Genomic DNA, 71,862 nt, shown 5'->3' with positions numbered 1-71,862 from the left:
ACTGCATTAATTCAGATTATTTAGCATTGTTATATTTTGTACTGCAGACAAATACCTAAATACTATTATTCTCAAAATGGATTTTAAGTTTTAAGATATGAAGACTAAGGAAATCAATTTTTTAAATCAGCAACATCAATATTCCAATATAATGAAAAGTTATTTTTAGACTTGTTCTTTTTAATTACAGATAAAAAAAACACTGCTTTGAGTAAATCTGTGAATAGTGAACACAGCAAATAAACAGTATTTTTCTATTGTTTTTCAGAAAGCATATATATAATTACCTCAAAAAGATATTTAGGATATTCGTATAGAATTTCTGTGATTCTAAAATATATATAATAAAATAAAACAATTCGAGCTATATTCTCTGAAAACCTTAAATCTCTAGAAAATCTGCTTGAAGTAAATGTATGTATGCCAAACACTTTAATAATCTGAACAATTTCTTTAGGGTATATTATTATTATTATTATTATTAGCATTAGCATTAGTATTTTCCAGTACAACTATCTAAATATCCTAAAAACACAAATACTCAGTATATTTTAAGTAAATTTATCCTGTTTTAAAGACGTTTTCCACTAAAACTGATAAAGAAAATACTGACTAAAAGAGATGAATGGCTGTAATCAGTTTCATTGTTGGCTAAATCAATTCACTTGATTATTTTATTTTTTTATTATTATTATATTTTTTCTCTCATTACCAAACCTGAGCAGGTTGCAGTCACTGATAACTGTAAAAGCGAACTATATCAACAAGAACTGTAAAATATAAACTCATACATTAGCAGCGGTGGGCATTTTGATCTCCGTCAGAAGCCGTCATGAGTGATTTTCACTGTCTACATGCTCCTCTGAACTAGACTATCGAATCATAAACAGATCTAAAGGAAGACAGAGGGATCTAACCTCTGATACTCTGCGTGATTCAGCGTCCTGTCACTGCAAAGCACATCAACACAGTGTCAAAACAGCTGCATCTAAAATAAGTAAAAAAAAAACCTATAGAACATTACAGATGAAAAATATGCAAGAATACAAACACAAAAGCAGGTATTCGAGATGGAAGACGGGAGCAGGGAAGTGGAACGCTGACCTCTGACCCCTGAATCGCAGCAAGAAAGCGATAGATAAAGAAGTTGTGTTTGATGTGTTCGCGCAGTACAGTGCCAGCTTTGGCTTTCTGCAGAAGAAAGAATGTTAAAGACTTCAGCACACATGGGCTACGGATATATTACACCTCGGCTCACAGCGGGAGAACGGGAGGAAGAGCGAGACGGACAGAGCGAGAGGTGAGGGGGCAGAAATAAAGCAAAAGAAAAGAAGATATTGTCAAGAGGACGAGATGGAGAAGAGAAAAGAGTGGAACGTTATGAGGAGGATGGTTTAAATTGAGATGAAAGGCTCTGCGGAACAGAAGAACGCTGCTTCCCTCTGTGCCGCACTTATCACGGCCCTTCCACACGCAGGTCTCTCAGGTCACGGATCTGTTACAGTGTCTGGGAACACTTCTGCTTTCTTCACAGGAGGTGACAGTTTGGAATCCCAGATAGGGCGCCCTCTGCTGGGCACACATTTCCTTTCATCTACAGGTACAATAACATATCTTGTTGAAAAAAATATGAGAGCATTAATGAATAAAGGTACGATTTTATATATATTACAAAAAAACAAACAAACACTTAATTCACAAGTAAATAAACAAGAATGTTTAAATACAAAGGCATACTTGTTCTATATGCAATAAATTTTATATTTATGTCATAAATTCAAGGCAAGAAAGATTTAGCGAAATTTACACTTTGCTAATATTCTGCAAATATATCGATGACCTTTAATATTAAAAATCAAGATTTTAGGTTTTAATCTACAGGGTTTTGTGATAAATAAGAATGTCTTGGATGATAAAGTTAAGTACCAAAATGCTATCCTTGTGCCTAGGTGTTTTTTTCTTGTTGTTGTTGTTGTTTTGTTTTTTTAATCATGAATAAAGGCATTTTACTCCATCTAATTAAAGCCTTTTCATAAAAAGGTCAAAATATGTGATTTTTCCTTTTCGACTTAATTAGCCTACTTATTTATAAAAATTAAAATCACAAACTTGAAGATTTGTCTAATATATTTGACAACATTAAGAATATTACAAGAATTGGAAAATATTCCTGTTATTGAGATTTAATTTAAATGATTTAAATGAGAATTTAATATATTCATTGAAGAAGAAAAAAACGTTTGTCTGAATTATAGATGTGTACAAAAATACTTTTAGATGTCATTTAGATTTCAAATGTATTTTTGAAAAACATATGACTGAACGGGCATTAGTATTTTATTACATAAGCACAAGTGTATATTTTAGATTTTACAAAAATTTGAATCATCTTTTTGCTTTCACTAGTTAATTAAACAAATCATGCGGTGACAAGTGTTTAGAAATACTGTAGGCCTACACAATTCCCAAACATTTTAAGTTCATTAAAAACAGTATATTCAATAACTGCAAATAATTTAGAAAAATGTTATGTTAAATATCACATATATGTGTTAAAAAAAAAAAAAAAAAAAAAAAAAAAAAACTCCAAATTCCCAGCACTTCTTTATACTGCGTTCACTCCTCTTTAACAAAGCCATAAAACGCTACATTTGACTAAAAGGCCAGAGTTACTCTCAGGCGCCATCTGGCGGCGAGAGAGGTACTGCAGCTGCCACTCTCCGCCTCAGCGGTAAATAAAGCTGGCCGCGGTGGACAGGCAGGAGGGGTTTTCTATTTCACGCTATGAACGGCTGTATGGACACATCTGACAAGCAGATGCTCTAGGCGGGATTACATTCCTCTGCCTCGATGATGGTGTATCGATTTTTATTTCCCCAACAGACAGTGCAGATAACTCAACGTTAGCCGACTCTGCATCAGGGAATAATCCATTCCAAGAGTTTGTGGAAATCAGAAGCATGTACCGCTAAAATATTTCATTTTTTTCCCTGTCCACTATTTGAAATCATCTCATTACAATAAAGTGCCATATAATGTACAAAGACGCCACGTTTACAAGAAAGCATCTTATTTCGAGAGAAACCTGACGCTAAGTGTATAAATATCATCAAATTCATTGTTTAATGTTGTCCATGTAGCATAACTTGAACCTCACGTGCGTCGTCAAACCATGGTTTGTGTGTTTTTGCGTTACCTCGTGTTTCTTCGAAGCTGAGAGGGCACATGTACTTTCACGGTTGTGTTCAGTAAATGAGCTGTTTGGTTTTCTACCGGTAGATGGCAAAATAACACAACTTTTCACCAGTTTGACGACATTATTCCCGACACAAGGGGGCAAGAGAGAAAGAAAAGTAGCCAAACAGTGGTTCTCAGCATTTTTGACTCCCCGTTGTCCACAAAAACAGTTTACTGGACTGAAGCAACTTAGCTTTACTTGATTATCCAGACATAGGCCTAATATTTGAGTAGAATCACACAAAAAAATAATCAAATATGATACACTCGTCTTTTATAATTGTCATTATTGTAGCATCACATTACATATACATAAACTACACAACTAGTAACATTTAAATGTCATTTTGATCATACGGATTTACATTACAAGCTCAGAATTTTAGCTTACTTTTTTTGGTCATATAAATAACAACATCCACACCAAATTACATATTTTAGATTCCTGATGTATCAAATATGTTTATATATATATATATATATATATATATATATATATATGTTTTTATATATATATATATATATATATATATATATATAGTTTAATAAACTATTGCAGACTTTCTGACTTTCTTATTGTGCTCAGAGCTAAAATAAAACAAAAAGGAGAACGTTCCTTTGCCGTTGTGGGCACTAAACTCTGGAACAGTCTTCCAGCCCATATTACATTACAGATCTTTACTTTTAAAACACATTTTCCATTGCTTTTAATGTCCCCTGATGTTTAAATTGCACTTGATTTCTGTTGGTTTCTATTTTTTTTTTTTTTTTTTTTTGATATATATATATATATATATATATATATATATATATATATAAATATATATATATATATATATATATATATATAGTCTGTGATTTTATCTTTTTACCTCTTTATTCTTTTAGTTGATGCTGTAAAGCACACTGGTCAGCTGTCACTGTTTTAATTGTGCTATATAAATAAAATACATTTTAACTTGAACTTGATACTTACTGATTTTTATATCAGGCTGATTTCCTATCTCCACGTGAGCCAGGCTGTGGTTTTGTCATCACTGCAGATCCCTCTTGCGTCTTGAGTCCCTATATACAGATCAACAGTTGTGATGGATTCAGTAAAATTGTAGGTTGCATGGTTATGAGTGTCAACTGCTGCAATGATGCAGAAAGCTGGACAGTATCAACAAGAAATGCATGAACATTTCAGGAAACACTGACAGAATTGAAACTATTCTCTTTACCCTGCCTGACAAATAGGTTATGAATGTGTAACTTTGCCTGCCACAGTATTATTGCTAGAGTTTGATTTCTGTTGTTTATGTACAGTAAGTATGCCTTTTGAAAATGAGTAAGATGCTTTACAATGTTGTACAAATTCAATATTTGTATTACTTGTGACCTTAAAATATGAGGAAGTTACTGAAATCCACTGATTTTAATACTGACAAATTAGACAAGATATAATGATATAATAAAGCAAAACAATATGCACAATAATGTGAAATACATTCCATAAGTCATTTTCAGTCTAGTTAATTTGGAGTACTGGAGTGCTACTTCATTAATTCATGCTTTAATTTGATTTCAAATCATCTTTAACATTGACATATGTAAACTGTTCAATTTTTTATTTTTGAAAGAAATTAATACTTTTATTCATCGAGGATGCATTAAATTGATTAAACGTAACAAAGCGTAAAAACATAAATGTTAGAACCTAACAACAACAACAACAACAAAAATGCTGTTCTTTTGAAACTGTTATTTATTAAAGAATCCTGAGTCATTATAAATTGTGATAACGTTTAATATATTTTCATACACTTATACAAAATATAGGAGATATTTCATATATGACTGTTTTTACTGTATTTTATGATCAAATAAATGATCGATTTTTGTCATTTAAAAACAAAAATCTCACTGGCCCCAAACTTTTGAACAGTATATTGTATGCAGTGGGGCCCTAAAGTATTTGGGAACTTACTAAGTCTCATTTGACGTATAAATGTCAATGGTTGTCAAGCTTGGAGGGACAAGTGTGAATTTGAGCAGTTGGTAAAAAGTGATTGCAAAATGGCTCAGAAAAGTGAAGTTGGTTCTCAGAAAAAGGAGGTCTATCTACACAGACATTCTTAGCATGGTCTAAGCTAAGCATATAAATATTTTAAGGCCATTGCTGCAGTCCATACCTCACCAGCACATAGGCCCTATGCCACAAAAAAGGTACACCAAATGATGTCACTGAGATACTCTAAGTTGGCAAGAAATAAAAAGGGATCTTTAGCAGCAAAGTTTTTGATAAGATTATAAAAAGAATAAAATATTTATACATTCAGATAAGTCATTAGTTATTATCATACATTAAAAGTAAGTTACATTATTTACCATTAATGTATCTGATTTCTTATTAGCAGAATCTGGATTGTCAGCCAGTGCCACAAAACCCCAGTATGTACTGACAGACGTTTTTGAGTTTGTAAAAGTTTTTGGAGAGAAAGGACAGAAGCAGAATTATAATTTCATATCCCAACCCTTGCAGACGTTGCATGAGACAACAGAAATATCACCCTCTGTTTGTGGATGGTGGGGCTGGTTTGTTTGAGTAATGAGGTAATTAACTCAATCACGACACTCTGAGAGATGATTAATTTTGTTAATGCTTCTCCTTTGTTCTCCACTCATTTCTGAGCAAGTCTTTTTCCTCTACATTAACCCGACATGCGTGCATGTGCACACATGTACTCGTGTCTCGACAAATCCCTTCTGCATCAATTGCTCAGTTTCACCAGCTCTAGGAAGAGTCCTGATTTTTCCAAACTTCTTCCAGGGTAATAGAGACAACATCCTTCTGTGAACTTTCAATGCTGCAGATTTTTTTCTGAACTCTTCCTCAGATCGATGTCTTGACATAATCCTGTTTCTGAGCTCTACACGCAGTTCTTTTGACCTCAGGACTCTCAGACCTCAGTTCTTAGACCTTTTGTTGAGATGTGTGCCTTTCCAAATCATACTCATTCTCTGCCACAGGTTAAAGGGATACTCCATCCCAAAATGAAGATTTTGTCATTATTCACTTACCCCCATGTCGTTCCAAACCCCTAAAAGCTTTGTTCATCTTCGGAACACAATTTAAGATATTTTGAATGAAAACAAGGAGGCTTGAGACTGTCCCATAGACTGCCAAATAAATAACAGTGTCAAGGTCCAGGAAAGAATAGACAGATGGACTATTCTGATGATGCTTTTTATTCTTTCCTGGACCTTGACACTGTTATTTATTTGGCAGTCTATGGGACGGTCCCTTTTTCTTTTGTTTTTGTATAGCTTGTTCTCAACTACTTATTTAGCTCACTTGTACTCACTATTTGCTTTCAGATCTCTACTATTACTACGAACACTCGGAGTGCTTGCACTGTACGTCGGAGGCAGGCCTATCCCAAAAATCTACGGCCTGTCCCTCTGACCTCTACTACTTTACTCTCTATTCCGGTTGGTCTCTGGAACTGCCGGTCTGCTGTTAACAAAGCAGATTTAATTTCTTCTATTGCTACTCATTCCGGTCTCAACCTCATGGCCCTAACTGAGACTTGGATCAAACCTGAAGACACTGCCACTCCCGCAGCCCTCTCCACTAATTTCACTTGTTCCCACACCTCTCATACGACCGGGAGGGGTGGAGATACTGGTTTTCTTATCTCAAAAGAATGGAAATTTGATCTTCAGCCATCTCTTACAGGTAACGGTTCATTTGAATCACATGCAATTACTATAACCCACCCTGTTAACATCCACTTTGTAGTCATTTATCATCCCCCAGGTCAACTGGGAAACTTCTTGGAGGAGTTAAATGTGTTACTATCAAACTTTCCTGAGGATGGTACTCCCCTGGTACTGCTTGGTGACTTCAACATCCACCTAGATAAACCTCTGGCTGCTGACTTCAACACTCTGCTTGCCTCATTTGATCTCAAGTGAGTGTCTACTACAGCAACTCACAAATCAGGCAACCAACTGGACCTCATCTACACACACTGTTGCTCCATGGACAACACTTTAGTTGCTCCAATGCACACCTCAGACCACTTCCTCATAACTGCTAACCTCGCACTTACTCCTGAAGCGGCACATGCTGCTCCCTGGCTGTCCGATGTTCTCCGTGAACATCACTCTAAACTCAGGGCTGCAGAGAGGAAATGGCATAAATCAAGAAACTCTACCGACCTCAGTGTGTATCAGTCTCTCCTCTCCTCCTTCTCTGCAAATGTCTTCACTGCTAAAACATCATACTACCACAACAATATTAACAACTGTTCTGACTCCCGCACACTTTTTAAAACTTTCTCTTCTCTCCTTCTTAGTCCACCTCCACCTCCTCCTTCATCATCTCTTACAGCCGACGACTTTGCAGTTTTCTTCACAAATAAGACAAGAACCATCAGTGACCAATTCTCCACACCGCAGACGGATGATAACTTCATAACGACTTATACACACTCTCTCTCCTCCTTCTCTCCACTCTTTTAGAGATGGACGTTTCCAAACTTATCCTGTCAAGTCATCCTACTACTTGTCCACTTGATCCCACTCACCTCCTTCAAGCAATTTCTTCTTCGGTAATACCTTCACTTACTCACATTATCAACATCTCTCTTCACTCTGGTACAGTACCCTCAGCATTTAAGCAGGCTCGGGTAAGCCCACTGCTTAAGAAACCATCTCTAAATTCAGCACTTCTAGAAAACTATAGACCATTATCCCTTCTTCGTTTTATTGCAAAGACACTTGAGTGAGTTGTGTTCAACCAACTCTCTATGTTTCTTGTACAGAACAACTTCCTGGGCAGCAACCAGTCTGGCTTCAAAAGCGGCAACTCAGCTAAGACTGCCCCGCTCTCGGTTACTGAAGCCCTGCGACTGGCAAGAGCAGCTTCCAAATCCTCAGTACTCATCTTGCTGGATCTGTCTGCTGCCTTTGACACAGTTAATCACCAGATTCTACTGTCCACCCTCAGAAAGATGGGCATCTCTGGAACCGCACTCCTGTGGTTCAAGTCCTACCTCTCAGATAGATCCTTCAGGGTGTCTTGGAGGGGTGAAGTTTTTAAGTCACAACTTATTGCTACTGGGGTTCCTCAAGGCTCAGTACTTGGACCACTTCTCTTCTCCATCTACATGACGTCATTAGGATCTGTCATTCAGAAGCATGGCTTTTCCTATCACTGCTATGCTGATGACACTTAACTCTACTTCTCATTCCAACCAGATGATCCGACGGTAGCTGCTCGCATTGCAGCCTGTCTGAGTGACATTTCAACCTGGATGAATGACCATCACCTTCAGCTCAACCTTACTAAGACAGAGCTGCTGGTGGTTCCAGCTAACCCATCGTTAAATCACAACTACTCTATAGAGCTGGGTTCATCAACCATAACTCCTTCCAGGACAGCCAGGAACCACCATGGATCATCAGTTAAGCTTCACAGTCCATATTGCTACAACAACCCGGTCCTGCAGATTTGCCCTATACAACATTAGGAAGATTAGACCCTTCCTGCCAGAGCAAGCCACCCAACTTCTTTTCCAAGCTCTTGTTCTCTCCAGACTGGACTATTGTAATGCTCTACTAGCGGGCCTTCCTGCATGTACTGTCAAGCCTCTACAACTGATCCAGAATGCAGCAGCGAGGGTTGTCTTCAATGAGCCAAAAAAGCTCACATTACTCCTCTCCTCAACAGGTTACACTGGCTACCAGTAGCCGCTTGCATCAAATTCAAGGTACTGATGCTTGCCTACAAGACGACCACTGGCACGGCACCAATATACCTAAACTCACTAGTACAAAATTATGCACCCTCCAGAAGCTTGCGTTCTGCAAGTGAACAGTGCCTTGTGGTGCCATCCCAAAGAGGTTCAAAATCACTCTCACGAGACCTTTTCCTGGACTGTGCCTGGCTGGTGGAATGACCTCCCAATCTCAATTCAAACATCCGAGTTTTTACTCATTTTCAAAAAACATCTAAAGACTCATCTTTTTCGCCAGCACTTGACCAACTAATAAACCCTTTCATTTCTATCCTATTCTTGAAAAAAAATAAAAAAAATAAAACCTTGCTACGAGTTCTCTGCTAGACTAACTGAGACTTGTCATGGCACTTGTATACTGTTGTTGTTCTCTCGTTGGTCTGATTGCTTCCATTGTTCTCATTTGTAAGTCGCTTTGGATAAAAGCGTCTGCTAAATGATTAAATGTAAAATGTAAATGTAAAGTGCCCCATTATGCCTTTTCGAATAATACCTTTCATGCAGTGTGTCATGTAGCTGTATGTGAACATAAACTATCTGCAAAGTTGTGAAGCCAACAGTGAACAATAAATAAAATTTACTGTCCATCCAAAAAAAAAGAAAAAAAAAGTCGGCTCACAATCAACCAAACGAGTCATCAGGAATTTGAATCTTATTCTGTTACGGCTCTATGTCACAAAGTAATACATTTGCATAATGTCCGCCCATGTTTTACATCGTCAACTTGCCCACCCACAAACACAATCAAATATTTGTGTTTAACATCATGTCGAGAAGATGCTGTACCCTACGCTGTGAGAGTAAATTTGTATTATCACATCTTATAATATTACCACAAACTTGTCAACACTTGACACTTACCACTGAGAAACGTCCTGCTCCAGTCGTGCTTGTGAATCAGTCTCTTGTCAATCAGCCAGTTCAACCATTTCATCATCACTTGTTGGAAACTGAAAATTATTCAGTTAATATTCATAGTAAAAAAATCGTATACATTGCATAAACAAGCACATCAATCAAAATTAATACAATATAAGTAAACACGTTATCTGGATAGATTAACACAAATAATGAAAAGACAAGTATGAACTGTAAGAAACTGGGACTTGGCTAGTTGAATAGCATGAGAATACTCAACCTCAAAGGGCCCTTTTACACCTGGTCACTTCATGCGTTTTCTGATCGGAAAGCTATCCGATCGTGAAAAGACAAGGTGTAAATGCCCTCCAAAACACTTTAGAGACGGATTTAGATCTGATTGCTCAAACCACTTCAGGAGGCATTCCACACGAACCTGGACAAGCCAGTGTAAATACATCTGGCTGCTGAAACCACATATGTAAATTTTACTCCTCCCAAAATGTTAAAATAATAAACATGAGAGAGCGTGGTATAGGTTTGGCTATATAACGTTATAGTGAGATAAGATGACGGTGCGAATGCAACACGTACAGCTGCGGATATTTCATAAGCGAGCCGATGCGCAAATGAAACTGAAAGATACTATTGGACAATCATCTTCATTTAAAGTATTAAGACTAACTTATCTTTCAAGTGCTAATGCCACTGTCTCTCCTGTTGCGTTTTTGATCTTGAAATTAGCTGATGAAGTATAAAATGCATATCTGGTGCTGAATCTACATAAAGTGGGGATTGATTAGAAAATTGGTAAATTAGCATGATTTTATTGTGTATTTATAATGGTTTAAAAATGTTTTAAACTAATTACAGATCAGGGGAGTGAGGTTTTACCTGCACAGCACCTACTTGCTGGCCTCCGTTACACTCACCCTGCTAAACCTCACTCCCATCCGGCTCACGGCACCAATGTAACCCCTCTCTCCCGGGTCCTCACCGCCACACCTCGTCCTTGCTCCGAGTGGGCCTCGAACCCGGGTCTCCGGCATGGGAGGCGGACGCGCTAACAAGGAGGCTAAATGACTGCAGCCACTAACGTCAGTCGCTAGTGCGTCTCTTGAGATCAGGGGAGTGAGGTTTTACCTGCACAGCACCTACTTGCTGGCCTCCGTTACACTTATATAAAAGAGTCAGTACCCAGCTAACAATTTTTCCCAAGAACGTTCCCTGTTGGTTAGCCAGGAAAGTTTTCTTAACGCAAAGAGAACGTTCCGTTTAGGTTAGAAAGCATAACAGTCGTTATTTTTGTTTCCTTCACTGACGAATAATGGCCACTTCTCTGGCCCTGGCCCTGGCCCTGACCCTGACCGCTTCCCTGACCCTGACGGCTTCCCTGGCCGAAACCACTGCCCTGTCCCTTTCATTAAAATGCTACGCATTTTTCCCTATGTGACGTCTGTTTTTGTATTGTTTATCAACAGTATAAATTTTTATATTGTTTGGATTAACTAGCCGAGTAGACAGATATGAATGTTTATTAATAACCACACTGAAAATAAATAAATATTGTTAGCTGATGCTAACTTTCTAGCTAACAAGTTTGCTGGAGCTAAATTTATATCATTTTTGATATAAAGTCCAAAAAATCTGAGGGAAAAAGAAAGGCTGCGATGTTCAGAATATGGTAACTACAGTAATTATCAAAGTGGGAAGTGATGCCTTCTTGGGGAATTGGCCAGGGGTGTTTTTATACCACAGACAAGGTTTGAGACGAAAAAGATCATTATGAAAATATATTTTCCTTAAAATGTTCTTTCTAACTTCAGGCCTTATTTTTGTCATACAGTACAGGTCCTTCTCAAAAAATTAGCATATTGTGAAAAACTTCATTATTTTCCATAATGTAATGATAAAAATTAAACTTTCATATATTTTATGATTCATTGCACACCAACTGAAATATTTCAGGTCTTTTATTGTTTTAAAACTCATGATTTTGGCATGCAGCTCATGAAAACCCAAAAATTCCTTTCTCAAAAAAAATTAGCATATCATGAAAAGGTTCTCTAAACGAGCTATTAACCTAATCATCTGAATCAACTAATTAACTTTAAACACCAGCAAAAGATTCCTGAGGCTTCTAAAAACTCCCAGCCTGGTTCATTACTCAAAACCGCAATCATGGGTAAGACTGCCGACCTGACTGCTGTCCAGAAGGCCTTGACACCCTCAAGCGAGAGGGTAAGACACAGAAAGAAATTTCTGAACGAATAGGCTGTTCCCAGAGTGCTGTATCAAGGTACACTCAGTGGGAAGTCTGTGGGAAGGAAAAAGTGTGGCAAAAAACGCTGCACAACGAGAAGAGGTGACCGGACCCTGAGGAAAGATTGTGGAGAAGGACCGATTCCAGACCTTGGGGGACCTGCGGAAGCAGTGGACTGAGTCTGGAGTAGAAACATCCAGAGCCACCGTGCACAGGCGTGTGCTTTTGAACCAGAAACAGCGGCAGAAGCGCCTGACCTGGGCTACAGAGAAGCAGCACTGGACTGTTGCTCAGTGGTCCAAAGTACTTTTTTCGGATGAAAGCAAATTTTGCATGTCATTCGGAAATCAAGGTGCCAGAGTCTGGAGGAAGACTGGGGAGAAGGAAATGCCAAAATGCCTGAAGTCCTGTGTCAAGTACCCACAGTCAGTGATGGTCTGGGGGCCATGTCAGCTGCTGGTGTTGGTCCACTGTGTTTTATCAAGGGCAGGGTCAATGCAGCTAGCTATCAGGAGATTTTGGAGCACTTCATGCTTCCATCTGCTGAAAAGCTTTATGGAGATGAAGATTTCGTTTTTCAGCACGACCTGGCACCTGCTCACAGTGCCAAAACCACTGGTAAATGGTTTACTGACCATGGTATTATGTGCTCAATTGGCCTGCCAACTCTCCTGACCTAACCCCATAGAGAATCTGTGGGATATTGTGAAGAGAAAGTTGAGAGACGCAAGACCCAACACTCTGGATGAGCTTAAGGCCGCTATCGAAGCATCCTGGGCCTCCATAACACCTCAGCAGTGCCACAGGCTGATTGCCTCCATGCCACGCCGCATTGAAGCAGTCATTTCTGCAAAAGGATTCCCGACCAAGTATTGAGTGCATAACTGAACATAATTATTTGAAGGTTGACTTTTTTTGTATTAAAACACTTTTCTTTTATTGGTCGGATGAAATATGCTAATTTTTTTGAGATAGGAATTTTGGGTTTTCATGAGCTGTATGCCAAAATCATCAGTATTAAAACAATAAAAGACCTGAAATATTTCAGTTGGTGTGCAATGAATCTAAAATATATGAAAGTTTAATTTTTATCATTACATTATGGAAAATAATGAACTTTTTCACAATATGCTAATTTTTTTAGAAGGACCTGTATATTACTGTGACATTCTGCAAAACAAACTTTAAAACACTTTTTTCTTACTGGTGAAAATCAGATGGTCAAATCTGTATTCTCTCAGGTAAGCTTCACAGCGAACATTACTACATCAATCTCGTCAATGTAGTCCATATCAACAACAAAAATATATCTTGACTCCATATAGTGGTTATTTTGGGAAAATCCCAGGTATTTTGAGCTGTAGGATTATAAAAAAAATAATACATTTGCAAAATAAATCTATCAGTACTTTAAATTTAAAAAATCTTATACTTTTGTACTTTCATTTAGTACTTTTACTGGAGTAATATTTGTTTATACGCATCTATACTTTTATTCAAGTACTTGCTTTGTGTACTTTGTCCAGGCAGCGTACGCTCTGTGTCAGTCACGCCACAAGGATACGTTAAATACATGCATAATGTTATGAAGTGATTTTGGAGCCACACAACAAGGATACACTGTTTTCTTCCAAATCAAAGCATACAGGTGCTGGTCATATAATTAGAATATCATCAAAAAGTTGATTTATTTTATTAATTCCATTCAAAAAGTGAAACATGTATATTATAGTCATTCATTACACACAGACTGATATATTTCAAATGTTTTTTCTTTTCATTTTGATGATTAACTGACAACTAAGGAAAATCCCAAATTCAGTATCTCAGAAAATTAGACTATAACTTAAGACCAATACAAAGAAAGGATTTTTAGAAATCTTGGCCAACTAAAAATATAAAAATGAAAAGTATGAGCATGTACAGCACTCAATACTTAGTTGGGGCTCCTTTTGCCTGAATTACTGCAGCAATGTGGCGTGACATGGAGTCGATCAGTCTGTGGCACTGCTCAGGTGTTATGATAGCCCAGGTTGCTCTGATAGTGGCCTTCAGCTCTTCTGCATTGGTTGGGTCTGGCATATCGCATCTTCCTCTTCCCAATACCCATAGATTTTCTATGGGGTTAAGGTCAGGCGAGTTTGCTGGCCAATTAAGAACAGGGATACCATTAGTCCTTAAACCAGTTACTGGAAGCTTTGGCACTGTGTGCTGGGGCCAAGTCCTGTTGGAAAATGAAATCTGCATCTCCATAAAGTTGGTCAGCAGCAGGAAGCATGAAGTGCTCTAAAACGTCCTGGAATACGACTGCGTTGACCTTGGACCTCAGAAAACACAGTGGACCAACACCAGCAGATGACATGGCACCACAAACCATCACTGACTGTGGAAACTGTACACTGGACCTCAAGCAACGTGGATTGTGTGCCTCTCCTCTGCAGACTCTGGGACTCTGATATCCAAAGAAAATGCAAAATTTACTTTCATCAGAGCACATAACTTTGGACTACTCAGCAGCAGTCCAGTCCTTTTTGAAGCCAAGCGCTTCTGACGCTGTCTGTTGTTCAAGAGTGGCTTGACACAAGGAATCCGACAGCTGAAACCCATGTCTTGCATACGTCTTTGTGTAGTGGTTCTTGAAGCACTTACTCCAGCTGCAGTCCACTCTTTGTGAATCTCCCCCACATTTTTGAATGGGTTTTGTTTCAAAATCCTCTCCAGGGTGCGGTTATCCCTATTGCTTGTACACTTTTTTCTACCACATCTTTTCCTTCCCTTCGCCTCTCTATTAATGTGCTTGGACACAGAGCTCTGTGAACAGCCAGCCTCCCATGATTGTGTAGCCTACAGAACTAGACTGAGAGACCATATAAAGGCTTTGCAGGTGTTTTGAGTTAATTAACTGATTAAAGTGTGGCACCAGGTGTCTTCAATATTGAACCTTTTCACAATATTCTAATTTTCTAAGATACTGAATTTGGGTTTTTCCTTATTTGTCAGTAATTTGAAATATATCAGTCTGTCTGTAATGAATAAATATAATATACAAGTTTCACTTTTTGAATGGAATTAGTGAAATAAATCAACTTTTTGATGATATTCTAATTATATGACCAGCACCTGTATGCTTTGATTTGGAAGAAAACAGTGTATCCTTGTTGTGTGGCTCCAAAATCACTTCATAACATTACAGTTGAACCACTGACAGCAGATGGACTATTCTGACGATGCTTTTCTGGACCTTGACAGTGTAATTTACTTAGCCATCAAAGGGACAGTCACAAGCCTCCTGGTTTTCATCCAAAAATATCTTAAATTGTGTTCTGAAGACAAACAAAGCTTTTAAAGGTTTGGAACGACATGGGGGTAAGTAATACAAATTATAATTTTCATTTTAGGATGGAGTAACCCTTTAAGCTGCATGTTATTTTTTTCCATACCATAGATTTCCCTCACTGTCCACAAGCATTCCTCAAGTGTTGGTAGCACCCTCTGGAGCTATTTAATTGTAATGTTCTTTGCGGCAACTACACGTATTCACATGAGGTACCTTCTTTTAATTTAATTTTACTAAAAAAAAAAAAAAAAAAAAAGCCAAACACCAAAAAACCAACTCTTCAAATATATATATTTTTTTATTGGACAGAGGGAGGGAGGGAGGGTATACAGGAAATCTCTAAATGGTTTAAGCGAACAGGGAAAAAAAAAGCTATATGAATAAAGCACTGAATTGAAGATCTCCAGTAAGTATTATGCACAACACCCATGACCATTTCAATTAACACGTCCTCGACCGCTTCCCTGGCCCTGACCGCTTCCCTGGCCTTGGCCGCTTCCCTGACCCTGGCCACTTCCCTCTTTCCCTTCCCTGGCCCTGACCGCTTCCCTGACCCTGGCCCTGGACGCGTCCCTGACCCTGGCCGCTTCCCTGGCCCTGGCCCTGGCTGCTTCCCTGGCCCTGGCCGCTTCCCTGGCCCTGGCCCTGACCCTGACCACTTCCCTGGCCCTGACCGCTTCCCTGACCCTGGCCCCGGCCACTTCCCTGGCCCTGGCCCTGACCGCTTCCCTGGCCCTGGCCCTGACCACTTCCCTGGCCCTGACCGCTTCCCTGACCCTGGCCGCTTCCCTGACCGTAACCACTTCCCTGACCACTGCCCTGTCCGTAGCCACTTCCCTGACCACTGCCCTGTCCGTAGCCACTGCCCTGACCACTGTTCCCGATATCACCACCCCCATCTCCGTATCCACTGCCCTGACCACTAACCTGTCCATAACCACTGCCCTGTCCGTATCCACTGCCCTGACCTCTGCCCTGTCCGTAACCACTTCCCTGACCACTGCCCTGTCCGTAGCCACTGCCCTGACCACTGCCCTGTCCCTCTGCCATGCCCTCCCCGTATCCACTGCCCTGACCACTGCCCTGTCCATAACCACTGCCCTGTCCGTATCCACTGCCCTGACCTCTGCCCTGTCCGTAACCACTTCCCTGACCACTGCCCTGTCCGTATCCACTGCCCTGACCACTGCCCTGTCCATAACCACTGCCCTGTCCGTAGCCACTTCCCTGACCACTGCCCTGTCCGTAGCCACTGCCCTGACCACTGCCCTGTCCATAACCACTGCCCTGTCCGTATCCACTGCCCTGACCACTGCCCTGTCCGTATCCACTGCCCTGACCTCTGCCCTGTCCATACCCACTTCCCTGATCACTTTCCCGATCATGTGGTTCACTACAAACATGGCCACAGGTGGTTGGGCAACATTTCTGTGTGGCAGGACACTGGCCATCATGGAAACAGCTTTCAGCACATTCTGGAACTCTCTTCGGTTTGGGACATTGACCCGGCTTCACTGCATGGACACAGATAGTCAGCTTTAGTCTTTGCATATAGACTGCATGCCACGTCAATATACAATATACAAGTTTTACCTGAGTAAATTAGATTCTAATTATTCCTCTTTTGTAAAGCCATCCTGGGTTTAAAACCATCCTAAGGGATTAGAGGTGGTGTATGCATTTTCTCAAACGCTTTAGAAAACTGAGTTGGGCTGAGTACCAAAACAAACTTTTAGGCAATCAGCAGTAAGGGTCATGTCTACTCATGATGGGGAGGAGAGTGCTCAGATCATTGGACTGACATTAGCCGAGCATTGACAGAAAGAGAGATGGCGGATTAATATTTAAAAAAAAATCAAATAAAAATAAAAATAAAAAAGGGGAAAAAATGTCTGCAGAACAAGGGGAGGCTTACAATAAGGCAAGTAGGACCCCTGTAAACACCGGATCAGCTTTCCAATGCTGGAGAAAACTCAAGGAGCACGAAGGCCTGCGATCGGATGCCAAGGTTGCCTTGTTTCTTCTCGATAGGCAAGTAATATTGGTTTTGCGTTGTCTCACAGAACTAATATGCTGGCTTTTGCTTAAATATGCTCGTCTCACGTTCGCTTGTTTGTTAATCTGCAATCGTATTGGCGTTCCCTTCATCTATGCATGTGTGGTGCGGAGCTATCAAAATAGAGGCAAGATTCTTTTGGAGTAGAGGCGTGTTTGTCTTGGTGATTTGAAATAACATTGGATACCAGAAATAACTTCACCCACCTTTAATTCAAACCTACTTTTGACTGAACAAAAAAGGCAAAATTGTTGCCAACAACCAACCAAAACAACAAGTACCTGTAAAAGGAGCCGTACAGTAACGTCCACATCCATTGCTGCAGCACTTCTCATTGTTGGGACAGTTAGAGTCACTGTTACAGGACACGGTACATGAGCTTCCAGATGTCTGGGGAGGACACTCTCCTGGCTTTGCGGTTATACAGACATGACAGAAAGCGTCACTGAAGGCAGAGCACTTCCATTCACTCAAGTAAAAAAAAAAAAAAAAACATGACATTAGTCTCTGCTTAAAGCTTACATTGAATTCAATGAGTTACATGCATTTTGTTTATTTGTTTTTTGTGGACCCCTAGCATTCATTTTTAATGGAAGCTCGCTGGAAACAGGCACACGCACACAGGCCCAGTCAAAGCCAACAACATTTGTGTCCTCCAGAGCAGTCTTTATCAGAAGAACAACCTCGACGGGACGACCGTCAGCGGCTCCGGACAGTAACCGGGCACTAGAGGATTCAAGAGGATCTTTGGGGGAGGCCAGGTGGTGCGGTTTGTAAGTCGGGGGTTATGCAATGTGTCTCAAACCTTAATACAAAACTTACACTTAAATGCTTCAACTTAAGACTTTTAAAACCTACTACTCATACCTAAATGGTGTTACTTTTTAAAGACCTTATTCCTGCCTTTCTTTACCAAGTTAACAGATCTTCTCACCTGCGGTTTGTCCTTGAGTAGCATCTGTTATGCTTAAGTATCCAGAAAGACACAATAAAATGGCAATTAACAATCAGTACACTCAAGCTGTCACGCTCCCAACCTGCAATCACACATTGATCCCTGCTGGAAAATGTACTGAATTGGTGTGTTAGGAGAAGTGGCCAATGAGGCACACAAAACTAACAAGAATAAAAGTGTTGCTGCAATAGAAACTGCTGTAAAATGGGGTTTTAAAGAGCCAAGGAGATCAGGTCAACTCCAACCCTGAGCAAACTCACCTGTAATCTGGAAGACCTTGATTTGTTCAGGAGCGTTTGATTGGGGTTGGACGAGCTGAATGCTGCAGCGCGTTCACGCCATGTCATAATAATTAAGGTAGTCTAATTATGAGAGGATTGTGTGTTTCTGTGGAGACACTATCAACTGCAAAATGAATATGCAGTAGTCCACAGGTACAGCAATCATGTTGTGGTACTGATAGGCATGCGCCAATTTATGTTTCTGAAGCATATAGTCTACTGCCACATAAAATTCTGTGCTATTGTCTAATGAGCTATTGATAATGAAAACTGCTCAGAATTAAATACTGAGGGTGTTTCAGAAATGAGTGTGCTCTATAGCCTCAATGCACATTTTTGCATGACTAGCCGTTCAAAGCACTTCACGACAATAGGGGTAAGTGCAAATGAACGGTAGTCATTGAAGTAGGATGAAGACGGCTTCTTTGGGACTGGAATGATGGTGGTAGCTTTGAAGTATGTGGGAACAACAGCCTGACTAAGTGAGATGTTGAAAATGTCTGTGAAGACATCAGGGAGTTCTGCTGCACAGTCTTTCAGTACACACCCAGGAATGTTGTCAGGACCTGGAGCTTTGCGTGCATTGATCCTGCTGAAGATGTCCTCATGCTGTCCGGGGACAGCGTCATCACCTGGTCACCGGGAGGAGGTGGAGTCTTCTGTGCAGTAGTGCTGTTTTGTTCCTCTAAGCGGGCAAAGAATGTGTTCAGCTTGTTCAGCAGGGAGATGGTGCTGTCACAGGTCCGCGGTGGGGGCTTGTAGTCCGTAATGGTCTGTATCCCCTGCCACAGGCTCCAAGTGTCTCTGCTGTTGCTGAAACAATGGGGTATCCTCCTGGAGTACTGTCTCTTAGCCTCTCTGATGCCACTGGATAGGTTGGCCCTAGCTGTCCACAGGCCCACCTCATCTCCAGCTCTGAAGGCAGTGTCCTGCGTCTTCAGGAGTGTGTGGACCTCCCCTGTCATCCACGGCTTCTGGTTGGCCCGGACAGTGATGGTCTTTCTGACTGTTACATCATCAATACATTTGTTGATGTAGGCAGTGACAGTCTCGGAGTACTCTTGGAGGTCTGTGGTGTTATTGTATGTGGCAGCCTGCCTAAAAAAACCCCAGACAACAACAGCATCTCGGCACCACGCATCATGTAAACACAAAGCCCGCCGCCACGGGTTTTTCCTCCCGTGACGAGGACTCTGTCCGCTCGATAGCTAACTGGTGACGGGACTCTTAACGCTCGATAGCATGCCAGCTGACCATGTTGAATAGCGTGGTCTGGAGGGCTGTTGCGGGGGGAGGGGGAACACAAAAACACAACAGTGTTAAGTCCTCTGAGTTGAGCGTGGTAATCGGTGTAACAGTTTATGTGTCCAGAGCGTACGTTAGCTAGTATGATGGTAGGGATAGCTGGCTTGTGTGGGTTAGCCGTTAGACTAGCCCGGATACCTCCGCGCTTACCCCTCTTCTGCTTCCTTTCACACCACTTGTGGCGCCTCTGCTGTGGGCGAGATGCAGCAGTGGGGGTCGGTGATGGTGAAGGCCTCTGGAGCAGACCGAGATCCCACAGCTCTTCGGCGTGCACGGAGTTTAACACTAAAAAGGTGGTTCTGCCGACATCAAGCAGAAACTCATGACTGTATGCACGCTTAAAGACAGGTAGACGCGGTGAAGATGTACAAAAACACTGCAACTCACAGGACAAAAAAACGAAAACACCGTTCTGATGGGAGAGAGAGAAGCCGCTATCTTGTTTATTTAAACAAGTGCATTTAAGTGCATTTTAAGTGCATTTTATGTAAAACATGTAAAATTGTCCGCCACAGGGTAAGAAAAAATAATCTTAAAGGGGTCATATGATGCTTTTTTAAAGATCATTATTTTGTGTATTTGGTGTAACAGAATATGTTGACATGCTTTTATGTTCAAAAAACACATTATTTTTCAAATACTGTACATTATTGTAGGTCCTCTATGCCCTGCCTCTTTCAAACACATACAAAGTCCCTCCTTCTGACAAGCGCAGTCTGCTCTGATTGGCCAACTGTCCCAGTGCATTGTGATTGGCCGAGCACCGCAAGCACTCGTCTGAAATGTGACGCCTCATTCCATAATCGCGAGCCCTACTTGTGGAGCTTCATCTTTCAAAATAAATGTAAAGACAGTTAATAATGTCCTTAGTTTTACCATCAGTTCAAGCCCAAAAGGGGAACAGAGTCAGGTGACAGACACAGTGATGAAGCTCGTATGCGTTTGCAGTACACAAGCCACGGACGGTTAAGACAGCTGACTCCACTGTGTGACCCTGTCTCTCTCTCTCTTTCACACACACACACACACACACACACATATGACGCGCAAAACTCCACATTTGAACAGTCAATAGCAAATACTTTAATAACAAAACATACTTACAGTAGCTGATTCAGAAGCGCCAGATTGCCGTAGCAAAGTCAGAATTACCTCATCATCCATAAAATGCGTTGCTGTTCTGTTGTAAGTAATCTTGAATATTCCTAAATGCAACTACCATAAAGAAAAACAAATAAATTCCACCAACAAAAAAAAAACATCCCCCCCACAACGCTGCTTCAACAAAAACTGTGGTTACTGAAACCACGCCCTCTTTCTTTGCGCGAACATTTAACCGGCATTATGCAAATATTTCCACATAGTGACGTAGATATCCGGGGGCGTATTTGAATGAGCCGTTTTAGGTGGGCGTGGTTGACTCTTAACTTAAAGGAACACTCCAAAAACACTGCCGACTTTTTGGACTTTACATTGACAAATCTCCCACGAATAACATACCTTTTTCATTTCTGTGCGTTCTGTAGAGTTATTTGACGCACCCACCGCTAGCCTTGTTAGCACAAAGACTGGATGTGAACAATGCTAGCATAGTAATCCCAATAAGTGACAAAATAATGCAAACATTTTCCTATTTACATGTTGTGATCTGTATAGTCCACAGCGTGTACAAATTGTCAAGGCTATATATGAGACAAAAAGACCATTTTTAAGGGGTAAATACTGGGAACTATATTCTCACTAGGCTTAGGAGCACAGCTTACGTTTCTTGGGGCGGAGTGGCTACTTGGGCGGAGTGATTTTTGGCGCCGTGGTGAGGAGCAGAGAGGTTCGCTCAGAGTTTTTAATAGAGTCAGCAATTACTAGATGGTACATTTAGTGTACAGTCATGGGGTGTTCGCTGTATTGTAAAGAGCTGCTCTACAATAAACAGGGGAGACCAGGTAATACTATGATGTTTCAAGAATTCCAACCAAAAACGCTGACCTTCTGAATCGATGGCTACTTGTTCTGATAGGCAAACACACCTGTAAACACCATCACGAAGTGTTTGCTCTGAACATTTTTACTGTAGCGACGATTATTTTGAAAAAATGCAAGTTGCCACACGGACCAAAACGGACCATGCTAAAGGATACAGCCATCCCATCGATAATGTGACAGGACAAATTGGATAACCTCGCGCGGTAAGCCCTTATGTTTTGAGATGACTAACATTAGCCATACTGTAACAGTGCCATGCTAATGTAATGTAACCTTAGTTTTGACACATTACGTGAATTCAAGTATCCCCTTTATTGTTATTATTGGTTGTCATGAACACACTGTATCGCTCAATGACAAATGAGCGGCGCTAAAAGTAACTCTCAGGACTAATACATTCAACTTGCTAATGAATTGGAGGGGGGATGGGGCCAGTTTTCTTTTTTGAGAAAATGTTTGTGAAATAGTAGGCTAGCGTTACTGTCTGGTGGGTTCATTGTGCAAAAACTGTTTGCCTTTTGCTATTACTTTCACCATATTCTTGGCTATTGTAATGCACATCTAACATTACTGTATTATTGTGCAAATATATTTGGTCATTTGTAATAAATTGCATTTCAAATATATCAATTCCTGTAATAACTTTATACATTTTCTGTGATAATTATTAATCAGGATGAGATGATGTTCTACAGCACTTAGTAACTCCTCGTCTGTGTCCTGGCTCAAAACTATATGGTTCTGGAATTTGGTTTGATACACAGTAAAATTCCTCTCCTGACAATTCCGAAAGTCAGCCATGATCACGAGTCACGTCTAGCTAGTTAGTCACGTGTGTTTTTGTTTACGGAACCACCAACAGCGCATCTCGTGTGCTGCGCTAATCACTCCGCCCAAGTAGTAGCCACTCCGCCCAAAGTAACGTAAGCTGTGCTCCTACGCCTAGTGAGAATATAGTTCCCAGTATTTATACGATTTAAAAATGGTCTCTGTTCATATAGCCTTGTTATTTGTACACCTGTGATTATACAGATCACAACATCTAAATGGAAAATGTTTGCATTATTTTGTCACTTATGGGATTACTATGCTGCATTATCCATTCACATCCAGTCTTTCTGTGCTAAGCTAGGCTAGCGGTGGGTGCGCAAATAACACTTACAGAACGCACAGAAATGAAAAAAGGTATGTATGGACGTATTCTGGGGGGAACTGTGAATAAGTTAAAGTCCCAAAAAAGTCGGAGTGTTCCTTTAAATAAAGAATATCTCTTTGGATTTGAGACTTTAGTCTTTGCAACTTTACAGATCTTCTTCATGCACCAAGAGCTTGTAACACTCCAAATGACCCCTTTAATGCAAACAGAAACAAGCAAATATATATATATTTTTTTTTACCCCACGGGCAGATAATTAGCAAAATAAGATAAATGCACTTAAATTATTTCAATTTCAAACAATAGACCCTTATGACAGGTTTTGTAGTGCAGGGTCACATATGAGGCATTTCCAAGTGTTTTGAAGAACCACGTCCACGCCACCCCCCACCACACTTTCACAGTGCGCTCCTAAAACTACAACTCCCAGGATGCACCGCTTTTGTACGTACACAGGCACGCTCGGTCGGAATTGGCGGGTTGCTGGAGCGTTCGTGTAGTCGTAGACCTTTTGTCCGACCATCTGAAGAACCTCGATAAAACAACAGCAAACTCTTTCTCCAGTCGACAGATTTCAAACGTTTGACGACACTTAAAATCGGTCTAGCTGCACTGAACCACCTAATTCGGTGATATTTCGCCTTTAATTCAGAAATTCACAGGTAAGTGGCTCTGCGTGCAGACTGTGAAAACAACTGTAGGATTGACAGTGTATTAGGAAATGTGATTTCCCATATATGCATAAATATATACATACACTAAACAGGCGGATGTGTAGTGTGCTTTAAGCGACACCCTGCTCTTTAATAATTTTCAGTTATATTTGAGAAATTGTTGGTAGTTTTCTGATCGGTTCCAGGTCAACACGGTGAAGTGGCGACCATGCTTCTGCAACATTAGCCAGCAGGCTAGTCAGTGTCTCGTATCTAACGGCCATTTTAGGTTTGTAAAGTTAAAATATACGTGCGTGGGGACGTTTTAACGCTTGTATTTATCGGACAGCATAAATGTAGTTGTTGTCTTGGTATATTTTGGACCCACAATTGTGCGCGCAAAGGGTCAGTCCAGCCCGCCATCTCCGCGAGAGGCAGAAACGCCTTTTTCGTGCACGCGAGGCTTTCAGTGTGGGGCTCGGGGAAACCATCTTACAGAGATGTACATGCTGTTTACAGTTGCTTTGTCACCTTATAACGTAACGCTTGGCCTCAATGGCTTGTGTTTAGCGCTGCAGCGTCGAATATTCTGGCAAAGCATCTGCGCGTGCACGCCACCGGAAGAGGTTAAATCAAATACTTCAGTGCGCGCGAGGAGTGATGGTCTATACATACAGTTTATCAGTAGATATAAACTAATCCTGTACACAGTCTTCTTTCTTTAAGCAATGAAGTTAAGGTCAAGGGTTAAGAATAATTATGGTCAAATTAGCTAAAGTGTTTAGAATAATTATGTTAATGAGATTTAACAAAATTAAGAGTTTCAAGCCATGTATTTGTGTTGTTTTTTTAATTTGGATGTACACATCCTGCTGTTTTTTTTTTTTTTTCGTAATGATTTTTTCATGGCAGTTTAAGTTTTCAGTTCCAACTAAATGTGCAAAAGTGATTTTGTATACATAGAAAACATTTTAAATGCCAATAAAGTGTATCATTAATAGGGATGTAACAATTCATACAACTCGCGATTCGATTCTCGATTTTGATTTTACGATTCGATTTTCTCACATTTTTTTTTTTAACAGAATGAGATTGAAGACATTATACGATAAATTAAAATGTTGTTTTATTAGGCTTGTTGCTGCACGTTTCTTTGTGAAATTAAAATATAACAAAGCTAAATTGAAATTTTAAAACAAACCCCAAATCAAACAAGTTACACGAATAAAATAAATCTTTTAATATGGACAAACTAAGGCTTTGTCTGTGCTCTTTCCAGTTAAAATTAGAGGCAACCACTGCATCTTAATCGTGATCCAAATAAAAATGCAGCATACATGCGGCATGAGTAGTTTTTAATCTAAATAGGATTGTATAATTTCAAAATTTGAATGGTCTGACTTCAGTTTTGTGAAACTATACTACATAAAACTTATCTGAACGAAACAAAAACAGCAGACGAACTGAATGAGACGCAGATTGACTCTCTGACAGCAGGTGGCGCTTATGAACAGCAGAGATAGTGTTTCCTTGGTTACCGCTGTAAATGAAGTAGAGCTGTGCTTATGAAAACTACTTTAATATGCATTGTTCAGAGGCAAGATGAAGAAAATACCACGTAAACTTTTCTAAAGACAGTCAGTTCCCCTCAGAGAGACATTCACTAAACTCCTACTCCAACTGTATCGCGATTTGTTTGGCATCTCAACCGATTTGAATCGTCACACATTTGAATCGATTTTCGACTGGATCATGGTTAATCATTACATCCCTAATTTTTAAATGTTTCAAATTCAAAATTTAGTTGAATTGAGGTTTCGCTGTCATTCAACATAACACGTATAAATGTATAACTTACTCTGACATGTACTTATTAAAATATATAAAAGAAAACACAATCATACAACATTTTTATTATATATATTTTTTTAATTAAGAAAAACTTCTCACAGTGAATCATGCTAGAAATGTACGATAGACAAAAAATAAATCAATAAACAAGACATTCTATTGAGAGAAAAAACAATTACAGCTGTGTTAAACTTTTGTTGTTCTGATGCTTGAACGCTTTTTCCTCTTTGACCCAAAATGCTGTTTTTGATGGTATCAGTGACCATTGAGGATAATGGAAATGACAAAAAATATTGATATGTTTATAAGAATCAATGGGAAAATGTGTTTGAAGGGGTCATATGATGCTGCTAAAAATAACAATACAGGTGCATCTCAATAAATTAGAATGTCGTGGAAAAGTTCATTCAGTAATTCAACTCAAATTGTGAAACGCGTGTATTAAATAAATTCAGTGCACACAGACTGAAGTAGTTTAAGTCTTTGGTTCTTTTAATTGTGATGATTTTGGCTCACATTTAACAAAAACACACCAATTCACTATCTCAACAAAATTAGAATACGGTGACATGCCGATCAGCTGATCAACTCAAAACACCTGCAAAGGTTTCCTGAGCCTTCAAAATGGTCTCTCAGTTTGGTTCACTAGGCTACACAATCATGGGGAAGAAGACTGCTGATCTGACAGTTGTCCAGAAGACAATCATTGACACCCTTCACAAGGAGGGGAAGCCACAAACATTCATTGCCAAAGAAGCTGTCTGTTCACAGAGTGCTGTATCCAAGCATGTTAAAAGAAAGTTGAGTGGAAGAAAAAGTGTGGAAATAAAAGATGCACAACCAACCAAGAGAACCGCAGCCTTATGAGGATTGTCAAGCAAAATTGATTCAAAAATTTGAGTGAACTTCACAAGGAATGGACTGAGGCTGGGGTCAAGGCATCAAGAGCCACCACACACACACGTGTTGAAGAATTTGGCTACAGTTGTCGTATTCCTCTTGTTAAGCCACTCCTGAACCACAGACAACGTCAGAGGCGTCTTACCTGGGCTAAGGAGAAGAAGAACTGGACTGTTGCCCAATCGTCCAAAGTCCTCTCTTCAGATGAGAGCAAGTTTTGTATTTCATTTGGAAACCACGGTCCTAGAGCCGGAGGAAGGGTGGAGAAGCTCATAGCCCAAGTTGCTTGAAGTCCAGTGTTAAGTTTCCACAGTCTGTGATGATTTGGGGTGCAATCTCATCTGCTGAAAAAAATCTACTTTTCCATGACATTCAATTTATTGAGATGCACCTTTATGTTGTGTATTTGGTGTAATTAAATGTTTATATGGTTTAAGGTTCAAAAAACACATTATTTTCCACATACTGTACATTATTGCTTCCCTATTACCCGTCTATCTGAAACGCGTCGTTTTTTTCACAAAGCTCATCGTTCTGAAAAGAGAGGTGTGCTCTGATTGGCCATCTATTCAGTGCTGTGTGATTGGCTGAATGCCTCAATCGTGTGACTGAAATTTACTCCTCTTGTCATACTTTGATGCGTGTACCCGGTCAGAACACCGGCATGACAAGACAAGAACAAAACCCATTACAAACGAAGCATTTTTTGCATCCAGTGGGGACTGTGTTTTTATACTGTGTTTTATACATTATACTGTGTTTTTATGTGTTGCATTGCATCATGCCGCGTAAACATAAAACTATGTCTGCATTTTTGATCGGAGAAACGACAAACAAGCGTTACTCTACACTGCTCAAAACTTTTGAATCATCAGTGCCAAATTCTTTACATATTAAAACGTACTTACAGCCTGTGAGTCAGAGCAGCCGGCATTGTAGTCTACTATCCCAGGATCAGGAAACAGTCCTCCATAAAATGTGCTGCACACATCTGAATATTTACATTTAGTCATTTTGCAGATGCTTTTATCCAAAGCGACTTAAAATTGAGGGATACATAAAGCGATTCTTCTTATTTGGGTTGAACTGTTCTGGAACAGTGTTGTAAATACAACTTAACCACTGATTTCTAGTTGTGTCCTCTTTTGGAAGACCAAACAAACTAGTTTCGCTTTCACAACGAAACACCGCTTCTCCACAACATGGTGCCGGCTGCAACAATACTACAGCGAGAATCACAGTTCCGCCTTCTTTCTTTGCATGAACATTTGGGCGGTGTTATGCAAATCTTGCCACCTCGTGACGTAGACATGGGGGCGTTAGAACAGGCCGTTTTAGGGGGGTGTGGGTCTTTTTTAAAGAATATTTCTTCGGGTTTGAGACTTTAGTATTTGCAACTTTACTTTATGCACCAAAAGCTTGTAACACTCCAAAGAGAAATGAAGACTTGAAATCGCATCATAAGACCAATTTAAATATTCATGAAAATAAAATATCAATGCACAAAAAAAAACCTCTTGTCTAAAAAATAGTTTAAGCAACACTTTTTTTTTGCGTGACCTGGATGCGTTTTCATGAGATTCACCAAAAATACACCATGCCGTTAATCTTTTTGGCACTGTAAAGCATTAGAAAGGGAGCCGCGCACCATGAAATGTTGTATTTGTTAGAGGCCCCGAACTGTTATCCACAGAGCTGTGTAATTGTGTTTCCTGCCTTGTGTTGTTCTTTCCCTGATATCACCCCCCCCCCCCCAATCCCCTCTAATCCACACTTTTATTCTGTTCAGCACGGTTGACGTTGACAAGGAACCGGAAGGTTCCGCAGAGTCTCCGCCCCTTCGACGAGCATGAGCGAACCAACAGACACAGCTAGTGATGCTCCCAGCGTCACCGCAGGTGTCTCACAACTTTCTCCTTCACTGCTGTTTTTATTTCAAATGTTGTGTGGGGGAGGGTTCTCCTAGATGTTCCGATCACCTTAACGTTTCTGTCTTATAAACTGGCCTTGATATTACTTCTGTTAAATCATGGGATGTTGTCTGTTTTCATGACCGCTGTTTCATCTGCCATGTGATCCATTATCTGTCAGTGACTAATAGAGATGCTGCTTGTGGTGATTCATAAGGTCAACGGTTTGGTTCTGGTCTGGTGGTCTGAGTGTTTCAAAGTGATGAAATTTGGGCAACAGGTCTCGTTTGTTTGTAACATTTTAAAAATCAGGATAATTACCAGTTGTATTTAACGTGGCAAGCTGTGTTTTTTAACATAAGTTAATGCACTGTGCACTAACTGAACTAACATTAACAAGGGTCAGTAAACGCAGTGAAAGTATTGCTTTTTGTTAGTTCATAGTTAATGCATTCTAATGTTCACAAACGAGACATAATTGTATTTTCTGAACTGATGTGTATGCTATATTACAGTTTTTGTAGTCGATTAGTAATTAAGCATTTGTTCTCCATGCTAGCTGTGGTATTTTTAATCAAGAAATGGATGTTAATATTTAGGGTGTTGAATTGCCACATACCATTATAATGCCAAAATTATTCTGAAATAGTTTAATGACAGATGAGATTTGCTAATAATTACTGAACTTTTTTTTGTTCCCTACACACAGTATACACTACCATTCAAGAGTTTGGGGTTTGAAGAAATTCAAATTTTTATTTAGAAAGGATGCATTAAATTGATCAGACGTGACAGTAAAGACATTTGGAATGTTGAAGATTTCTGTTTTAGATTAAAAAAAATAAACTTCAACAAAAAAATCCCTGAAAAGAATTTATCACAGTAGTTTCCACAGCAATATGAAGCAGCACACCTGATTTTAACATTAATAATCAGAATTGTTTCTTGAGCATAGGGCTTGGCGATATATCGAATATTAGCAATAATATCGGAGTAAGTTTGACGATGATTTAAGCAGTCTGGCAACCATGCGCACATGCTCACTCTCATTGTGGAAGCACCGCCGATGATGATCTGAAAACACTAACAAGCTGGAGTTTAGCGATCTAATGAAAGCGTTGTTTAGCCGCTCTGTGTTCTGTCATGAGATCTCGACTGTATTGTTTGTGATTGTGATCGCTTTATAAATGCACTAACTCGACCGCCGATGTTTGAATAGAGAAACATGGGCTATGGCCATTTGGATTTACTATTAGGGAATTTCACTTTTATATTTACTTTTATATTGTTTTCATAATATAGACAGAGAGAGTGCAAAAGTCTTATATATATAAAATACGTATGTGCTTCAGCAACTAGCTCCCCATCTGGGTTTTTAGTGTCAGTGGGAACATATTTCATGCCACAGAGCTTCTCTTAAAACTGCAGACAGTTAACAGACTTGTGTTCTAAAAAACTTGTAAAATAAAAATAAAAGTTTATTTCCCCCAGTTGCATAGTTTAAATTGTGAAATGCATGCACTAAAAAAGTTGTCAGAATGCACTTTCTGTACTTGTTTTGCACTACTTCAGTTACATATAGGCCTACATGTGTTCATTTAATAAAAAGCAGTAAGTGATCACATATTCTATATAACTTTTTTAACTAGCTGTTCAATATAAATTTTTTTTTTTTTTTTTTTTTTTTTTTTTTTTTTTTTTTAATGGGGCAAAATAATATTTTTTTTTATTTAAATGCAAATGCAAACATATTGAGATATATATCGAATATCGTAAAAATGTACAATATCAAAATATTTTTTTTTATATATATATATATATATCGCCCAGCCATACTTGAGCATCAAATCAGTTTATCAGAAGAATGATTTCTGAAGGATCATGTGACCCTGAAGACTGGAGTAATGATGCTGAAAATTCAGCTATGCATCACAGGAATCAATTACATTTTAAAATATATAAAAACAGAAAAAAATATTTTAAATTGTAAGACTAATTCACAAACTTTCTGTCTTTACTGTATTTTGGTCAAATAAATGTAACCTTGATGAGAATAAGAGACTTGTTTTGGTAGTGTATACATAATTGACGAGCCTGTCTGAGCACATTAATCAATATTGATTGGTTGATGCCAGTATCTCCTGATTGATTGGTCTGTTGAAGTTGTATATAAAGCGTCAAGTGGTTATGGTCCTTGTTCAAACTGGTATTTGATCTGCTTGGAATATGATACTAACATTGTGATCATGCTGATTCTGAAGAAGCGATTGTTTGAACAGCTTAAGATTTGCTGTTACATGGTTATATAATTCGGATGCTTGCACTTGTAGATAGGTTGATAGTTCACCCTGAAATACAATTTCTACTTCATTGGCTTGCCTTCATGTCATTTCCTTCCAGTGTGTCTTGTTGCTTCTGTGGAGCACAAGGGAAGACATTGGGTTGCAGTGTTTTGGACCCCATTGACTTAAATTGTATGGGCAACAGTTGGCAAACAGTTAAAACATTCTTCAAGGTATCTTTTATCGTTTGTAATTAGAAAAAAAACAGAATTAAACAGGTTATTAACAACTGAACAAAACCATTAAGTAAATTAAAGAATAAAAACTTTAAACAGAACTTAATAACCCTTTAACTAAGACATTGAAGCTGAAACCCTTGAAACAAACCTTGAATAATCACTCTTCCTCTTTGCGCACGACCCCCTGCTAGTGAAGTGTCACTGTTTGTGTTTGTTCTGCTCAGCTCCATAGTGTCCGCTTCATTTTTTTACTGTTTAAATACTAAAAGGTGTGATATTTTTTTTCCCATACAAAAGACTAACTCTTTTTCTCTTTACTGCCCTCTTTCTCTGCAGACAGCAAGCTGGCGGCCACAGCTGGGAAGAAGCAGACCAAGAAGAAGGTGGAGGAGGTGGTAGAAGAGGAAGAGGAAGAATATGTGGTGGAGAAGGTTCTGGACAGACGGGTGGTGAAGGGCAGAGTGGAGTTCCTTCTCAAGTGGAAGGGCTTCTCAGAGTAAGTAACTAATATCGGCAAGATTTTCACTGAAATGCATTCGTCTGAGGCAAGGAGCTTGATTCCAAAAAAAAACGTGTTGGTCATTTTATCGTTATATAAAGATCTCTGGGAGAATAAATGGTTTGCTTATAAATATAAAGCCTTTGGTTTTGGTTGTGGTCCAGCCCTTCTCCAGTGGAAAAAAATGGTATTTAAATCTTTCAGATGATTGAGAATAAATTCCCTTTTCCTTAGTGAAGACAACACATGGGAGCCACAGGACAATCTGGACTGTCCTGATCTCATTGCAGAGTACCTGCAAAAACACAAGCCAAATGACAAGAAAGAGCCTAGTGGAAAGAGGAAAGGAGAATCTGACACAGATGGTGGGGAAGACAGCCGGCCCAAAAAGAGGAAAGATGAGGTTAGATTTAATCATTCCCTTAAATGAGTACGATTTTGTAGACTTTTGGTATGCAAATTGCACCAGTTTTTTTTCTTTTTAAACATTTCCTTTATCTTTCTTTACATAAGACAGCATGCATACATACATGTACTATATTTAAGCATTTGTCAGGCACTTTTAGGTGTTTAATCAATTTTGTGCACTTTTATATCCCAGGTTTTGCTTTTTATAAAAACTACCAGACCAACAAATTTTTAAATGCAACATTTTTATTTTTATTTTTATTTTGCTTTCATTTATTATATGTGGTCCTTTTTTAAATACCTTTTGTGAAACATGATGCATGAAGAAAAAAAGATTAATACAGGGGTCCTGTTCCTTAAAATAGTTTTAAAAGATCTTAATTTGCTCTTTCACATATTAAGGGTTTTACAGAGTTCTTAAGTTCATAAAGTCGTGGCATTAAATGTTGGTTGCATTTCAAAAAAAATGGATATCTTCTTTATTTTTGTTTTCCAATACAAATGTTTATCCTTTTTAAGACTGAGAAGAAACCTTTACTGCTTGTGAATAATAAAATACTGACATAGTTTCTTTGTTTTGCAGCAAGACAAGCCGAGGGGCTTTGCACGGGGGTTAGAACCAGAACGCATCATTGGAGCCACAGATTCCAGCGGCGAGCTCATGTTTCTAATGAAATGGTTTGTAAAGATTAAGATTTAAAAGTGAAATGTGTGATTTCTGCATTACTAGCGTCACAAAATAGAATTGTGTAAAATAATGAACACTCCCCACCTTTGGTCAAACAAACACATCAGATCCCGAACTCCAGTTACCAGTGTTGCAGTTTTAGACTAGGCTAGATGTTCACACAAAAAAGCAGGGTTTTGTTGGCATTTTTAGCATAATTAATGTATGATTACGAACAGAGACTTTTTTTTGTTTTTTTACAGATTTGAGTTCTTGTGCACAAGTTTACCCAAAATGAAATTTGCTGAAAGTTTATTTACCCTCAGGCCTTTCAAGCTGTAGAAGTATTCGCTTTTTCATTGGAACAGATTTGGGGAAATTTAGCATTACATTTCTTGCTCACAACTGGATCCTCTGCAGTGAATGGGTGCCGTCAGCCAATAAAAACGTCCCAATTAAGATCTTGTGAGGCAAAAGGCTGCTTGTTTTTAATAAATAAATTCATTATCCATTTTCATAAATGCATTTTTTTAATTTGCTTTCTCCAGTGTAAAAGTCATCTTGTCTGAATCAGGAGAGAAATATGCACTGTTTACAAGCAAAAAGGGTTCTAAACAAATATGTCAGTGGATTTTAATCTGAGAGGACAACATTGGATATGGACTTTGGACTTGCATAATAATAATGTTTCAAGCCAGTATTTTAGCCAGAAGCAACAGTTTGAAATCAAGATGCATTGATGGATTTGTTTCAAACACAAGCTTTTCACTTCACAAGACATTAATTAATAAACTGGAGACTGTTTTGTTTTGACATTTTGGGGTTCCTTTAATCATTCTCCCCCTGCTTCTCTGCAGGAAAAACTCTGACGAGGCAGATCTCGTTCCGGCAAAAGAGGCCAATGTGAAGTGCCCACAGGTGGTCATCTCATTCTATGAAGAGCGACTAACATGGCACTCCTACCCTTCTGAGGAAGAAGAGAAGAAGGATGACAAGAACTAGGCCTGTGAGGGAGAACGAGAGAGGTGGCAGGTCAGGGCCGTGTTAGACTAGTTTGGGCAGGGTGGGGGGGGTATTCGGGACATGGGCAGTTCAAAGATGGGGAAACAGACACCCAAAAGCTCTTTACTCTCAGTGCCATAAAACTTGGACTCAAGATATATTCAGAGCAAGATATGCAGACGTGGAGTCATCTTTAGTGGGCAGAAGTGAATGTTAGTCAGAATACTGACCACCGTAAGAAACACAGGATTACTGTATTTCCTCTTTGCTTCTCTTTCTGTTGGATTATGGGAAATGGGGTGTATATATGCTGCAGTAGTTGATCAGTAGTTATTCCCGGCTGATAAAAAGGTGGTTAACGTCTGATGGGGTATGATATGCTAAATGCGGTGAATCCTATTTGCACATCCTCATACCTTCCATGATTTTCTGGTAAGACATTCTGAAGGACATTTCAGTCTAAATCTGAACGTTTCACTGTGTAATACGCCACCCTAAGTTAAAACATAGTAAGTACACAGCAATTAAAACTGAGAAGAAAAACAAACAAATTCACAGTTTGATTAATTTGGTATGTGTGCACACCGATTTCTCTGAATCTGAGCATAGTTTGTTCAAAACTTGTTTTGTGTGTGTAGTAACTGTGTTTTATCTTTAAGGCGGCATGGCCTAATTTCTTAAGCCTACTTTTTTTTCCCCCTCATTTGTTTAGATTTCATCAAGTCATTTGTTATGTATATACATTTGTCAAAACTGTTGTCACCTTATTAGTAAGCAAATTGCTGTGTATTGCAGTCTTGCTGTTTTAGCAGTATTTCTCAATTTGTATTCGCTATGTATACAGTATTCTCATCTTTTCTGTTCACCATTTGAGGATATAAGTTGCGCATGGATATATATTTATTCACAAGGTGTTTTTTTTTTTTTTTTTTTTTTTTGGGATAACCATTTCATGTCAGCTTGGTAAACTGCATTTCCCATAATCTCATATAAACCTTTTTTATTTTTAACTATTAGATGTCAGTGTGTTTAATCAGTTGCATTACTGTGTGAAGAGGAAATGTGCCCTTTAGGTTCCAGCTTTTCCAGTTTTATAGGCTGATCAAGGTCTGCCAGACCTGGCTCGTAAATACTTCAGAAAACAATGATGAAAAGTGACACTTTGCTGTTTTACCCTCTTTTTCGGTGGTGCTCAAGGAGTAGAATGTACTACACGGCTTCAAGGCATCTTTTTATCATAGACTTATGTAAATGTGTAGTGAAGGTGAAAAAACTTGCTAACATTATCATGCTACAGATCAGGTCTTTTAGAATCACCTTTGCACCAGCAAAAACATATTAGTATTGACAATATGGTAGAGTTTTAAAATGTTATCAATATTATACAATGTTATCAGTTTTTTAAATGGTTAAAATAGTGCTTGGGTCACTGAATACTGTCTTTTGCAAAATATGGTATTGATAGTGGCATAAACTTCTGTGTACCAGAGGAGCCTGATGTACTTTTAGTTGTACACAATCAGTAATGTGACTGCATTATATTCCTTCCTGATTGTCTTTGTTTTCTCTTAAGTGTACTGTTAAAAGCATGTTACTTTCTTTCATTTTCACATTTTCAAGGGGAAATGTTTATTTGTTCATTAAAATAAACTTTTTTTTATTAATTCTGTTTTATGATTAAGGTTATTTTATGTTATAGTAAGCTCCTGTTTTACAAAAAAGAAACTGAAAATTACATACAATAAATATATTTTATTTGAAACAAGAACAATCCCAGCTTGTCACCAAGAACATGAATTTACTGCAAAACGTTTAACACAAAGTACAGTTGAATATAAAAGGTTTAGATTATTTACAAGGCTTTTTAAAACATCAAAAATCAAATTCAGACCTGGTATTTAAAAAAAAAAAGAAAAAAAGGATAATGTTAAACTAACACAAATTCTAACAAAACCACACATACTCAAAGACAAAACGCCAGTTTGTTCAAAACATTGTGGGTCAAAAATACTTTACAGTCTTAAGTGAATGTTAATCCAAAATTAATCTCACATGGCAGGTGCTCCCTGTAATGAGATGGCAAACCAACACTTTTATTATACCAGTAAAGCTCAAAGTATACTTCGTATCTGTGCAAGTATGCTAGCATATGCGTACAGTCGAATGTGCAGTCTTTCAAAATATACTCCATTTGATAGTATGCACGAATGCAGGCGGACACATGCGCTCTTGAAAGTTTAATATTTGTCCATTGTCTACTGTTTTTCTTGTGTATGTGCAGTATATTTTGGTGAAGAAACTTTGCATCATGCACACTAGCTATGTTTCCATCCAAAGATTCCAATTGAACTTAATGCACAAAACTGGAATATCGCATAAAATTGCATATTTGCAAATAAAGCATCGTTTCCATCCAACGAGTCGAAGAGAACAAAATCGTCACTTCCTGATAAAATGGCACTAAATAGCCTATCACTAAAAAAAAGTAGGCGCAGCCACTAAATATAATATTTTTCATATAATAAGTTGCGCCTCAGAGCGAGCAGATGAAACACAATAAATATATGTATTGCTTTCGGAGGTGGATGCTGCTGTTTGGGAATGCAGTCGTGTTATACAATTATACAGAAATACTTTGATGACAGACTTTGCTCTGGCATTTCAGAACGACCAAATCAACATTTCAAATGCTGTTCAATGAGTACGATCTGCTGGTTAGTCAAGTTATCCCGTCCCATTGTGCAAAGTCACATGACTTCTTTTGACACGCATGGTGAAATTTATTCGGTACATGTGTTTACATTGTAATTTATGAACATTGCGCATCTTGGCATTTCCATCTAGCACTTTTTATGCGATATTACAAAATGTGCATAAAAATAGGTGGATGGAAACATAGCTACTGTAAGCGGTATAGTTTGACCTTTAGCAGTAGTTAAAATGCATTAAAACTTTGTTTCAGTGCTTGGATTCCAAGCATAATTTACCACTGGACTTATTTTGGTTTTCTGACTTTGGGAACAATTTCAGACACTCCTTATGTTCTTGTAGCCCAGTTTGGTTTATAAACTGGATGTGAAACAGAAGTTGTAATCAACTGTTCTTTCCTATTGTGATGTATATCTGAGTGAAACGGCTCCTTGAATGAGAATTTTTCACCTCTGTGAAACCTTCTCTGTACATGTGAAATGGACAACTGTGTCGAGCATTGTCTTGCACACAAGCTGCAGTTTTATCCACTACAGTAGGTTTTTAGAGTTCATAAAGGCAATTAGCATAAAAGATCATGGAAACACTTGATGGGGCCCTTTAACATCCAAACTTTGTGTTACTGTGTGCCTACATAGTACAATATATTATCAAGGATGATCACTTGGGTAAATATACCCTACTTGGTGCAAATTCCCACTGAACTGTGGAAAACCAGCAGGTGGACTTCACAGCAGAGAGCTTTTTTCCTGAGCCTAGTCATAGCATGAGTCCTCCATCTCACTTCTTGTGTTTTTGTCTCTTGTTAAGTTTGCGTCTGGAGTGTGAATCTGATCTGCGCTGTGATGTTACAGGGCTGGTGCTGTCTTGCTGCAAAGTAAAGTTGTTGTCAGAGTACAGCAGTCCCTGTTCCTCGCTTAGTCTCTCGTAAACCTCTTGATACAAGCTATTAAGATGCTGCTTCATCTCCCTGATGGAGCGCAAGATCTCAGACTTTTCCCTGAGCAGTTTGGCCCGGAGGCGTCGCAGGCTATCCACATTGCACTCCAATTCCAGCAGGACATCTAGCTTCCTCCGACGACAGTTCTGAGCAGCCATTTTGTTTTTACCCCTGCGGCGAATGTCTCTGATAAGCGTAAGCTGAGCCTCATTAAGATGATATTTGGCTAGCAAGCGATTGAACTCATCGACGGGTAAGTTTACGATGCGTTCATTGGAGAACGGGATATCCATCAAACGTGTGCGTTTCTCGTCCCGGCTGGAAAGATGATCCAGCACTCTGTTTTTTGGCGTCTCCTCAGAAAGATCTTCTGGAGGTTTCCTCTGGCTTTGATGTTGGTTGTAGGTATGATCGTGTCCGATGTGCTCGAGCCAAGGAAGCTGATGGAACTGTCTGGCTTCCAAAAAGCTTGATTGACACATTTTGGTTTGTTCTGGCATGTACCCGCCCACAGCTCCATCCTCTTCCTTGATATGGGTGTAGTCCACAGAGCCGCCTAAATGCATCAAACTAGGGTTTGGGCTGGACAGGGATGAAGAACATGAAGAAGATGAGGAGGAACTGGAAGATTCAGATCTACTAGGAGAGGCAGGGCTTTGACCGTATTCCAGGGATAAACCAGAGTCAGAATCCATTGGGTTTTGCTCTTCAGACTGTACCTGGCTAAGTTCTTCCAGAGCCAAATCCATTAGTTCAGTCTCATCAAGCATGGCTTCCTCAAGAAGAGGATCTATAGGGATTGGCAGGCTAGCCCCAGTAGCCAGAAGGAGGTCTATGATATCAGAGTCTTCAAATGCTTCTGCATTAGAAGAAGTGTCCAAATTTATGTTTGGAATGGAGTTGTTTTTAATGCAACCGGTTTCTTCCATGGTGATGCTATTTTGTGCTTCCGTGGATCTTGGCAGCGTGGCTTGGTAAAGGCTAACATCCTGATGAATAAAGTTTTCCATTAATCCAGTATTTCTGTCTGAATCACTGTTACTGAAAGGAGAGTCGCCTATTGTTTCAGCTGTATCCATGTCCTGTAAAGATAAGAGAAGTCCAATAAAGTTTTAAGACTGCCTGGTCAATAAAACATGTCACCTGCTCCATATATTCTAGAAACTAGAGTATTATATTCTATATTCTAAAGTAGTCAATAATAATAATAAAAAAAGTGTATATCTTTAATGATAAGTTTATGTTTTGCTCCAAACCATTGTGAAGAACGGTGAGCATGATTTCATCAAGTACAACATGTTCCTGGATCAACATCATTCCAATCAACCAATCAGAATAAAGATAAAACTTTTCAGGAAATATCTGTTTTAGACTTATGATCGGGGTTAGGTGCTTCTACACTCTTGTTAATCAGCTATCATTTCACACTTATTTAAGGAATAAATTATTGGTAGGGTTTGGTTTAGGGGTAGAGATTGGGTTAATTCTATATTTTTGGACATTAATGTTGATCCAGGATCATCAAAAGATGTTGATCCTGGAACATGTCTTGCTTGGCAAAATCACGGCGATCGTGAAGAATTTAAATCATGGCTGGCTAATATATTCATATATTGCATAAACTTAACTGTATATTTATGACTTTCTATTCGCTAAAGTCATTTTCTAGCCAACTAACGAGCTGTGAACACCTGATGACTTTTCTGAGGTAAATATAATGTCACGTGACATGTTGTTCACCAGCGGTTTTGATGACGTCTTTTCCACGGTTCAAACAATAATTTGGTCATTAAACGAGAGACGGTACGTTTCAGTAAGTTGTAGTGTTTATTTCAACATATCCTCTGATGCTCGATTACAATAGAAAAGAGTAATAAGAGACAATAGTTTCGTGCACTCTGTGCTGCTCTTTGAACTTGAGCGGCTACAGCGTTCATGTCACATTAAACGGCACCAAAACGGCATTTAATTCTTGAATTTTGTTCTGAAACTCTTATAATCATGTTTCTCCACAAACGACTAATGATAGTGTGTGTCACATAGTTTCATTCATTTTTCAGAGCACTGATTAACTTTGGGACTTTGTCATTTCATACCTGGGATTCCATGATGGCCAGAACATCTTGCCATTGTTGCTCTAAAGTTGTTGATTCCTGTTCAGGCAACAAGGGTGGCATGAGTGGCCTCTGAAACTCGGAAAGTGCATGTTCTCCTACATTCTGTACATCAGGACCCGTCAACTGAGAAAATGAAGATTTTTTTTAAGAAGTTTGGAAAGCCTGCTTTTTCTTTTTTGTCTCTCTCCAGCTCTTAAACAATTCCTGCTGCAGAAATTGTTGTAAAAAGATTAAATGTAGCACTCTAGATTAAGTTTTTACCTCTGGATCTCCTTCTGAGGGGAAGTTGGAATCAATAAGATGTAAGCACTCTTCAATGGAAAGAGAAGCGTCGTCCCTTACACCCGACAACTGAAAGAGGAGCGAGTGAGCATGAGGAAATTGTTTAATAAAACTCATATCACTCTGTTATCTGTCAAGGTCAAACTATGACGGCAATGGTGCACTGCTTTGGAATGTGGAACGTCATCATAAAGGTCAGAAGTAACAAGGTCAATAAATCCACTGCCAAAATCTTAACTTTCACACAATATGTTCACTCAATTTTGAGTGTATTTTGTGTCTTATTCACAATATTTCAGTACTTTAGCTCAGTGTACTTCTCTGCAAAAATAATCTGATGGAAATGACAAATACTAAAATAAATGTACACAAAAAAGACAATATTTAGTCCCTTGTTGTTCACTGTCATACCTGTAGATCCTCTCCAAACATTTGGTTGTGAAATGGATTTGAATTTCTCCAGCTATCCACCATAAATTCATCTTCTTCCTCATTAAACAAGCTGAGGGGTTGGGTTCTTGCATTTTCTAGCTGCTCCTGGTGGACATTTTGCTGAGGTTCCTGCTCCCAGAAGAAAGACAAACCATCTCCGTCCTGCAAATGCAAAAGTAAGCATCATGTCTAGTATCTCAGGAAGTATGTTCTCTAATGGATAGGAAGTGGCGGTCTTGGGTAAGCCAGGATGGTCTATTGCTGCCTTCGTGTGATTTTGGAAACTTCCAACTTGAAGTTGTAATTAAGTTTGTTGCGTTCAAGTGCTTTGTATATAAAATATATAAAATATTAAGTCAATATCCAGCAGGTTTTGAATAAAATGTAGCGTCAAATAGCACAAAAAATAAACCTCACTAAATATTATTTTTTTTTTTTTGGTCAAATAGTATTTATAATAATCTGCACTACCTACAGAAGTAACATCAAGATAGGTGATGAACAACTTTTATATATGGAATCCATACATTTGCAGACAACAGAGTTCTTGGCTATAAATAGAGCTAACCTTTCCCTGTTCTGGAGGGGGATTAATGAAAGCGATTGGTCTCTTGGGTGTCTGTGCTGTTGTTACTGGAAGTCCCCTTAGCCTCCAGAGACCACTGTGGTTCTTGTGACAAGCATGGCAGTTGATTTATATGTTTTTTGGTATTAGGGGAATAACAAACCCAATCCCCCTGCCTTATAGTTAGGATTAGGGTGTCACTTAATCATGTAACCTATTCAGTACACATCAACATCCACGCCTACATATGCTCAGTCCTAGAAAGGTTTTGACAAGGTCACTGTGCCTGTTTATGTTTAAGCTTAAGGTATGTGGAGCAGTGGAAGATGTTGTTCATGTACTGTCCGTTGAGTTGGTTTTGAAGGGATGTGTCCAGACACTCAATCAGTAGCCGGTAAACAGGCATTGCGAAAGCAAATGTGCCTGTCTTCTCGGATTACAAAACAAGCCAGGCTGGTGCTGGACGCCAAGCCAGCACATGCTCAGGCATGTCTAACAGTGGTCAAATTTCAAGTTGGGGTCACAGCAAGCCTGCCCGGTCAAGTACAGACGCCCTCGTTTGAACTACAGTGATTTAGACAGGGGAATTTTCAAAACTATAAAAATCATGATTTTTTTGCTTAAGAAAAATTAGAAATTGCAGTTCTGAAGAAAAAAAAGTTTATTTCACTGATTAATAAAACCTGAACATTAGACCTCTAAATAAGTAAATAATGTTATTTACTTGAAGTTCTGACAAAATGTTCAGTTGCAGAATGTGAATTAAAATATGTAAGTAACAAAATTAACTAAACATTTACATAAACTTTTGAGCTTACACACTTTTAAGGGAGTATACCGAAATATATTACTGATGTGTCAAAGTAGTTTTTGAAAGTTTTTTGTATTTTTGAAAGTAAATACAAATATGTATTAATTAGAATGAGGAAGTTAAATGAATGATCCAATGACTCCTTCATAAAGCCTTTTTCCCATTCCTGGATGAATCAATGTGTTTGAAAAAAATTGGTGGAATGAATGATCCAATGACTCCTTCATAAAGCCTTTTTCCCATTCCTGGATGAATCAATGTGTTTGAAAAAAATCAAAGTAATGAATGATCCAATGACTCCTTCATAAAGCCTTTTTCCCATTCCTGGATGAATCAATGTGTTTGAAAAAAATTGGTGGAATGAATGATTCAATGACTCGCTCATAATAAATCAAAGTGCTAGAGCAAATTGACTTAAATTGTTCAATGACTGACTTAAGAAAGTCGATTAACATCATAAAGTACACAGTACAAAACAGTTCTGATTTATCCACCAGTTTGATCGTTAATGTCATATACATTAATAGACATCGCTGAATCATAATTTTGTGATTATTCGAATCGTAAAAAGTGATAATTCGTTCGCTATAGCTCTAATTTGCCGTCATCTCACAACTATTTAAATTAATGTTTTAAAACATGTATCATTTAAAAACACTGATTTGTAATCTTTAGAAAATCCCAAAATTTATATGTTTCATCAATGAAATAATCATAACAGAATCCTATCACAAAATTGTATGTCCCAACCCTCAGCTAAATTGAATTTAACTTATGTTAACTAATCATGTAGCTCAGAACTGAACAGATGAGATGTTCAAGTTTATGAGGAAGGATCCTTTTTCTCCAAACTGCATGCTTCTAATAATCCCTAGAGAAAAAAATAGTCAGCAGTCTGATCCAGGAACACCATGCTGCCCGTCAGTACTGGTCAAATGTGCCATAGGGCCGAATTTGCAGGCTTTTCTTCATATCACACTAGCAAACAGACTGGCTCTTGGTTCAGAAATAGCCCTGTGGATCATGTGCATGGAAACTTGTCAAATCTGATCTGGTCTGCACATGTGAGGACTTGACAAACGCATGGCAACTGTTTCGAAGTACAGGGTCCTTACTCAAGGGGAATTCAGGCTCACTAACTGCTATACTATGTGCATCCTCTTATTCTGTTACAAAGCCCACTGGAGGAACAGAAAGTAAAAAGCATCCAGTTGAAATTTCCCTAGCTATGCATGTGCACAGAAAGCAAAAGAAAGTGTTTTGATGCTTCTCACAGATGTCAATAATGTGGGCGCACAGCCAGGCAGACGCTCACAGTCACACTAAATAGTCTGCTGGACTGTGTGTGGAGTTTAACACAAAAAAGGAGTAGTTTACCCAAAAAAATTATTTTGCTCACCCACAAGCCATCCAAAATGTAGGTGAGTTTGCTTCTTTATCAGAACAGATTTGGAGAAATGAAGCATTATATCACTTGCTCACCCATGAATCCTCTGCAGTGAATGGTTGCCATCAGAATGAGAGTCAAAACATCTAATAGAAACACCTAAGTAATACACAAGTATTCCAAAAGACTCCAGTCCATCAATTAATGTCTTGTGAAGTGAAAATATGGTCAAAAAAGGCTAAAATTTGAGTCCTTACTCCATAATAATACTTTACCCAGTAACTAAGTCATATGTGACCCTGGACCAATAAAAATGTCACATAGGGGTATGTCACTGGGGTATATTTGTAGAAATAGCCAAAAAACATTGTATGGGTCAAAATGAACGTTTATTCTTTTATGCCAAAAAAATCATCAGGATATTAGGATCATGTTCCATGAAGATATTTAGTAAATTTCCTACTGTAAATATATCAAAACTTAATTTTTGATTAGTAATATGTATTAAGAACTTCATTTGGACATCTTTAAAGGTGATTTTGATTTTTTTGCACCCTCAGATTCCAGATTTTCAAATAGTTGTATCTCGGCCAAATATTGCCCTATCCTAACAAAGCTTGTTTATTCAGCTTTCAGATGATGTATAAATCTCAGTTTCGAGAAATTGACCCTTATGACTGGTTTTGTGTTCCAGGGTCACATATCACCTGAAAACAGAGAGAAATATGCATAAATCTAGCACGATTTACAAACAAGTCCAAAACCGTTCTAAACAAATACGGCAGTTGAGAGGACAACAGAGGATGTACTTTTTCCACTGGAGGAAACATTAATGTGTATTATTGACTGGTATTTTAGCTGGAAGCAATGGTTTAAAGTTAAAACTGTTGGAATCTCATTCTGACGGCACCCATTCACTGCAGAGGATCCATTGGTGGGCAAGTGATGCAATGCTCAATTTCCCCAAATCATTTCTGATGAAGAAACAAACCCATCCACAACTTGGATGGCCTGAGTACATTTTCACCATATTTTCAATTTTGGGTGAACTATACACTTTGTCACTCGAGTGTTTTATATGTTCCTGATTTTTATTTGGAGTGTTTCTACTTATTCTTGAGTCCGAAAATCATTAGTTCCAGTTGTGTTTAAAATATAGAAACTTGTTTAACATGCTAGTATACAGGCCAGCGATCACGTCTTACCCCCATTACCCAGAATACTCTGGGTCTCATGAACCTCTCATGGTCATTAGAACAGAAAACAACATGCAACACTTAAGTAATGCATGGAGAGGAACTCCAGCCAAGCTGAAGTATCAGATGCTTGAAGTTGCTTAACACATGTGTTTGTCCTTCTAAATAACAAACCATTTGCATATCTGGACCAGATATGTCTGGTATACAGCCAGTTCTGTCTGAGCGTGTGTTTACAGAATTACAATTAGTGAAATGAGTTTGTTTGAATTGGTTAAGCTACTCATGTATTAACAACATTTGAATGAATGCATATCATGATGTATAGTGTATACATACTATAGTCTTCTTTAAAGTAGTTTTTTATTTTATTCTTGTTTTAGCTTTTTAGAAGCTTTAAAAAGCAAAAACTACAATGACAGTCAAATATCCTCGCATTGAGGGTGTTGCTAGCACCAACTTTCCTTCCTCAAATATTTACTTGAACTATTATGTAACAAACCAGAAAGCAGGTAATTGACAGAAATAGGAAACCTTTTTGAAGTTTTGACTGGCTTCACCGCTTACCTCTTTAATGGGTTCATCGTCGTCTGGATGGTCAAGGCTTCTTGGCATGTGACCCAAAGCTCCAAGGGTTTGATCCTCAGCCATGTCATAACCCACTTCTCCTCCACTTCCTAACCTCATGCTCAGCTCTGAGGGCTCCTCCACATCTTCAAGTCCTCCACCTTCCTCAAGGAGACCCACTTGAGCTGGAATGGAGACTCCATTGTCAGGCTCCCTGTGGACCAACCAGGCTTCAAGCTCCGCCGCTGGCACCTGCAGGCGGTCTAGGGAGCGAACCCAATTCAGAAGCCTGCGAGCTGTGAAGAACCCATCCAGATCTGCACTTTTAGGGTGCAGGTTATATCCATCCAGGATGTTTCCAAGATTATGGAATTGAGTCCGAGTTAGAGCTGAATTTGGGCCCAGAATGATTTCGCTAAAAGGGGGCAGGTAGGGATCCACGTCCACACGCATCCCAGCCAGACTGAGAAGAATATCTACTTGGATCAGGCCCTCTGTGAGGTACTTCTTTAGGTCCGGCATGGCCCAAACCAGTGCCAAGAGCAAAGAATGAGCCAAGTCAGTCTCAAATAGAGTATGAGCGTGTTTGTGTCGGTGTTTCCAGCTTTAGAATTTCAAAACTTTCTCCATGAAGAAAACTTTAGTTTTTTATTTTTTAGTAAATATTTCACACAAAATCCTGAAACAGAAGAGAAGAATGATATAAGAATGTAAGTTTCACACATTCTCAGTTAATGTGGCCTAGCATATAATGCTTTTATTTAAAGAGAGAGAGAGAGAGAGAGAGAGAGAGAGAGAGAGAGTGATAAAACACTTAGAATGTTTGTAAATGGAAATCATATTTTAGTTATAAAGGCTAATGAGAAGTACAATTGTTTACTGTACACTATAATATTTTCCGAAGTAAATAAAACAAATATTACTGTATTATGTTTTGCAAGAAAATAATATTCAAGTCTACTTCAAAATTGCATGTTTAATTCGGTGATAGGCTACTTGCTGCTTTTTGTAATTAACAGTAGTTAACTAACAATTTTCTAAGTTAAAATTCGTTCTACACCAGGTTTCTTAAGTTTAAAAGCGCGAAACATCATTGCATAATAATTATACTAAGTATTAAACGCATTATCGAGTTGCTGGTTTCTGATTGGTCAATACAGCGTTCCAGCTGTCAAAATTTCAAACATAGCCTAAATGCACAATTGTACGGTGGACACGCGAATCTTCTAGAACGTTCTGTTATCTTGAACACAACACTCAAGATCATAAACCGCAATCATCAACGCGTGACACTCCCGCTGACCCACTTTCTTTCCAAGTCACCCCAAAGCGTAACCAAAAAGTTTCTCATGAAATAAACACTAGTGTGTCAGGACGGCTAGAGTTGGGGTTTCTTAAGAAAAAAATGTAATGTTACCCCAAACGCGCACACGCACACACACACCCCTCACTCACACACACACCCCTCACACACACATTTACAGTTAACGTTACACTGATAAACTACAACTTAGGTTGCCTTGAACATTTTTAAGGGATAAATCTTTTCAACTGAACAGGATATAGAGAGCTATTAGATTCATAACAGCTCGAATATGCTATCTGTGTTCACAGTATCTGATGTTTATATTTATAAATGCTGTGGATGATGAAACATTACCTGGTTTGCGGATGAGAGGTCTCGCAGTCACTGGACAGACGATCTGATGCTGAATCACAGCTTCACATGCTCTGTAACAGCGCGCGAGTGTATTTATACTGCAGAAGAGAGCGGTGGAAAGTGTTGGTCTCCTCCCCGCAGGACGTCACGTCATGAGACTTTCGGCTGGAGTCAGTGTTTGGAAGAGATTGCAGATTTTCCCAATAACACATCAGATGTGTTTTCTAGAGCTTTCGTGTTTATCTTCGGCCACGGAATAACTGACAAGAATAAAATGATACCTACTCCGAACTATTTTGTTATCTACAGAGTGCATATAGGCTACAGATAGCTACTGGACGATGGCAAATTATGCAATGTGCGGTGATATTTAAAGGGACAGTTGACCCAAAAATACTTGTTCCAATCCTGTATAAGTTTATTTCTTCTGTTGAAAGCAAGAGAATATATTTTGAAGAATGTTAGTAAGCAAAATGTTAAAGGGATAGTTCACCTAGAAATTAAAATTTTGTTATTGCATGCATGTTGTTCCAAACCCATAAGACCCGCAAAACTTGTGATCCGAAGATGAACGAAGAACTTACGGGTTTGGAAAGATATGAGCGTGAGTAATTACAGAATTGTCATTTTGGGTGAACTATCCCTTTAATGGTAGCCATTCACAGTTTTGTCATACTGTGGAAGTCATTGGCTACCGTTAACTGTTTAGTTATCATCATTCTTCAAAAGAAACTCGTGCAGGTTTGGAAGAACTTAAGGGTGAGTAAATTATTTTATTTATTTATTTATTTTTGTAATTTTGGGTTAACAATTTAATTAAGGAGACAGGAGGAAATTATTTTCAGATTATTATTATTATTATTATTATTATTATTATTATTATTATTATTATGTGACATTTTAATGAGTGTATTTACAGTAAGTTGTGTTAAGCAAGCTTCGCCCCTGATCCCTGAACCTTTTCAGCTTTGCTGCCCCCTGTCGCGCTGGTAAGAAGTGACGTTACATAATTCAGTTGCTTACAGCAGCCGTTCATTATCTATTCATTGCATATCATTGCGTAATGAAACTTACTTGTGAAACGAGTTACTCATTAGAGCAAACAATATGACGCCCAAAATTGAATTCTCAAGACGAGCAGCAGAGCGTAAGCGAGCATGCGATGGAAGCCGCCATTGTGGCTCCTGTACAGCAGCGCTGCTGACGCAGAACGCTATGGTGGGTTTGAGCCAACATGGCGGCTCGAGGGCTGTAGTTGCAGACACGCCCCCTGTGAGTCAGAGGGCTTTAGGAGCGCTACTGTAATGACAGCTCAAAGCTGTCCACGTCAACACTGTGCTACCACCATGGACTCCGCGGCTCTGGTAGGATATGTGTGCCATTTAATCGCTGTTTTTAATTCCTTTACTCATTGTAAACGTTGAAATAGTAGATCGACTGGCTGTGGTAGCTTGTACGCAGTTTTTGTGTTTGACTCAATAGAAAAATATGTTCGACAGCAGCTGTTTACTCTTTATTCTAAGCCTTCGCCTGCTAAGTTGGAACAATATTTTATGAAACTAAACAGTTATGAACTACTGGAAATATGTCGTGTCTGTTATTATCAACGAAATTGTTGTTGCCAGAAACCGATCCGGTTTCTCTTTGCGAGCGAATGAAAATGTATGGGAGCAAGCCATAACATTATTATTAATATTATTTTCGATTATAAACGGATCATATATTGTAGTGCCTTTGTGATGTGATCTCGCTTCTCGTGCACTACGGGTTTGTTTATAATCATTTTCCACTTGTGGTCAGTGTGTTCTGAAAGTTTTTTTCCGTCTGCTCGTGGGAGATATGGGTTTTCCGAGTGGGACGTGGATGCCACGTCCTCGACGCGTCTCTGCAGGAGCGGAGCGCGTGATGGATTCCACAGGTGGACACTTGGAGGAGATCAGGGATATTGCTTGCCATGGATGTTTTAATACTCTTATGAGTTGCCCTATATGGACAACATCAGTACATACTGCAAATAATTAATACTGTAGCTGTAGAAAAATAGCGGCACCTCTGTTTGGCGGCGTTAGACTGTGAAATAAGTGCTTTTTATAGCTTTTGTTTTATGATTTCTTTAAGATTTTAAACACTATTTAAGACGAGGAATGACTTTCTATATTCACATATATATACACATATATACATTATGCTTTTTAAAATTTAATACACTGTATTGTGTCATCTCAAGTACTGAAAAGACTATATTGGAATCTATTTTTTTAATTTGTATTTAAAAAGGTGATGCTAACAGTGTAGTAAGTTTTACAGAAAATCCATGCATTACTATCCTTGTGAAAAATACAAGGCTTTGCACTGTTTACACATAATCTTAAGGCACACAAAAGGAACCCTTTCATGGAAGTTACCTTGGATGAAGATATGCTGCATATTTTATTGTTACGTATAACAGTTTATATGAGTGAAAGGTTCATTGGTAACACTTTCAATAGATGGATTTGCAGTGCAAAGTGTTACCGTGAAATAGATAACAGAGTTTTGTTACTGGGCCCCGAAGGTCCACATCGAGACAGGATTCTCTCGTATTCCAAGCAGATGGTCTGAAAAGATGATCAGATGATAGTTTTCTCCTTCTGTTCGCCTGGCTCAAGTTCTGTGATACACTCAGACTTTGAATCAGTGGTAGTCAGTGCATGACAGAACTTTGGCCCGGACGGACACAGTCATTTGAGAGCCAACAACTTTCTCTTTTTATAGTATTTTCCTGTCTGTATCATGTAACTGTATCATTTCAAGGGTGTAGGCTATTTATGACATCTGAGATATGCAAAAAAAAAAAAAAAAATGTAATGTTGAATGTTTGAAAATAACGTTGATTTATTTTCAACCAGGAACCCTCGCTCTACACTGTGAAGGCTGTTTTCATCTTAGACAACGATGGAAATAAAACACTCCAAAAAAATCTTAAAAATGTACCCTTTTAAAATATTAATTCTTGTCACAGAAGATGAAAATATTCTTGCACTTTAGACATTTGGGTTATTTTCAAAAACAATGCAATTGTTAAACCATTGGCACATTAGCCATTCAGTGATATATGGAAGAGAACAGAGATCGAATCAAATTACATATCTAGAAAGAGAAATGAAGGAACTTCATCTCAAAGAAAAACATTTCAATTTTTATTCATTGAAATTCTATGACTTTCAACAAATGTTAAATGAACTTTAATGCTGCTTTATAATCAACGCTTTATATCGATTGAGGTGCAAAATCATGCTTCTATAGAAATCTGAATTCTGGCAGGGTTTAGCTTCATCACTAATTAAACTTTCACCAGACAATCTGGAATTAAAAAAAAGACATTTATTTCGAAAAATCTTAGAAAATTACAAGCATGTTGGTTAAAACACTGTTGGAAATGAACTTCGGAGGATCTCCTCTTTCACTTAGTCATTTAATGAAGAAACAACAAACATGTGCAGACATGAAAAAGTGGAAATATGAGTTAAGCATTATGCATAGACATTACATAGTCATGTACTATAACAAATGATGCCTGTGCTATTTTAGTACTATGATCCAGAACTCTATCCCTCGATGAAAGAGCAGAAGAATTTCGAACTGAATGTCTTCAACAAAACACATAAAGCTGACAGTAAGTTCATTATTTAATAGCTCTTATTGTATGTTGCTTTTTACTAATCAATATGCTGCCAAATGTATTGCTTGTAGTGAGTAGACCTGATCGGCTGCTGTATGTTCCAACTCAAGCTCTTCAGATCAATGTTTTATAGGAAGTCTAGAGATTTGATTGTGCCAATTAGGACCACAACCACTCTCAAAGTAAAACAATAAGCATCCCAGATCAGTCCCTGATTAAGTTACTAGTTTACAGTGGTTACTTGCATTTCTACGCTTCCTCTTGGGTTTGCAGGTCATATTACTGGAAAACTGGGTGGAGAACCTGTTCTAGAGTTCATAAATGTTTCTGTCACTTGCCCTGTGGGGTGAAGGAGTATGACACCGGGACAACAAAACCACCCTGATCCTTTCACCTGTTTAGGTGTTAACTGTTTTAACAGGGTCAAAATACACACCTGTATTAGTCTCTTAAAGGTGCACCTGGAGAAATGTGAAACTGTCTGCTCCGTTTAAATTTCTTGGAGTTTGCTGTTATTCTTTGATCAGATATTCAGACAAACATACTGAGATGTATATAGGTGAAAAAATAGTTTAGCTTCACATGAAACTTTCGTTAATCAGACACACCCGGTCCTTTAAACACAGCATCTCAAAGTAAAACACTAATCTGGGATCAGTTTTCCTAGTACATATTAGAAAAAATGAAACTGATCTTCAGTTAGCATTGAAATCGTATGTGATATTTTTAGTGTGCTGTATATTGCTTTCAATCATTGTAGTTTCTGTGGTCTCACTCTGTCTGTTATGTTGATCACTGAGTAACAGAATAAACTAGAAAAGTTGAATTTGATGAAAATAACTTTGATGTTGGTTTGACAAAGACTTGCCTAAAAGTAGGGGTGTGCAATGTTTATTGTCTACATAACATAATGACATGACAATATCATAATTGTTCTAACAGTTTGCTATGTGTGGATTGTCACTCACAAAAAAACAAACAAACAAACAAACAAACAAAAACATGTCTTTTTCATTAGATATAACATAGTTAAGTAATCACACAAGCAAGAATGCATTTTCCTGAATATCAGCATGTGTGCTTGATTGCAAATGTGGAATTTTTTTTTTTTTTAAGTTATTGAGATTATTATCAGTATATCAAAATATTGTCTTTTTTTATATTTTGACAATGAAGTAATAAAAAAAGGGAATCTGGAGCAGAACACGTGTGTGTCTCAGAGAAACACTGTGTTGTTTCTTTCCTAAATGAATCTGTTTTTGAACTAATCAGCTGAGTCAATGAATCACTCATTAAGGCGGGGACTTACCGCCACCTAGTAGCGCTTTTAGTATCATATTTATTTATCCGTGACAGCCCTAAACCAGCACAAAAAAACTGTCAGAAAAATATTAATTATCCTTATCAAAATATACCTTAAAATGTTGGGATATAGGCTATATTTTAATTTTTTTGTCAAAAATATTTAATTGTTTTTGTACCCAAAAGTGTAAAAAAGTTTATTTGGATTGGTAAATGTTTGTTTTATATCTCTAATGTTTAACTGAACATACAGTACATATTTTTATAAATAAATGGTAAAACTTGTGGATTCTTTTCTGTTTGCACAGATGAAATAGCCTTCTTAGAGGGAATGACGATAGTCTACAAGAGCAGCATAGACTTGTTCTTCTATGTAGTTGGCAGCGCTCAGGAGAATGAGGTAAGTCCTGTATGCAGATGAGCTGGCCTGTGATTGGCTGAAGTGTTGTCCATACTCCAATCTTGTCACTTAATTTGCATGTGACAGCAATTGTTTCTGACCAGTATGGAGAGCTGGTCAGTTTTGGACACTATTTGATGTCTGTGCAGTTTTGTTTGTCAAAGAGGATGCACATATAACAAAAAGTCAGCTGTGATTCATGGCGTTTCCTTTCTTATCTGTCTCTCTCTTTTCCTGTATTTGTCTGATCTCAGCTCATGCTGATGGCAGTGTTGAACTGCTTGTTTGAGTCTGTCAGTCAGATGTTGAGGTGAGTTCATGCTCTGATATACCATTATTACCATTCAAAAGTTTGGGTTTTAAAGAAATGAATACATTCATTCTGCAAGGATGCATTAAATTGATCAAAAGTGACAGAAAAGACAATTATAGATTTCTGTTTTTAAATAAATACAGTTCTTTTGTAAATGCAGTTCTTTCTTCATCAAAGAATTCTGAATAAAATATATCAGTAATTCCACAAAAATATTAAGCAGCACAACATTTATAATGAGAAGAAAGGTTTCTTGAGTCGATAATCATTAGTTTAGAATGATTTCTGAAGGATCATGTTGCACTGAAGACTGGAGTAATGATGCTGAGAATTCAACTTTGCATCACAGGAAGAAATTATTTGTTAAAATAATAATATTAGGTTATAATATTAGATCAAATAAATGCAGCCTTGGTAAGCAAAATAGACTTCTATCAAAAACATTAAAAAATCTTACCAGCCCTAAACTTTTGAAAGGTTGTATATGAAATCTGAGGCCTAGTGATATTCGGACAACATTGTATGTTTTGATTTTTAGTAACAGTTCTGTTTTGACACTGTATGCATTTCTAGCTGCCTATAGGCTAATTCATGTCAGAATTCCCAGAATTCTTGGTAACCACAGAAACTGGTGAAGTGCAACATGGGATGTTACAGAAGAACACTTGTGTGCTCAGATGTCTGGTTCTTCTCCAACAGGAAGAATGTGGAGAAAAGGACTCTGCTGGATAATATGGATGGAGTGTTCCTAGTGGTGGATGAAATCATCGATGGAGGGTAAGTAACAGTGTTCTCTTTTAGAACCTGCACAGTCAGTTAGTCAAGTTGAATTTAAATTTACTCCGGTCTTCAGTGTCACATGATCATTCAGAAATCATTCTGATATGCTGATTTGGTGCTCAGGAAACATTTCTTATTACTATTAATGTGGAAAACAGTTGTGCTACTGTGCTTCACCCAAAAATGAAAATTCTGTCATTAATTACTCACCCTCATGTCTTTCCAAACCCTTAAGACCTTTGTTCATCTTCAAAACACAAATTAAGATATTTCTTACCCTGCATAGACAGCAACACAACTGACACGTTCAAGGCCCGAAAAGGTAGTAAAGACATTGTTAAAATGGTCCATGTGACATCAGTGCTTCAGCCCTAAGTTTATGAAGCTATGAGAATACTTTTTGTGAGCAATGAAAACAAAAATAACACATTTCTTCAACAATTTCTTCTCTGGGACAGACACAACAGTGCCACGACACATGCATATGCATTCCTCCGCTTGTAAACAAGGTGCATCTGGGTTCTACGTCAGCATGCGTGGTACTGTCGCGAGTCACATGGAAGAGAAGAAATTGTTCAATAAAGTCGTAATTTTTGTTTTCTTTGCACACAAAAAGTATTCTCGCCTTTTGGGTGAACTATCCCTTTAATATTTCTGTTGAAATTGTATATACTCAATAACTAGACTGAGTTTATCATTATCATGATGGTTGTTTTTAATTAAAAAATGTCAACACTGACAATTTTATGTCATAAAATTCATGACTTTCTATATTCATATGTTGCCGTTGACATGCTTGCAGGGTGATCCTGGAGAGTGACCCCCAGCAGGTCATTGAAAAGGTCAACTACAGGGTAAGAGACTGTGTAGAAGAGCAGATATCATTGTGTAATGAACTGACAGTGTTTGTTTCCTGTGTTTAGGGGTTCTGCTCTGACAGCTTGTTATTAAACCCCAGACAGTTGTCAGATGTGACAAAAGTACTGCAAGTCAGCAGTTTCTAGTTTCTAGCTTGCTTTTTTACCCAGAATCACTGCTTCCTGTCTTTTATAATTACCTCGGCAAATCATTTCAGCTTGACAGGAAGTTGCCCTTTTTTTTGTCTAGTTTGTGGTTTTTATTTTGAATGTGTATGTGGAAAAGAGGGATAAACAGAAGATTTCATTCTGTTATTCTATAACTAACGTGTCCCTTTCACTTACATACACACACACAGACTAAATGTCCCCTCTCTTGCCCTGTCAGTGTTTGTCGGAGCAAGCGTATGGCTTCGTCCTTTTTGATTACATCACTGGTAACATGGAGGGCCAAGGAGAGAGACGGCAGCTACTGTAGCTCTCCTTCCCTCCCTTCCCTCTCTCCCTCTGATTTAGAGCTGGATAGAGATGGGAGAGAGAGAGGGACGAGGGTGAGAGAGTGGGCAGGTAACTGCATGGCATGCACAAGCGTGTGTGAGGCTCACAAGAGGAACAGCTGTAACCCAGGCGGGCGATCAATATAAAAAAAGTCTCGCTGACATCTGACCGTAAACCTTTCGCTGCTGAGTGGGAGACACTGAGTCACATCTTTGAGTTACGCTCGCATAAACTCACTCAATCAATGACCGGCATGATTTCAGCACAGCTGACCTCAGTCCATGCTTCTGATTTATGCTCTTATGAGTTTTATTTTTTACTCCTGTGCAAAGCGAAGGGGGAGGGGGACATTCTCCTACTAAAATCCACCCATAAAATAAATATTTCAATTCAAATAAGATTTAAATGCATTACAAAATAGAATACAAATAAATAGTACTATTAAATTCATCTTTAAATTCTATCTAAAATTCTAATCACAGGAAAATTTATATTGTAAGTATATACTTTACTATTATTTTACAATTGTTTTTTTTAATGTATTCTTTTTTTATTAGAGAAAAGAATATACAGCAACTGATGGCTAAAATAAATCCAATATATACATAATAAACATAATCAAAAGAATATATACATAATATTTACTAAACATTTGCTTAATTGACAACAGAAAATGCTGCCATTATTATCATCCAATGCCACTAATCTCAAATCAGGCAGAAATGTGCAGATCCTTTGGTCTGTCATTACTTCAGATGTCCTCTGTGTATTCTTGCTACAGCTTTGGAACATTGTTTTTGGCTATTAGTGATGTTTAACAATAGTAGCAGTTGAGTTATGGTGTGTTGTTGACCTTTAACCTTCACTTTGGCATACAGTTACAGTTAACAAATTGCATGATATATCTGGCTTGGTTGGTTGTAGTTTATGTTGGTTAGTTATCATTTTAATTGTAATTCTTCTTGATTTTGGTTATGTTACAGGCAGATGACAGCCCATTATCAGAACAGAGTGTGGCACAGGTACTGAACACATCATGAACGTACACAGATAATTACAAACACACAGACACTGTAATGAGGCATTTTCCCTTCTTTTAACATCTTTGGCATAAAATATTTTTAAAGTTCAAAGCTTGTTAAAAGGTCGGAAATGGTTTGCTTTCTGTCTTCTGCCATTAACGCCTGGACTGATTTTAGATTCTAGTTTTTACTCTAACCACTAACTCTAACCTTGACAGCACATCACTGAAAAACTGGCTCTCACCTCTAATGTAAGTGCATGAACACTCACACATATACATGCATGCTGAAGTGAGCAGGCATGTGCATTGAAGCTCTTCAGCCTTTTGTTTAAATCTTTGAATCATTATATCAGAGTGACAACAGAGGTGTAATATCATAGATAATGGACTGAAACTAATCTAAAATTAAGTTTAATTATAAAAGCGGCATCACTGTAGATAGAAGCAATTGTTAAGAAACTCCAATAGTAATGTTGTGGTCTTCAGATGCCCCCTTGTGGCCATAATATGAAATTGTTAGTGTGTGGTTGGGGACTTTTTATTATAATAATATTCCAGCTATCAGAAAACATTCACACGTTCTGGCAAGATTCTCTCAAAGTTATGAACAAATGTTTTTTCCAGTAACCTTAAAAGAACGTTTGTTCAATGGTATGTGGTCTGTAATAATGTTCTCAAAACGTTAGCACAAAACATTATTTAGACACCATTCATGGTCTTGTTTTAGAGAACATTCAAAAGTAACATTCCCAGGATGTTTGCAAAATGATAGAATTGAATGTTCCTTTAATGTACGCCTAAGCAGGATTTATTTATTTGTTATATTTTAATATATTAAATTTTAGATTTTAAATAAAATATATTTTATTTAAAAGAAAAAAAAAAACTGGGTGTTTTGAAAGAACATTCAAAATGAGTGATTTCAGAACTGAATGGAAACAGATGCGAAACGTTCTTAGAACATATTTTTGTTGCGTACACCTCCTTATGGCGTCTGGTATTATGAAAATAAATTATTTTAATTGCTTGAATATTTGATTCAATAATGTTATTTAGCTACAAAATAAAATAAAAAATATAAAAATCTGAGAAATATCTATCTATCTATCTATCTATATATATCTATATCTATAGATACATATATAAACAAACAAAAAAAAAAAAATATGAAAAATATAAACAATAAAATCATCAAAATATATATATATATATATATTTGTGTGTGTGTGTTTAAATAATGTTTTGCAACTATATTGCCTTGCTTCAGTGTGGAATAATATTAATACTCACAATATACATCCAAAAATCATATTATATTAACTGATTAACAGCTCACATTATTTCATGTTGAATTGCATATGTGGAGTCACTGTGTTACAGTTTTTTTTTTTATGTTTCAGGTGTTACAGTCAGCAAAGGAGCAGATCAAGTGGTCAATTCTAAAATAACATTTTCCATGACCTCTGAAGGAGTCTGTAAATTATCGCAAGGGAATTTCATTTTTTATTTTTAATGAGTTGTAATGTAATTAATTATTAAAGTAGTGCACATGGGTAGTTACATCTCATGTTTAGTGCTGATATATTTATATTTTTTGTCAAAGAGTAAATTAGGTCATTTGTGTTTTTTAAATGATATAAAAAGGGATATTTGCTCACTGGGCTCTGAACCAAATATCATCCAACACACAAATACCTGTCTGTTTCCAAAGCAGCTTTAAAGCAATTGCAATTCTTTTAAAATCTGCAAATATTGATATACTGTTTCTGTTTAGAGGAGGTACAGTTATGTTTTCATTTAAATGCTCACATGTCAAAACTTTATTGTCTAAACTTGTCTTTTATCAGTTTTGGTATTTTTGTTTTGCTTTACAACCTGTTGTCAAAAAATAGTTGAGTAAGTTCTGTTACACTAGGCCTATATATAACTAAATATTTTGCTATATATGTGTTTTGTTTTTAATGAGGAAAGTGCAATATTATGAAATTGATATGAGTCAGTTGGGGGCACTTTTATTATGACAGAGTCCACTATAATATTAATAATTGTCTGACAAGTACTGTAGTTTAGAAGTATGAAAAATAGCATTTAAAAGTTGATAAAAAATTCAAAGACATTTCAGTATATTTTATTTTCTAATAAAATAAACTGTGTGTTGTTTGATTTTTAAAACCATGGTTTCAGGAAATAATTGTGCACAAAAATGTCATTTATCTAATAAATATGTGTGTTTTTTTAAGGGTTGTTTAGTTGTTTCTATCTTATTAAGACCGAATGACAATACGACAACGGTGCTGATTCTCCATTGGTGAGAGAAGAGTGAATGTAGACCAATCAGATTTCTTCCATGATGAATATTCTGCATAAATACGAATATGTTCAATAGTAATAAAAAGAGGGTGTGGCTTGGACTGCCATTGGATGCCGTAGGCCAATGAAAATCGCGAAGGCCAGGCTCAGCCTCCTGAGGACTCGTCGAAGCGTGACTGGTCGCAGATATTAAAGCTGGGCGTTGACTTCTGACAGCGGGGGTGAACTTCAACACCCAATCACATCTCACTCTCCCTTCTCGGCTCATGCCAGCCAAATCTGACCTGTTCGTTACCCCAGCCCAAATAAAACATACAGGCTAATAATAACCAGTTACAAATGCTCTGATTAAGTTTAGAGATTAAATTTAGTTGTTTATTTTTTATGAAGATAATTTTAGAGCTGACAACAAATAACATAACGCATATAGTCCACAGTCTATAATAAATAAGGCTATCAGAAAGTAAGCACAATTTGCACAGTAGCATATGGCTACAATTAACACGTTTTATACAGTAGGCCTAAACATATGAAAATGTATGCAAAATCCACAGTAAATTCCGTTCTTACAGCCTATCAAATTATTATATTTAATTAAAATTATTCTTATCCTATTAAGGCGAGCTAACGCTTGGGCAAGCTGGCATTATTATCAACCAATGCCCTTAATCTCAAATCAGGCAGAAATGTGCAGATCCTTTGGTCTGTTATTACTTCAGATCTTCTCTGTGTATTCTTGCTACATCTACAAAACAATCTTTTCCAACAATTTTTATTAATTAATTTAATTTTATTAAACAAACATACTATCACCAACTACAACACTGAAGAAAAAAAAAAAAAACGAATAAAAGAAGTAATGTAGGAAATATGCTTCAAAGGCTGGGAAAAATAGAGATAAACTCAAAAAATCTGTCAATAATGACTTGCTGACGTAATCTACTATATATATCCTATGATTATATATAGTTAATGAATATTCTATTCTATTCTATTCTATTCTATTCTATTCTATTATATTATATTATATTATAATATATCCGAGTTGTCTGGAACGCAGCATTAGGTTTACATTTCAATAAACGAGCGTGTAGTAGGCTACTACAATTACGAGCCATTCTATAAGGTGACATTTCTGCACTTGACAAACGGATAGCGACTCCTAAGTAGCACTTTTTTTTTTTTTTATTGAAATCTTTCCAGTACAGACATAACAATTTAAACATAACCATTTGAACATGACAGTTTAAGATGGCTTGCGGACAGAGTCAAACACAAAAGACGCTTAAGAGAAGCGAGAAAATTACAAGAGATAGAGATAGATTAACATAGTGAGAAGAAAAAAAAATAAAAAAAAAACAAAGGACACCCAGGAGAGAGCTAGGGATTTTTTAGCATTTCGAGATCATCTATCGTTGTACAGAGTTTCACAGCATTCTTTCCTTTCATATGTTTCAGAGATGAAAAGTAACAGTACAATTCTTTGTGAAAAGCAAAAAATTTGGGAATGGATTTCATAAATCTGTTCTTACGTATGAAGAATTTTCCAAGTATTACTATGGAGTTGATCAACATATTGTGACAGTTATCTTTGACAATAAAACCATATAAAACATTTTCTTTCTTTAAAACAGGAACAGGCAGATATTTAGACAACCAATGGAATAAATCACTCCAGAGGGCATTGATGTAAATACAATCATAGAACATATGATCTGTTGTTTCTGCGTTATTGGTACAAAACACACAGTTCTTACAGTCAAAACCAAATCTCTTAGAAAGAAACTCAGAAGATGGATAGATTCCATTTAGGACCTTGTAGTGCACTTCCTTAACCTTTGGCACAATTGGAAATTTAAAGAAAAAGGATCTTAAACATTCAGCGTCTTTTTTGGAAAAAAACCTGGAGATTGAGTTGTAAGATCTAGAGAACGGGTACAGTTCTTTGTTAAATATTTGTCTAATATCAAGGTTACTTATTTTACCTTCAAACAAATTACTCCCTTGTACCAAAAGCGAAGGAAGCTTTGGAGTCGAACAGTCTCGATGCCGGTGAGATATCATTAAAAGAACTTGCTTAGGTATTGCATTAAAAACTTTTTTATATTGCTGTTTGTCTATAATATTAAATTTAGCACAAAAATCCTCGAATGAGAGTAAGTTGCCATTACAGTCAAGTAAATGAGAAACAGACCAAATGCCTTTATCTAACCAGTTTTGTATAAACAGAGATTTACGATTATGTAAAATATACCTGCAGTTCCAAATTGGGATATTGTGGGGACTAAAATTATGTTTGTATATCATTTTCCAATAAAACAGAGTTTGATAATGAAATGAAGAGATTTTATAGGGAAGTATCTTGAGGTCATAATCACAACTAAGGAGAAATTTGATGCCACCAAGTTTCATAAAGATATTGTTGGGAATGTGAAACCAAATTTGTGTTTTTTTATTTAGAAATTGTTTTAACCAGTTGATTTTGATTGTACCATCAATGCATTCAAAATCAATTGCCTTAACCCCGCCTTCTTCCCTAAGTAGCACTTAAACCAAAGCTACAACCTAATGCTGCATTCCAGACAACTCGGATATAATAACTATTATATTATATTATATTATATTATATTATATTATATTATATTATATTATATTATATTATATTATATTATATTATATTATATTATATTATATTATATTATATTATATTATATTATATTATATTATATGCACAAGTAAAGTAACTGATTTAACAAGTCATTGACAGACTTTTTGAAGCATATTTCCTAGATTACTTATTTTATTTTTTTGTTCATTCATTTAATTTAGTTAATTTAGCCATTTTTAATTATTTCATTTACAAATTAATACAAAAAAAGAGTTATAAAGTGTACAATAAAGTACAATCAAATCCTTATATTATAATCACATTGCACTCGAATAAAGGTAAAGGTGTAATCTGCTGATTGTCCTGCAGGTGACCGCATTAATCTGTCTTCTTACGATGCACTTAGGGCTTTGATCTACGATCTACGATGATTTTGAAGTGCTACTAAGTAACTACTAAGTAAGCTTTTGGGAAACAGACCGTGATATTAAGATCAGTCGTATTCAATCGTTTTTATGAACTTCTTCTTAGGCTTACGAAGATTTTGGGAAACGCAGGCCAGAACCAGCTAACACTGCTACATACTTCCTCTCGTGACTTTTTACTTTCTTCATTTCCTTCCTGCGATAATATAATTTTCTTCATTTGATCTCCTACTTCTGTGTTTAGTTTGGACCTCTGTTTGGGCTCCTCCACAATACAATACCTCCACAATACCATTTTTGGCCTGTTTATATGTGCATTTTTAATCTCTTTATTTAATCTCTTTATTTATATGTTAGAGAGAGAGAGAGAGATTAATTGTGTATTTTGTAAAATAAATAAATAAATAAATATATAAATAAATAAATAAAATGAAATGTTAAAAAATAATGAAAACAATGATGAAGAAAGGGGAACCCACCCCCAAATTAATCTCTTTATTTAATCTCTTTATTTATATGTTAGAGAGAGAGAGATTTATTGTGTATTTTGTAAAATAAATAAATAAATAAATATATAAATAAATAAAATGAAATTTAAAAAAATGATGAAAACAATGATGAAGAAAGGGGAACCCACCCCCAACAAAATAGCTATAGCTCCTATTAGAACACCATCAATATTGTTGATGTTGTATCCTTTAATTAATTTAATTTTCATTAATTTCTGCCTTAGTAATCATAATTTATGAGATATTTCTGCCATATCATAAAGATCCCACAAACGCTGTCAAAATTCACATGCAGGTATTGTTTTGAACAGTTTACAGGATTTCCCTTCAAATCAGCCACAAGAAATGACGAAATTACAATTATAGCCTAATCTATTTTTATGTTCTGATAAGATCAAAATAACGTTTTTTTTTTGTAAACATTAAGATTTCAGGTTATAATCCATATAATGTAGGCTATTTTATGTCTAGGTTTTAGGTCCATTTTTATATATATATTCCATGTAGTCATCATGAGTTTAAAAATACCTAATAGTTGAGCACACAGTGTTAAAAATGCTTGTGGAAATCAGTGATGTAGGGACTGCAGTGGTGAAAGTAATTACATTGTTTACAAGTTTGAATTGAATTATTGCTGAATGTAGGCTAAAAACCTGTGAAATCGAGTAGAATTGACATTAATTATTAAAAAGTTAAATGGATGGGAACAAATGTTTGAAATTGGGGGAAAACTTTACAGAATACTAATACTGTCTCTGAATGTGTTTTCTCAGAAGCACAAGTAATTTACAGATGTTGGCTTTCATCCCTGATAAGTTGCCAGAGTGGTGAATGAAAGTTGTGTTTGTCATTATCGCCATCCAATGGACAAATGGAAATCTACACTGTCAACTTGAAAAAGCCAGACTCCCAGCATCTAATAAGGCATTGGTGCTCAATGTAAATTAACTATATTGAGCACAAAAGAAGATAAACAGTTGCTGGCTGCCATTGACCTCCATAGTATGGGAGAAAAATACTATTGAGGCCAATGGGTACCAGCAACTGATTGGTTACCAACATTCTTCAAAATATCTTCTTTTGTGTTCGTCAGAAAAAAGAAACTCGCACAGGTTTGAGGGTATGACAGAATTTTGTGTGAGCTATATCCCTTTAAACCTAAGGCCTAAGATGGTATCTGGTCTAATTTAGTCAACCCAGTCTGTTGGCTGGGTTTAGAAGTTAAGTCAGGCCAGGCTGGGAAATTTGACCAGCTTGGCCAGGATGTGAGACCATCTTAAACCAGCATCTCTTTGCAGCATCCTTTTCCCAAAGATATTGTGGATGTATTTTTAACCCTTGTAGGAATCCATCATTTATGGCATCATGTTTCCTGCATGTAATTATACAGAGGGGTCATAAAGCGAACACACACACACACACACACACACACACACACGTCGCTGCATCTTCACATCCTCAGGAAATGTGTTTTTAAGAGAGTAGCGGGTGTTAATAGATTACAGATCGCTTGCAGCTGCTCTCACAAAGTGCTTCAAAGTGAAGAAGCGCTGGATGAAAGAACGCCCCTTCATCTGTCACAGACCTCTTCATGGGATAGAGACACGCAACGCTGTGGGCTCATCCCGAAATACAGCCCTCCACGAGGTCACAACTGCACGCTAATTTCCTCAAGGACTTAACCTTGAGAAGATTTGTCTACATATTTCTCATTTTTTGCCATGAGAAAACTGACCTTGTTTCCCCTGTGTTGAGTAGTTTATTGATATGATGAAAGACAAACTTATGCATAAATTACATAAAGCTGTAGGCATTCATAAAGTCAAACAAATGCTTTCAAGTAAGCTCTACCACATATTTATAATTCAAGCATAGAGTTGGCATACTGGAGTGCTTACAGATCCATTAACACAACAGAAGGAGAATCTATCTATCTATCTATCTATCTATCTATCTATCTATCTATCTATCTATCTATCTATCTATCTATCTATCTATCTATCTATCTATCTATCTATCTATCTATCTATCATCTATCTATCTATCTATCTATCTATCTATCTATCTATCTATCTATCAGGGCATATTTGTCTAGCTGTACATTTAACCTGTGTCACATAATGTCAAATTAAAATAATTAATAAAAATAAAATAAAAATCTTTAATTTTCATTGGGTTCTAAATAAAATTAAATATATTTATAGAATATAACATTATGACTATATTATCTATAACAAAAAACAACAAAAATAACATACTATTCCATACAACACCAATCAACAAAACTCTATTTAATCTCCAAAATATACAAATATATACTATTCTATTCAATTATAAACTTAAATAATAAAAAAAAAATAAAAATTCACAGAATATACAAAATTGTGTTCCACTATATATGTGTATGGCTGGTGAGTCTTCAAAATAAAAGCATCTTATTAAATAATAAATTAAGTCAATCACACTTTCATGGTGTATAAAGATGAGCTTTAAGACAGATTCGAGCATATAATACTGATCAAAACATCAAGCTGGCTCTAGAAATCAATGTATTATGAGGGGGTTCAGCTTTGAAACACTGATTGGTCGTATGGTCACCCATAATTGGGCATAAGAGCATCTGGGAAGTACAGGCAATGTGGATTTTGTTTTACATCATAGGAGCCAGTTGGCATATGGTGAGACCTTTGAACTGCTCCTCATATTTCACTTATTGGCACAAGTGTCATGCTTGACATGGGGTTATCGTACTGCTGGTCTGTTCGGAATCAGTTATGGATAACAGGAAGAGCGGGAGTTCATGTGAAAGAGTGTGCTAGTCTTAACCTTTTGTAGACATGGTGAACTGTGGTGACTGGAAGTACAGGACACAAAATGAAAGTTTTGTCTGTGCTTTTAGATATCGTGTTGGCCCTGTGTGATGATTGTGACTGCATTTCTGCCGGATATGACGAGCCTCAATTCACAGCTCAGCAATCTGAAAATATTCCTTTGCGTCCTAGCTGCAGAAGTTCAAATCCACGATCACCCGAAGAGCAGCACAAATCATTAAAGTCTAACCTCGCTCACATTTTCATTCAAATCATGCAGCACAGCAAGGGGTTGCTGCATATATAGGAGATGGAGTGAAGAAGCTGAGCGCGATTGGTTGGCAGCTGTTTAGCATGCTCTCCCTGATTGGCTAAGGAGCTGACATTGATGGATTGGTCCTTTACTGATTGGTTCCTCTAAAACATGACGTTCACAAATGCAGGGCAGGGCTAAACATATGGGGTGTGGCTAATTTAATGTGTGCTGTCAATCACCATGGGCCCTCAACACACACAAAAAAGTGTTAACAGTTTTGACCAGCAACATTTTTGTTTAAAACACATGTATTCTATATTTATAATTTAAACCATGGATTATCAATTCAACACTTTTGTAGAAAAGACAAGCATGCATACTAAACATAGGCTACATACAATTTCACTTTTAATCTACTGAACAATTTAACAATTTCTCTATTTACCACAGTGGGACTAAAGATAAATATGGAAACAATAAAGCAGTCAAACTGCATCTGAAAATGAATGTAAAATAATTGATGAAAACCTATTTTTCAAGCTATAGCTAACAATTGATAAATCAAGCGTTCGTGAGTCGTGATTCCTGGCATGTTCCTCCGGAATATTAACTTATTACTCAAACTGCTGAAAGAAAAAAAGTATGAAATGAACTATTTTAATCGTCTGTTTCTTGGAAGAACCAAACAGTATGGTGTATTTTGGAGGCCTGTGTTATTTAACTCTGGGTCTTTAAGTATTGTACTAAATTACACTGTGCTGTCACATGGACTTAAAAGCATATTAAAATACGTGTTGGGCTGGATCTGGAGATCTCATGAAATGAATCCATCCATGAAGCCCGGCGCTCCCAAGCAGACCCAAGGCCGTATGGAAGGCCTGAGCTCATGGAGAAACGCACAACCATTTTGTCTCCTGTTTCTCGTCAGGTCTCCTGCCAACCCCGCGTCACCCAATCAGGGCGCCCAGAGGAACACATGGTAAGCGGGGCTCCTCAAAATCCTCGCGTGCCGCACGCCCCATTTCAAATAAACACCCGGGTCCACTTGGCGCGGCGAGACCCGCCATCTGCCCAAACAGAGCAGGCGGAAAATAAATGCCGCGCTCCTAAACAAATAAACCCTAGCGCCATTCAGAGCGCGCGGGATAAAATACGATTTATCCTCGCGGAGGGTAAACACGGCGACAGGGCTCTGAATATATGAGGAGACCCGTGCAATGGAGAGGTTTCACAGAGTATATAGTCAACAGGAAAAGTAATCAAGGAAAAGTGTAGACGAAGTCGTTTGGAGAAATAAATGATAAGCTTTTCAGGCAGAGAGCCACAATGCACTCCACTTATAGGCTATATGTCAAACGTCAAAGTCCAATTTGCTAGAAGATGACAACTATATAGCTAGATATCCACCTAGAAAAAAAACCCAAACATTATTTTAAAAGTTTTATATAAATAAGTTAGGCCTAACATGTCAGTGTTGAATAACTGAATGTCATAATGTAAATTGGCAAAGTATTTATTTTATTTAGTTTATTTTATTTGACATAAAACGTATTTTTGTTGGTGTAACCTATTAGCTGAATAATAAACCAGTATGGCTCATTTAGATCTTATCACATGAAGCATAATTTTCCTTATACTTTACAGGTTATGTAGGGGATTGTCATTGTTGATTTCTTAAAATAGGCTACCATGTAGCTGGTAGAGTTATTCTATATCTTAAACCCTTTTATTGCATATTTTACTTAAATAGTCCAAAAATAGGCTATACAAAAATACCATCACCACCACCACCACCACCATCATCATCATCATCATCAAGCTGGCTAAAGTCTCTTGATCTTTCCAACCACAAAGCATTTGTTTTACTTGTTATTAAACTGTTGAAGTGGGATGAAGGATCTTCTGACAAGCCTGTGAAGGTAGCATTAGGCCTACTATTGTTTTATATTATGACACTATGACAATAACAGATGTTTGTTCACAAAAAAATGTATTAAAGTTTCCAAAAAAATATTTTTTCTGAAAATTGTTTTCAGAATTAATTTTTTCTTAAGTACCAGTCAGCATATTAAAATGATTTCTGAAAGATCATGTGACACTGCATTAGAATTTCTGAAATTAGTATTTCTGTTGTTATAAAAATGGTTATGAAAATGTTCTTGAGGAAAAAAGTACTAAACTATTAATCATGTAAAATAGGCTACTTTTTGTGAGAAAGATTTTTTTTTAAAGTATCGATTAATATTAAGTATTAATATAAAATTTGCCTTATAATCATTGTCTCATCATGTAATCTTTTATTTAACATGTTCATTGTTGTTGCTTACATGATGTACCTATCTGCATGATTTGTATTATCTTATAACGGTAATTTCTGCCATATACACATATGTTACTTAAATGCATGTAGAAACAAAGCTGAAACTATATGTATTGGAAAAATTGCTTTTAAAAAGAACAAATATTTCACTCATAAAACCTCTGCTACGTTATTATAGTCTGTTTTTACCGTGAGTCTGCGCATCAACCTTACATCCAGCAGAGGGCGATACAGCACCAAGATGCAGTTGGACCAGACAACCTCCAAAAGAGGTTCTGAGGCCTTTTTCCACATTTCTGATTTAAACCTCATATGTACGCTGTGTGCTCCTGGCCTTGCCTTGTGTTTTAGGTTATCCATGAAACTACAAGAATCTGCTAAATATGAAGGTACAGAGCGGCGTTACTTCTTCAGACACTTTCTTAATTGTAACGTTCATTTCTAAGCATGGTGAAACATCATGTGATGGACTGGATTACTGAGAGTTTAGTAATGTATCACATGATAATATCTTATGATAAAAGATTTTATGATAAAAAATTATAAATATGCTCCATGCTCCATAAAAATAATATGCTCCATGAATTAAAGAGGCTGATTTGTTAATATACATACATATATATATATATATATATATAATATAAATCATTAAGTCTTTCTCTCTCACTCTCTCTCTCTATCTCTCTCTCTCACTCTCAAACCCTAGGGCGGAGAATGAGATGATTGGCTGTTTTTGCGTTCCGTCATGCAAGAGGCAGGGCTGTCACAGAAATCTGTCCTTTTAGGGATATAATTGAGGCGGGCAGGACGGCATGTGTGGGCGTGATAGGGCGATTGTTTCAGGGAAAGCAAGATTGACAGAAGTGACAGCTCCATTTATTGGCTGCTAGAGTCTAGTCAGCAAAAGGGCATTCAGGGCCACCGGCTGGCTCTGCTGGCGGCCTGTGCATTCGGCGCCTGGTGAGTAAGCATTTAGACAGCAGCCCTCACCGCTGCAATGCATGGGAGAAATATCTCTGTCAACACTGACTGTGATCTTTGACGGTGCCTCTAAAGAGGAAGGTCATACATATGAATGCAATCTCTGTCACACTCTTTTTCACACACACACTCTCACACATAAACACACACACAAAACCAAGCCTGACATAAATTGCACATAATGCCATGTTGTCAAAGTCCCCTGGCACAAAGATTCAGCAGTAAATACTCTTTACTAAAGGTTCAGAGTCCTGACCCTGGAAACATGTCACTGAAATTTTCTCAGCACAGTTTGCTTTATAGCTTTAACACTTTGGCTGTAATGCAGTTTCACGTTTGCTGTTTTATATTCTTGGTGAATGTAAAGTTTGAGATGTTAATTCAAAAGTAGTGTGGGGGCATGAAGTTTCTATGTCCCACAATGCAATCCCTTGATGTAATTCAAATCAGGGTTGTGTCTCATTCAGAATTTAATTGAGAATGCTTTTTAAATTACAATTCAGTTTTTGAATTTGAATTGCAGGACCAAACAGGATGCAGAACAGCAATTTGAGTTTTATATTTAAACTGTAAAAGAAATGTAAAAGTTTGTAAAAACAAAGGAAACGGCATGAAGGCAAATTTTGTTTTAAAGTTGTGAAATTCTAACTGTTTTACAGTATTACAGCATTATATGCTGATAGAGAGATCAGTTTGATTTATTTAATAAATACAAAAAAAAGTGTTCATCTGTATATACAGTATCATTCAAAATTCTGGGGTTAGGCTTAGTTTATGTTTTGAAAGAAATCTTTAATGCTCACCAATGCTGCATTTATTTGATCAAAAATACAGTAAAAACAGTAATATTGTGAAATATTTACTAACTAATTTACTATGTTTTCTATTTAAAACTCACTGATGTGCTGCTCAAAAAACATTTCTTCATGATTCATATCATAAAATCACCTTGCAAAAGACGATTTTACCCATTATACCCCTGAAACAGTTTTCAGGAAATGTATTGACATTACTGATGGTGTAATATTTATTTAATCTTTTTTTTTGTTTCTCTTTGTCTATTTCCAGTAATGCATGAAGCCCTGGAGTCATAGTTAACAGCATCTCTAGTACTTAAGGAATTTTATCCAACATGGAGGATGAAGAGATTTCTCCTGGTGAGTTCTGGGAACTCTGTGTATGTGATTTCTGATAAAATAATCCTGCAGTTGTAACTTTGGTCAGAAGTTCCCTGTACTTGTTGCACTTGGCTAATGAGTGTCTTTGACAATATTTAACTCACAATTTTGGCTTCTTTGCACACACATTAACATCCACACACAGGCACAGATATACACACATCAAACAAAAATCATTCTTTTATATATGTTTGCATAACCTTTCCATCAAACAAAGGTGAAAGAAAACAAACACTCTCCAAAGGAAATGTCCTCCTAAAGGAAACACGCTCACTTGGTGTTACAGCATGTTTTGGTACTAAAATATTTGTGTTTCGGTTTTTTAGAAACGTCGATGTCCAGTGGGTTGCGACCTCAAAATGTGAAAACTGGTGATGTTACAAAACCCTCAAAACTGAAGAGGGAATACACTTTATGGACGACGTAAGTATTTCAAACAACTGCCATAGTTATTAGACAGTATTATATAGCAAAGGTTTTACACCAGGCCTGAAATGCAGTGTCCTTCAGACTAATAAAAGCAGGCGATTCATGTACTTGGAAAGGGCCACAGAAAGTAGCACCTAATATCCTAAAGCTGTCATGCTCAGAGAATCACTTAATAAGGCACATAATCGTAAGAGGCGGCCAAGACCTTAGATGACACTAAATCAATTGGCAGACGGTAACTCCTCAGGCGGGCCGCGGTACCTAAGCTCTGAGTTATGACTTTCGGGGTGCCCCAAGGCTCAATACCCGGCCCACTCACACTTCTCTCTGTCCCAACTTTACCCTCTGGACTTAATTCATTTTTCCCTTGCTGGATCTGACAAGTTGCGTGTTACTTGGCGCCTTTCAAGTCACCAGGCCAGTGGTATGATTAAGGGAGATGGAGGAGGATTAATGGAAAAGTACAGGAACGGCGAGGAACGGTGTTGACCTAGAGGGAAGAACCTTGCGCTAATTCTTAACATGCCGTTTGTTTCTGGCAGGGAAAGATAAAAGGTTATATGTCTCAAGAAACTTAAGTACATCAGAAGTGTTTATTTGGTTTGTCCGGGCATATATTGAAACAGTTGTTTGCGAAGGAAATTGAAATTATAGTACTGCAAAACCAAGCTATTTGCTTTGGAGGTCTTGCTTAATCATTTCCATAGCTCATGTTGTCTTTGGTGTCAATTCCCATCTGCAGATGATACTGCTAAAGGATAAATGGCAATCAGATGTTAGTTGTTTTTGAACCGAGTTGGAGAGCGATTTCGAACAGTAATCATGAGAAAATGCTGCGCAGAGAATTGCTTTCGCCACAAAGAACGCTTAATCCTTGTCACTTCTCCATCTTTACCAACATGCGTCTCACTGGCAAGCCATTGTTCGGTTTGTGCTCATCCCGACAAGAAGACGTTAAACGCCAATGGAGCTTTTCCAGGTTAGCTTCCCACATTCTCCTCACTAATCAAGAGCTGCCTCGCTATAACGATAAATCTCTAATTTTGACGTGCGGCATAAATAAAGCAAACAGGCCTTGGTTTGATTACCCAGACTCCCCATGAACAGACGGGCATTTGAGTGGCTCTGCTATTTATCAACCTGGATCTCCCTTCCTCTCAATCTCTCCAGCACTCAAAAACGCCGTCACTGATTGCGTTTAATGTCTAACACATGGCCTGGCCAAGCATTCCCACTGCTGCCCGGGGAGGTGTTTGGACTGATTAAGAGAACTGTTTTTGCGGCCAAAGACTTGGGTTGTGAAACCGAAATGTTTTGGCAATGCGGCAGAATTTCGGGTGTAGCTCTGGGGATTCGAAATGCAGCTGCCTCTGTGGTTAGAGGACAGAGTTTCTACTCTTGGAATATTGCAGAAGCATCCAAACGGGGAAGAAATGGCGTATAGCAGCAATTACTTACTATCCTGAGTAGTGTTCCTCACTTCAGTGCCTCACCTTTTTCTCTCTCTCTCTCACTCTTTCTTTTTCTCCTTCATCCATTCAGCACTTCTCCCTCTTTGCCGGCTGCCTGGGGTCACATTTAACCTGGAAGTGCTCTGATTGGGCCGAGGGTCACTTCACGGGCCCCCAAATTGCCTGCACCCATCCGTCACTGTCAGGCCATTATTAGTGCTATTATCATCAAAGTCACAGTCTGAATTATAGCGCATGCAAAAGCTGCGCCGCTCGGACTTAACGGCGACCTGAGCCAAGATGACAGAGAAAAGGGTTGAGACCTTAAACGATGACATCACTCTAATCCAGAAATAAGGCAGAAATGACTGACGCTGAACAGAACCGTGTTCTGGGAGAAAGTTTTCAGGTTGCACAGCTTCATGTCGTCTTGAAACTCTCAGATTCATGTTAACAGACGACCGTAGGCCAAATCTGGATTCGCCTGCTGATTTGTGAGCAGTATAAAGTCAAAAAGGTCTTGATTCTTGAAACAAATGCAAGAAGTTAGATGTTGGTAGTTTATGAGAAGCAGCATTTAACACATGGGAAAGTTTACTTATGTCCATTAATTTAGCAGCAGGTGCTTTTAGACAAAGAAACATACAAAAGAGGAATGTTACAAAATAAGTTATTAATTCTAAGGCTGAATAAAGTAGAATATAAAGTTCACCCTAAAAATAATGAAATTCTGTCATCATTTACTCACCCTCGTGTTGTTGCAAACCTATGACTGACTGTTTTTCTGTAGGAATGTTGGTAACCAAATTTATTTTTTTACCCATATTCTTCAAGATATAAAGAGGATTTTTGAAGATTGTTGGTAACCAAAATGGTTTTGATTCCCATTGACTTCCACTGTATTTTTTTGTCCATACAATGGAAGTCAATGGGAACCGAAATTGTTTGGTTGCCAGCATTTTTCAAAATATCTACTTTCCACATAAGAAAAAAGTCTTACAGGTTTGGAACCATATGGGTAAATATTTATTTTTGGATGAACTATCCCTTTAGGTAGCCTAGTTAAGTGTTCATAAAAAGTTTATATCATTTTATAGTAAGTTTATAGATAAATAATTTCTACACCACAAAGGACTGTTAAACTCATTATATTTTTGGCTCATTTGTGTCTGCGCACTAAACCATAATAGAAGAGAATATTTAAACATCCAAATGTACAAAAATGACACATTTCATTTCTAAAAAAAGATCTGGTTTTCCCCTTCAAAGGCTCGCAAAAACCCCTGTCCACCACTCCTTCACATTCAGTGCTGCCCTGGACACCGATTGGCCTGCATTGTCTTGTACTCATGTGTCAGTCTATGTTGTCTCTTTGAGACAGATCTTAAGGCAGCGCTGTTGTCCTTTTAAATTAAGCTTCTCCATATGCATGAGCAAAGGGGGCGGGGGGGGGGGA

The 71,862-nt window shown here is 37.7% G+C and overlaps 5 protein-coding genes across 6 annotated transcripts in view; 3 read left to right on the top strand and 2 right to left on the bottom strand.

Moving 5' to 3' along the window:
- Positions 1-15,795: 15,795 nt before the first annotated feature.
- LOC122136581 (fibroin heavy chain-like) lies at positions 15,796-18,738 on the bottom strand. The gene is made up of 3 exons (XM_042720718.1): positions 18,472-18,738; positions 17,819-17,948; positions 15,796-16,995 (listed from the first exon to the last, which is right to left on the bottom strand). The coding sequence occupies exons 1-3, from the start codon at positions 18,493-18,495 to the stop codon at positions 15,923-15,925; spliced, it is 1,227 nt and encodes a 408-aa protein (XP_042576652.1). The 5' UTR covers positions 18,496-18,738; the 3' UTR covers positions 15,796-15,922.
- A 4,925-nt stretch (positions 18,739-23,663) lies between these two features.
- Positions 23,664-35,292, top strand: cbx1a (chromobox homolog 1a (HP1 beta homolog Drosophila)). The gene is made up of 6 exons (XM_042720716.1): positions 23,664-23,879; positions 28,411-28,519; positions 31,389-31,548; positions 31,786-31,954; positions 32,543-32,637; positions 33,484-35,292. The coding sequence occupies exons 2-6, from the start codon at positions 28,471-28,473 to the stop codon at positions 33,626-33,628; spliced, it is 618 nt and encodes a 205-aa protein (XP_042576650.1). The 5' UTR covers positions 23,664-23,879; positions 28,411-28,470; the 3' UTR covers positions 33,629-35,292.
- Positions 35,293-35,365: 73 nt separating this feature from the next.
- Positions 35,366-46,660, bottom strand: nfe2l1a (nuclear factor, erythroid 2-like 1a). The gene is made up of 6 exons (XM_042720715.1): positions 46,295-46,660; positions 44,635-45,313; positions 40,088-40,270; positions 39,656-39,745; positions 39,374-39,517; positions 35,366-38,359 (listed from the first exon to the last, which is right to left on the bottom strand). Exons 2-6 carry the CDS (start codon positions 45,154-45,156, stop codon positions 37,118-37,120), a joined length of 2,181 nt encoding a protein of 726 aa, XP_042576649.1. The 5' UTR covers positions 45,157-45,313; positions 46,295-46,660; the 3' UTR covers positions 35,366-37,117.
- An 880-nt stretch (positions 46,661-47,540) lies between these two features.
- LOC109063182 (coatomer subunit zeta-1-like) lies at positions 47,541-57,366 on the top strand. 2 transcript variants are annotated; one of them, XM_042720713.1, is made up of 10 exons: positions 47,541-47,658; positions 49,183-49,263; positions 49,865-49,949; positions 51,566-51,657; positions 51,912-51,967; positions 52,670-52,747; positions 53,553-53,604; positions 55,089-55,127; positions 55,346-55,378; positions 56,530-57,366. In XM_042720713.1, exons 1-10 carry the CDS (start codon positions 47,599-47,601, stop codon positions 56,575-56,577), a joined length of 624 nt encoding a protein of 207 aa, XP_042576647.1. In that variant the 5' UTR covers positions 47,541-47,598; the 3' UTR covers positions 56,578-57,366. The 2 variants fall into 2 exon arrangements, with proteins under 2 accessions (XP_042576647.1, XP_042576648.1); XM_042720714.1 differs by lacking the exon at positions 55,346-55,378 and having other exon boundaries at positions 47,542-47,658.
- Positions 57,367-67,164: 9,798 nt separating this feature from the next.
- LOC109060188 overlaps positions 67,165-71,862 on the top strand; it is a 13,276-nt gene continuing 8,578 nt past the window's right edge. The window contains exons 1-3 of the mRNA XM_042720711.1: positions 67,165-67,327; positions 68,417-68,505; positions 68,853-68,949. The gene's annotated coding sequence lies outside the window, so the exon portion shown is untranslated. The remainder of the gene's footprint in view (positions 67,328-68,416; positions 68,506-68,852; positions 68,950-71,862) is intronic.

This window comes from Cyprinus carpio, chromosome B3 (genome assembly GCF_018340385.1).
Source record: "Cyprinus carpio isolate SPL01 chromosome B3, ASM1834038v1, whole genome shotgun sequence".
Lineage (NCBI taxonomy): Eukaryota > Metazoa > Chordata > Actinopteri > Cypriniformes > Cyprinidae > Cyprinus > Cyprinus carpio.
The sequence above is the reverse complement of the archived record's forward strand: the minus strand, read 5'-3'. Positions and strand labels throughout refer to the sequence as shown.

What these genes read in the sequence shown, in the direction of transcription:
- LOC122136581 (XM_042720718.1), bottom strand. Translation starts at nt 18,495, where the DNA reads ATGCTACTCAAGGACAAACCGCAG. An exon ending in TACTCAAGGACAAACCGCAG is followed by an intron (nt 17,949 to 18,471) that starts GTGAGAAGATCT and finishes ATAACCGCAAAG; the next exon opens with CCAGGAGAGTGTCCTCCCCA. An exon ending in CTGTACGGCTCCTTTTACAG is followed by an intron (nt 16,996 to 17,818) that starts GTACTTGTTGTT and finishes GTGTCCATGCAG; the next exon opens with TGAAGCCGGGTCAATGTCCC.
- cbx1a (XM_042720716.1), top strand. Translation starts at nt 28,471, where the DNA reads ATGAGCGAACCAACAGACACAGCTAGTGATGCTCCCAGCGTCACCGCA. An exon ending in CCAAAAAGAGGAAAGATGAG is followed by an intron (nt 31,955 to 32,542) that starts GTTAGATTTAAT and finishes TTTGTTTTGCAG; the next exon opens with CAAGACAAGCCGAGGGGCTT. An exon ending in CTCATGTTTCTAATGAAATG is followed by an intron (nt 32,638 to 33,483) that starts GTTTGTAAAGAT and finishes GCTTCTCTGCAG; the next exon opens with GAAAAACTCTGACGAGGCAG.
- LOC109063182 (XM_042720713.1), top strand. Translation starts at nt 47,599, where the DNA reads ATGACAGCTCAAAGCTGTCCACGTCAACACTGTGCTACCACCATGGAC. An exon ending in GATGAAATCATCGATGGAGG is followed by an intron (nt 52,748 to 53,552) that starts GTAAGTAACAGT and finishes ACATGCTTGCAG; the next exon opens with GGTGATCCTGGAGAGTGACC. An exon ending in AACTGGCTCTCACCTCTAAT is followed by an intron (nt 55,379 to 56,529) that starts GTAAGTGCATGA and finishes TTTATGTTTCAG; the next exon opens with GTGTTACAGTCAGCAAAGGA.
- nfe2l1a (XM_042720715.1), bottom strand. Translation starts at nt 45,156, where the DNA reads ATGCCGGACCTAAAGAAGTACCTCACAGAGGGCCTGATCCAAGTAGAT. An exon ending in TGTTTGGAGAGGATCTACAG is followed by an intron (nt 39,746 to 40,087) that starts GTATGACAGTGA and finishes CTCCTCTTTCAG; the next exon opens with TTGTCGGGTGTAAGGGACGA. An exon ending in CCTCAGAAGGAGATCCAGAG is followed by an intron (nt 39,518 to 39,655) that starts GTAAAAACTTAA and finishes TCATTTTCTCAG; the next exon opens with TTGACGGGTCCTGATGTACA.